The 72,089-nt window shown below is 42.1% G+C and overlaps 1 long non-coding RNA gene across 2 annotated transcripts; it reads right to left on the bottom strand.

Moving 5' to 3' along the window:
- Positions 1-46,653: 46,653 nt before the first annotated feature.
- Positions 46,654-67,228, bottom strand: LOC147661065 (uncharacterized). 2 transcript variants are annotated; one of them, XR_015306035.1, is made up of 5 exons: positions 67,097-67,228; positions 58,672-58,718; positions 58,082-58,117; positions 52,814-52,892; positions 46,654-46,757 (listed from the first exon to the last, which is right to left on the bottom strand). It is a non-coding gene; the product is annotated as an uncharacterized LOC147661065 (long non-coding RNA). The 2 variants fall into 2 exon arrangements; XR_015306034.1 differs by having other exon boundaries at positions 58,672-58,721; positions 67,097-67,226.
- Between the last annotated feature and the right edge of the window lie 4,861 nt (positions 67,229-72,089).

Below are 72,089 nucleotides of genomic sequence, written 5' to 3'. Positions count from 1 at the left end.
TACATTTATGTGCAAAAATACAATACAGATATTATGATAGAGCATGCAGGATCGAGCCGGGTATATATCTGACACGGGAGAGAGCGAGCAAGGAGCGGGTAGGGTGTTGATCATTCAAGACGAGCGACCAAAAAGATTCTTTGTTCAACCAGGACGGGAGACCAAGAGGTTTTCTGGGACCGAGTCAATGACCAGAGAGGGAAGTCCCTTTTCACACACCAATTTGCACACCCACCATCCAAGAGGCAGGTCAAAGGAGCTGGACCAGTCTCTCCCCAAAACTGTAATATGCAGACTTATCAAGTAAGACAGATGTGTCTGCAAACAGGGCAGTTCCTCCCAACAGCCTGATATATATACCTGTCAGCATGGGAAGAGGTATAAGCAGAAATGTTTTTGAAAACCTATTACACCTACTACCCTGGTAAAATGAATTAGCAGACAGGTTGCTCCTTTCTCAGACAACATTGTGTATCCCTGTTGCTCTAGGGGGAGAATAAGGATCACTTTTTGCTAATGCTGATTTTTCAAAATGCATTTGCCACCAAGGTTAACCTGGTACTACCTGTGCAGGGTAACAGGGGCGTACACAGGCCCGTGGTCTGTGAGGCCCCCAAGCTCCAGGGGCCCACTCAGCATAGCACTCTGGCTGCAGAGCTCCTAATTGAGCCTAAAGGAGGTCCCTCCACATGCCTTGCAGGGAGGCCCCCTCGAGTTTTGATACGCCAGTGCAGGGTAGGTTATGTAAATGGAGTGATAAAATACACAAACGTGTGTAAATTCAGGACAGAATTATCATGACTTGAAGCTACTGCAAAGTGGAGTAAGCCAGTGCAAAGTCATGTTAAGCATTTACTTTCCCTGAGAAGATTGTTTCTACACTGGAAAGTTGACTTTAGAATAGAGCAAACATTGACTTGCACTGTTTTGTGCTACTTTGCATCAAAGGGCCATTCCCTGAGTGAGGGCAGGTGGGTGTACCCAGCGCTTCTACCTATTGTATTTGATCTAAAGCTAGATCAAAAAAAAGATTGTAAGACCAGGCTTTGCATCAGAAAATGCTGCTACCTTGATGCAGGTGCATAGTCAGAGAATCACTTAATTTCTCCAAACTATTCACCAATTCTTTGCATGTTGCGTTGTAAAGAACACTGTATTTGTACTGTACTTTAGTATAAAATCTATGGTAGATAGCACACATGAATGTACACTATTGTACTGTATCCCAACATTTATATAGCATTTTCTACCCCTATGTGGGACACTAAAGCACTTAGCTACATGAATAACATTGTGTATGGTGTGTGGATGGGAGCTGCCTTTCTTTTGATCCTGCGTGGGAAGTGTGATGCCCACCAAGGTGCTGTTATCGTGTTATGGAATGCAGAACTTCATCATGTGATGGATGAACAAGGGTGAGTGACAAGCACTCAGTTTAATTTCTTTCAGTGAGTTGCAGGCTTCATGGTATTTCTTATATTGATTGTCCACTTAGCTGGTTACTACACTGGACTGTCCTTTCTGAAATATTTTGATTAAAGTTAGAGCGGGCATATGTTAAAAAGGAAAAATTGTGGCAAGTTCTGCTAGGATAACGTTGTTAATATCATCCAGTATCTGATTGTCATCTCTACAGTTATTCTATGCATATCCATTTGGTGACGGGTGATTTATTTACTCTGGACTGATACAGAGCTGTGTGATGAATATGACTCTTGGCATTTTTCTCTTACATGAGTATAAGAGTGTCAAGCAGTAAAAGGGAATTATTATGCTGCATGTATGAACTAAATTCCACTGTCCAATTGCTGAGTGTTATGGTATGAGTTTGGGTTATATATTGTACTGTATTACAATTGCATTTGTATAGCATTTACCACCCTTGATGAGGTGTTGTAGTGCTTTTCTTTATTGCTGGTTATTGAGAGTAGCCTTGCCTTCGCAAGCAACCAATACCATGCATTTACTCCAGCTTCTATATGTTAGATGACATTAATACGTGTTAGGTGTGATTTTCAGTGAGAAAGGGGGATATTTGAATTAATGTATTAGACTAGCCATTTCACCCTCCTGAGGCGGAAGCCGAGAGGTCCTCTCCACTAACTTTACACTGAGCTTTTTTAGCGCAATAACTGTACTCTGCTTGATTTAAAAAGCGGTGTATTTTATTTTCGTATGTGGCACTTTTAGCTAGATTTTCGAAGCTTTTTTACCTGCAAAACATCCCTCTTCCCCCCTCCACTACTCGGGCCACTCTCAGCTGAGCATAGACGCTGAGAGATTGGTCCTGAGTAGACGAAGTTTCACGCAGCGGCCATATTGGGGGTGGTAACCGCTCTGCCGCGCTCTAGTTGTGTATAAAAGGGGCTTCTTGTTCTCGCCGCCTGTTCTAGTCGACCAATTTCACCCTCCTGAGGCGGAAGCCGGGAGGTCCTCTCCACTAACTTTACCCTGAGCTTTTTTAGTGCAATAACTGTACTCTGCTTGATTTAAAAAGCGGTGTATTTTACTTTTGTATGTGGCACTTTTAGCTAGATTTTCGAAGCTTTTTTACCTGCAAAACATCCCTCTTTCCCCCTCCACTACTCGGGCCACTCTCAGCTGAGCATAGACGCTGAGAGATCGGTCCCGAGTAGACGAAGTTTCACGCAGCGGCCATATTGGGGGGTGGTAAGCGCTCTGCCGCGCTCTAGTTGTGTATAAAAGGGGCTTCCTGTTCTCGGCGCCTGTTCTAGTCGAGCAATTTCACCCTCCTGAGGCGGAAGCCGGGAGGTTCTCTCTACTAACTTTACCCTGAGCTTTTTTAGCGCAATAACTGTACTCGGCTTGATTTAAAAAGCGGTGTATTTTATTTTCGTATGTGACACTTTTAGCTAGATTTTCGAAGCTTTTTTACCTGCAAAACATCCCTCTTCCCCCTCCACTACTTGGGCCACTCTCAGCTGAGCATAGTCGCTGAGAGATCGGTCCCGAATAGACGAAGTTTCACGCAGCGGCCATATTAGGGGTGGTAAGCAATCTGTCAAGCTCTAGTTGTGTATAAAAGGGGCTTCCTGTTCTCGGCGCCTGTTCTAGTCGAGCAATTTCACCCTCCTGAGGCGGAAGCCGGGAGGTCCTCTCTACTAACTTTACCCTGAGCTTTTTTAGCGCAATAACTGTACTCTGCTTGATTTAAAAAGCGGTGTATTTTATTTTCGTATGTGGCACTTTTAGCTAGATTTTCAAAGCTTTTTTACCTGCAAAACATCCCTCTTCCCCCTCCACTACTCGGGCCACTCTCAGCTGAGCATAGACGCTGAGAGATAGGTCCCGAGTAGACGAAGTTTCACGCAGCAGCCATATTGGGGGTGGTAAGCGCTCTGCCGCGCTCTAGTTGTGTATAAAAAGGGACAGCCTCTCTCCGCGTAGCGGACGCGTTTTGCGGACGCGCCGGACTCACGCCGGAGTCATGCCAGTGTCCTGCCCGTCTGCGCCCGTCAACGCTAAGGAAGATCCAAGGGCCACGCACAAAGTTCCACAAAATAGAGGCTCTGGCTTGTCTAGACCCTATCTTCTTTCTTTGAATAATTTTTCCACGCACTGCCATGACGTCCTTAAACCTGATAAATGGAACGGCCCGGTCTGTTGCCAACACTGCAAGGTTACATTTCGCCCAGAGCTAGCATCCAATGGGAAGCCACGACCCGTCACTGTACGAGGGGGGCTTATTAATGCTAGATCAATGTGCAAGAATGCACAACATATTCACGATCTGATCACTGAAGGGGATATAGACTGGCACTTTATTACAGAAACCTGGCTAAAAGCCTGGTGTAACCCAGATATAGCAGTGGCCCTCCCACAAGGGTTTCTAATCCAACGTTTGGACAGACAGGAGCAACGGGGAGGGGGTTTGACTATTATTCATCGTGACACTATAACATGCACCACTTATGAATTGCCAGACATCAAGGGGGCAGAGGCTATGGTCTTTTGTTTAAACATTCATGACTCCTTGACGTTCTGAGGCGCCCTAGTATAGCGCCCTCCGGGACAACCTCAAGAATTCCTGGAAAGTATTGGGGACGTACTGAGCGACCTTACGCTCAGATTTGCTCATTTTACGCTACTAGGGGATCCCAATCTCCACTTAGACTCCCCTAAAGAACCAGGGTAATGTACTTCATGGATATAATCAATGTCCTTGGTTTAACCCTGTTGACTCAAGAACCCACACATAGAGCAGGCCATACATTGGATTGGATTTCTTCTAACTCTAACATTCTGACCATCAAACCCCCCTCTACCCAAATCTGGTCAGATCACAAATTCATTCCTTTTTCACCTTGTATTAAAACATAATGTTCCATAAAAAAACCAAAAAAAGAATAGTGGGAAGCAACAAACCCGACTGGAAAAAAGTACTTACCCAACCAGATCTCCTGAAGTAAGCAATAGAGAGTAAACCCATATTATCTGGCCATACCTCGATAGACAACCAGCTTTTCTGTGAATGGATCACAGCATTAAGTAAGCAGTCAGACCCAATGAATGTGAAAAAATCAGGTGGTATTAAAAATAAAAAGAGTGCACCTTGGTTCTCCTTAGCCCTTAAATCAGAGTTAGGTAAAGTAAGATCACTAGAACGCAGATGGCGTAGGAATTACGAGGCAGACGCCCGTAGGATCAATAAAGTAGCACGTAGGCAGTACCATGCCTCAATTAAATCAGTGAAAAAAGCTCACTTCCTAGAGGCAATAGCCTCCTACGGAAATGGACAAAAAGAAATATTTAGGATTGTCAACAGCTTCACAAATCCTAGAGCACTTGTACAGGAAATCCCCGCCCTCTCTGCCCCTCTGCAACTCTATTGCTGACTACTTCGAAAACAAAATTCTAGATATTGTCAAGGACTTTCCCCAACCAATCCTGACTTCCTCTGATAGGGAAAGGATGGAATCAAACAGAGAGAATGATCCCAATACGCCCTATTTTAATGTCTATTCACCCATTTCTTTAGAAGAGTCACATCAGGCCATTTTGTCTAGCAAATCGGGATCACCTTTTGACCCCTGTCCTCCCATGTTTCTAAGAGCCTTGGTCAATGAGGTAAATCCTATTGTTAATAGCATTATCAACTCGTCACTCGCCACGGCCGAGATTCTGTGTGACTGGAAATTAGCCGCCGTCAAACCTCTTCAGAAAAAACCTTTATCTGACCCCACTATCCTCTCTAACCTGCGTCCTATTTCACTGCTGCCGAATCTTTTGTCAATAGACAACTCCCGAAGTTCCTGGAAGACAATAACATCTTGCACATCAACCAATCAGGCTTTAGGTCCAAACACTCTACAGAATCTGCCCTCCTGTTCTCAGCTGAGACCCTGCGAACCGCTATGGACCAGGGGAAGAAGGCCGTCTTGATATTACTTGATCTATCGGCGGCCTTCGATACGGTCTCACATACAATCCTGATTGACCGTCTACTCAGTTCAGGGATAGGAGGAGTAGTGTTGGACTGGCTCAAAAACTTCCTTAGCCAAAGACGTCAAGTCACTGTATTGGGAGAATTTAACTCTGAAGAAAAATTCATCAGCTCAGGGGTACCTCAGGGCTCTAGCTTGAGCCCTGTACTTTTCAATCTGTACATGGTACCCCTGATCGAGCTTATCTCCTCTTACCAGATCAGTACAATATCCTACGCTGATGATACGCAGCTTATCCTGGTACTTGACAGGGAGCAGCCCGGAGCTGAAGAAAACCTTAAAAAATGCCTGACCGCTACATTTGAGTGGATCAAGACCAACCATCTCAAATATAACTCAGGGAAAACGGAAATCTTACTCTTTGGTTCCCAAAACCTGTTTTCCCCTAAGCAGTGGTGGCCTGAAGATGCTGAGAGCCCCCCCAATACCATATCCTTTGCCCGCAACTTAGGTGTCAAGTTTGATGACTTATTGTCATTTAAGCAACAAGCAACCAGTGTGGCTGGCACATGCTTCCATATCATCAGAATTCTCAGGAAATTCTTTGACCTCCTCCCACTGTCAACAAGGAAAACGGTAGCGGTGGCACTCATAATATCAAGACTGGACTACTGCAACAGCCTGTATGCGGGAGCAAACAAATCTGTGCTCCACAGGCTGCAGATGGTACAGCATGCCACCACCCGCCTGGTTCTTGGTTGGTCCAGGAAATCATCTGCCTCAGCTACACTCAACGCCCTTCATTGGCTCCCAATACACAAATGTATTTTATTTTAAATTTTAGTTATTACCTTCAGAGCTTACCACTCACAAGGACCCAGGTATCTTTCTAAAAGCTTTAAACACCATCTACCCATTCGGAGTTTGAGATCCTCCAACCAGAATTTACTAGTTATTCCAAAATTCAGACTTGCCACCAAAGGTGGAAAATCCCTTGCTGTTTTGGGCTGTAGAGCATGGGATAAACTGCCACCTCCGCTCCGGCAAATTTAATCAGAATCTCTTTTCAGGAAGGCCCTGAAGACCTGGGTTTTCACGCTTACTGATGCTGCCTGTAAAGCCTCAGTGTAAAGGATGTAAGTTCTCTGGAAATTGCCTCAGCTAACTAAACTTTTCCATTCTGGGTTGGTATTAAGTGACAAGATGCTCCTTGGAGTGGAAGTATGCGCTATAGAAATGCATTTTACATTACATTACATGGGGGTATTCCTAGATATTCTACAAGGGATTAGGAACTATTAAATTGCAGTGGTTTGACTTCAGAGATAGAATACAAAGAATTAAGGGAAATGAACATGTGACTTAGAGTAGGCTGTGTACAGAGAGAGGAGCCATGCAGAGGATGGAAAGGAAGGAGTCATACAAAATAAAAAGGAGAGTCACCAATCGGGCATTTTAAATCAAAGTCAGTTATTCTTGGAAGGTTTTATGAAGCTTTTTGAGGCTTCTAGAGACAAACAACATTATCTACATGTGTTGCAATATATCTGTAGACCATGATAACACCAGTATGCACAAGTACCATCACAACCCATGGGTAAATAAAATGCAAATAAATATGGTTTCAGTATCCTAGAAATTTCCGAACAGGAACGTTGGATAGTAAATGTTTGTAGTAGACATGCAGTTCCCCTTTTCCTCTGATGATCATGGAGGGAATAAGGAAAACTAAGTCTGTTTTAGTGAGTATGTGTAAAGTAATGATCCACTGGTCAGATAGCACTGGAGCTGTTTCTAAGCTGGAGCACCCACAACATTGGCAGGCTGAAGAATGAAGTGCAGCATTTTGCATCTGGCTGTCATTCAGCCTTCCTGTTGTAGTAATCACAGACACAAAATGATAAGCCATTCCTAAAACCTTCCTCACTTGAGCAATAGAAAATGCAGTCCCACCACCATACCTACCATCTACCGAACTTGCAGTGTCAGCAGTATCAGCAGACACCTCCCCACCTAGAAAAGCCCACATTGGATTTCTAAGAGGAGCCCTGTCTCCATTTTGTCTCACTTCAGTGTCTGGTCTCCATCCTCAACCATCGCAATGCCAAAAATACACTTCCACTGTCTGGGAGGTGACTGCATCTGTTACTAGCAACATGTGAATACGTTTTGCAGAAAGCTCAATCTTTCCTCATCAATGTATGTGTTGTTCCTTTTAACCTTCATCTCAAAATCAAAGTCTGCATGAAAACGTCTCTGATGCACAGGAAGCTAAAACTTGGCATTTTTAAAAGCATAAAAGACATTTCTTCATTTGTAAAACAATAACTGGCCTAAAGTTTTGCTCATAAGCCTGCAGTCGGAGATACTGAATGTTGGTATTCCCAATACAAAGTCTCCATAGTGTTGATTCCACCAAATGCCTCTTTAATCCACCACCAGACACCCCACTGCCTCTTAATGTCACTCTTGCAAGTTCTTTTTCATCCTTGCCCATTTCATTGTCATGTTTTCTGTCTTTCCCATCCTCCTTATTTCACTGTTTTTGTGGGTCACAGTATGAAAAGGAAAAAAAGTGATGTTTTCCAAAAATAGGTTACACCTGAAGCCACCAGCTCAAATTAAGCACAGGTTTTAATACATTTCAACTTCCCGTGTCCATTTGTCTGAAAGGTGGTAGAGCGAATAAACTCAATCAGCTACACAGCCCATTAATTCATTCATTGATACATCTAAGAACAAAATTATGGTACCGAAAACAATAAAGGGAGAAAAAATACGCAAACCGCACAATAGTTAAAACAGGTGCATCTTTTTTACATAGATAGACTTTTGCGGTAAAAGACTTGCAGCTTCCCAGGGTTGTATGTAACACGTGTTAAACAAATCAAAAAGGCTCGGAGCTATTGACCAAAACAATAAAGGGTGACAGCGCAAACGTAATAATGTAGCCTATTTATGGGGAGCCCTGAAGGCGAGCGGTAAATACATTTTATTTTGTGTCAATAATCGATGGCGACATGGACCCATGTGGGACAAATACAGTTCACATTCACAGACAGATTAATGATTGCATGTTTATACTCATGGCGTGTGATTTGAATTATGTAGCTTAGGCACTCACCACAAAGATTTTGTAGTCAAATAGATCACGTGCGTATATATACCATGTGGTCTGTACACTTAACATAAAGACTGGTCCTCACTACAAGTATTGTGTATTCACACTCATCCTGGTTCCTCATGGCCTTTGGGCCATTGAAGAACATCTGGATCTGGATGTCAGGGGTCTGACGCGGCTATGGGGCTCAAACAAGCCCACGAACGCCTCGTACTTGCACTCCTCAACCATGCCAGTGCTTAATTTGAGCTGGTGGTTTACGGTGCTCAGCACAGGCTCTTAATTGTCAACAGCAGGACTTATGGCAGCCAGTCACATGGTAGCACTGTTTTCAAATTTTGTGATCAACACAACAGTTGTTTAATAATTCTATATACTATATTAAAATGACTAATACCTGCCCCCCAAAGCTACAAAAATAGTGATAGAGCATCATGTTATTCTGAAAAATTGTAGGGGTGCATCATAATCACCGATAGTCAGAACACACATATCTAAAGGAATGCATTAACGTGTAGCGATAGAAGTGTAGTACTAAAAGCAGCATATATTAGAGTGAATAGAAATGTAACTTCTAATTATGAAAGTTAATGTTGTGATTGATCAAAAAATGTGTTTAGATGATGCATAATGAGTTAGTTTTGTGTGAGGAGATGCAATAGTTTAAACGTGTATCACATTAAAGTCTGCATGTGTAGTTGCTTATTATGTAAGTAGGTAATTGGATTAATGCTTATAAAATGATTTTCAGAAAAAATGTTTAAATGTGTAAAAGCCTAGTTGATTCTCTCCGCTTTGCAATGACAAAACCTGTTTGTGATTTCTTACGTTAGCTGATTATTGTAGGCCTGAAATGTATTTCTCCTTGGAAAGGCTCTTCTTAGTCTAATGTAGTTAGCAGATTTTGTGTGCGTGCTAGGCTATTCTGTTCACATAGTTCCGTTGCAGGTGCATGGACATAGCTCGTTAGGCAGAATAACCCTTTATTTTAGGAGTTAGGATTGTAGGAGAAGCCGCCATGGGAGTGTACAGGAATGCAGAGATTATACTTTCGGCGGAGAAGGTGACCTTTCTGAAGGGGCGTGTGAAGGGCGTGTACAACTGTTTGGGGATTTTGTATTAGGGACAGTGCCCCGAGGGAGGAGAGTCTGAAATAGAGAGAGCAGGACTAGAGAAGGAGAACGGGAGAGGGCAGGTTAGGAGAAGGAGCATCTTAAAGCGAGCTCAAGTGAGTGTACTTCTGAGGAGGTCCTCACTACTGACGCCTTTTTCTCTTTGCCTGGGAATAATGCTAAGTAGGGATGTCACGTTAGTGATAGTGTAGGCATAGATTCATCATTTCTCTTTCCTAGATAATGAGTACTTGGATACAGATTGGAGCTGTCATTGCATGCCTGATGCTTTTGGAACTAACAATTCTCCTTATTCGGACGAGACTCTTGCGTAGGATTATGTTTGTATTATTGCTCATTTATTTCCTTAACCTTGTGCTGATGTGATTGTATACTCAGTTATTTTTGGCTTTGTAATACATTTCCGAAGTTATTCGTAGTCAGTGGTCCTTTAAATTCGAGTTGTATTGGTCATCTGAAATTTACAAATGAATTGAATGTCTTCCCTTTACCCTTCTTAGCAGATAAAAAGGTACAGTTGTTCCAAGATTCTCAGTCTGCCTAGGATTCTTATAAATCTGGTATGATTAGATAAACAGATATGGTAAGAATCTGGTGTTATCAGTTGGTAGTAGAGAGGATGGTTATCTCTAGAGTAAGGGGAGATCTATATTAGGATAAGAGATTCCCGAGATTATTGTGCCCACAGAAGTCAAGTCATGGCTGTCCGGAGGAACGTCAGCGGAGAACGACGGCGGTTGATGGAAACTGACGAAGAATGATGGTGCGGCTAAAGAAGCAGTTCATGTGAGAGTGAGTATGAACAGGGTTATGTGTCGTTAGATTGCGGTGTTGATTTTATTGTCTGATGTCTTGCGGAGGTGGAGTGAGTGTTGAGTGATTGTGAGATCAGGCTGTGAGCACGTGCAGCCCAGGACTCTTAGGCTCGATGAGTAGCCTGAGAGATTGTGGTGTAGAAGACACCCAGAGAGTAATTGTCGACCATTGATTGGGGAGTCGTGAGACGTCATCGATTACCCAGACCAAGATAGGGAGAGTGAAGTTGTGAGTCCGTGAGTAACCAACGCTGGTCGTGGTTTGCCATATGTGGAACATCGAGTGTTTGATACCTATCAGTTGAGGTGATTGTCCGGTCGGACAAATAGTTACCAGATTGAGGTAGACAGTTACACAAGACTGTGGACGGACAGTCAGAGAGGTAACTTGTTTGGTCATTTGGTGAACAAACAGGTATTTCAGAGTATGAAAGAGATGTGTGAGTGAGTACGAGAAAGTTGTAAAGGAGGGGAACTGCATTACCTATTATTAATTAATTAACAACAAATTATTTTTCAGTACAAAAAATGTATAAGTAATACAAAAAATTACCAATTAATAATGAATTAGCAGCAAATTAATGATCAATACACAAAAATAATTGCAAAAATTAATTAATTACAATTACATTACTTCCCACACTATTCCTCTATAAACCAACAACACACTCTGAATAATTGATTAATACAATTAGTATAATTATCAATTAATCAATTAATAAAATTCAATTACCAATTAATGAAAATGAATTACAAATTAATAAAAATTAATTACCAATTAATAATTAATCAACAATACATTAATTATCAATACCAAAAATTAAAAATAAATCATTACTTAATGACAATTACATTACTTTCCACCCTATTCCCCTATAAACCCACAACCCACTGAAGAACTAAAACACAAAATCAAATAAAAAATAATTATTAATTCTTAAAAATTAATATTTAATTTACTGTAATTAAATTGCTTTCCACCCTATTCCCCTATAAACCCACAACCCGCTAAAGAACTAAAACACAAAATCAAATAAAAAATAATTATTAATTCTTAAAAATTAATATTTAATTTACTGTAATTAAATTGCTTCCCACCCTATTCCCCTATAAACCCACAACCTGCTACGGAAGTAAAATATGCAAAAAAAAATTCACATACATTTCTTAACTTGAAAATAAATTAAACTTACATTACAAAAATAATATACACTTTTAACACAAATACTAACATACAAAACACTTTGAAAAAATTGATAATATTAAAAGTTTGATAAGTAGAGAGTAAATCGATTGGTAGTATTTTCTCTCTTCTTTTTTAGTATATGTGTACTCACTGTTTTGCAACAGAGAAGGGAATGAGAATAAAAAGTTAAGGCCCCAGTTGCTCAGTGACTTATATGTAATATGTTATATGTTGTTAGTTTTGTCACATATAAGTTGTGTCCACTGCACCATTCACTGTCCTTTTATTTTTTAAGGGTCGAGGCACGTCTTTTGGTTTTAGCTTGATGGCACCAATGATGAGAACAGGGCCATCCTGGTGAGTACCAACCAGGGGTCCCATTGGTGGTGCGCCCGTGAGGTGCCATCTCGCTTTTTCACACATTTTTTGTCTGTGCTGTCTTGTTTGTAGCAATCAGAGAGGTTGTCATTTTAGAGAGGCAATAGATTGGAACATCTGAGGATTTTCTTTAGACTAAAGGGATCCCGTGGATAACGAATTTTGACCATGAATGTTTTACAGTCTAACAAATGAATATTGCCATGAGAATTAGGACTGTTTTGTGTATTAGCTTTCAGAGTGGAGGGCGTCCTAGTTCTGTTTGTCTTTCCCTCTAGACTCCCATTTGTGAAGTGTATTTGATATATTTTAATGCCTATATTAAATACTTCGATATTTTGACAGTAGATATTACTTAGTTTTACATCGATATTATTAACAACTGTATTATGTCCATTGGATATCATGTTGATTCTATATTTTGAATGCAATATTCTGTCCATTCTATATATTTTTTTGACATTCTGTCTAGTTACCGTTAGGGAATTTTTGCCGAGCCAGCGGGTTAGCTTTGCCAGATCTAACTCTTCAAGACAAAGTTTCTCTATTTGGGATTTTAGAAGAATAGTGCTTTGTGGGACAAGAATATGCGACACTTTAAAGGAAGTGGTCATACCGGAGGGTGGCACCCTGCATCCCATTGGACAGGGTTGCACCTCTGCTTGATACCAAGGAAGACTGAATAAATATTGAAGAGTTGCCAAGCAACTCAGATGTACTGCCTGAAAAAACAAGGAGAAGAAGAACTGGCCTGCTAGAACCCTGGTCTGCACCCAAAGGACTGAAATTTGAAGGACTGCAGCTGCTGCACAATCTAGTACTACAGCCCTAAGGACTTTGCCTGACTTCGCAAGGATTAAGGAGTGGATCCGTCCAAGTTACAGGTTAACAGAGCCCACTTGCATCATCTCCACCAAGAAGTCCCCATCCTGGAGTGTACCCAATGGACTTTTAAAGATTGAACAATGTGCATAGTAAGAATTGCAGGCCCGGAAACCCATGGACCTTCTCAGAGGTTGTAGACCCTTGGAGTGGTATTTTGGCGACTTTGAACCCACAAGAGGAACTTCAGGGAGAAGTTTTAGAAGCTTGAAGAAGTTTGAAGAACCTTTGGTAAAAAGCTCCATAAGTCGATCAGGTGCATTGTTGGAGTTGTAGTCCCAGAACGGAAGAGGCAAACCAGAGAATCTGAACCCTTGGCTGGGTGAACCACGTTCCTGCATCAAGAAGTAAAAGTGTTATATCGTGGGTGGTCTGAACTCTGGATTTTGACCTGGTCAAGCGCAACCTTTTTATTCCTTTACAAGCTAATTGCTTCTAAACATTAGTTTTTCTTTTAATCTTAACAAATTCAAATCACTGGTTCCCTACATTGGATGTTTGTTTTTTGGTGTCTATTTGTTCATAAACATATAACCTCTGTTTATAAAATGGCGTTGGAATGTTATTGAATATTGTGTCCTACTAATTTAATGTATTGGTGTTTTTAATTGTTTTACACACCTGTCTCCTAAATTAAGCCTGCCTACTCATTGCCAGCTACCAAGGTTTGAGCAACAAATAATCCACTTTCCAACAGGGCGCCCTATAGCAACACATCTAAACAAAGCCTTGGCACAGTTTATATAATAAACTGCATTCATTTGTACCAGTTATGTTGTCATTGTTTATTCTATCCATCCAATCTCTTACCAAACAGGCAACAACAAACAAAAACATGTTGCGCAGTGTACTATGCCCATGTACAACATGTTTTAAGGTCTGATAAAGTGCCTGCAATAACTGTAATTGTAAGCAAAACCATATGTTAGCCCTTTATCCTAGGAGGCCGCACAAGCAAATATGTGTTAAAAGTCAACAATTAACCCTTTCGTTGCCAGACCTCCCACCATGCCCCGCCAAATTAGCATCCCTTTTCCCCCACATCCTGAGGAATCTAAAGGTACCCAGGATTTGTGGATTACCCTGGAGGGGACCAAGTAATTGGCCAAAATACAACTAAATGTTTTTTTTTTGGGGGGGGGGAAATAGGGAAAAAGTAGCAGACGAAAGTATCTGTTTTTTCCCTGCATATGGTATTGACAAAGAGTTTGCAGTTCTACAATTATCATCATCCCAGCTTTCAGGAACAGGCAGACTTTTGTCAGAAAACCAAAATATTCTACACAGTTTTGGCATTTACTGGGACTTAGCCTATTTTTACTAATTTGTGTGCTTTACCCTCCTTCCAGTTGGTGGTAGAAATGGGTGTGAAACCAATAATGGATATTGGAATGCTATACATTTCTGATACGTAGACACAATTCTGAATTCAGCAAAGTGCCATTTGTGTAGATACATCAAGGTTTTCCTATAGAAAGTAATTTTTGAAATGATAAAATAATGAAATTGAATTGAAAATTGAAAGAAAACAAAAATTTGTGCCTACATTTTCAGCTGTAACTTATTCTAACTATGGCAGATTTTTAAAAGCAATATACTGCTGGGTATGCTGGATCCTTTCGGTTGAGGGAATATATAGGGCTTCAAGGTTCAAAAAGAACCCAGGGTACCCAGATCTAATAACTGAGCTGCACCTTGAAATGGGGTTTCATTGTGTAAAGGGTAAACAGCAATTAATTTGGTAAAATATATGAAAAATAGGTATCAAGGATACCTATGCATTTCCAAAATTGTAATAAGATATGGAGTTTAAGAATACTGGTCATTTGCACATCTCTGAATTAGTGGGTGCCCATACTAGCATGTGAATTACAGGGCATTTTTCAAAATGTCTTCCTTTATACACACTGTATTACATTTGAAAGGCAGAAATTCATAGAAAGGCATTTGGTAATAACACTTGTTCTACTATTCTGTGTTCCTCTAAGTCTCCCAATAAAAACAGTACCTCACTTGTGTCAGTAGGCCTAGTGCCTGCAACAGGAAATTGCCCAAAATGCAATGTGGACATATCATCTTTTTCCACTGAAAACTAATGCATTTTTGCAATGTTCATAGTTGTGGATTTTGGGCACTAGCTCATATGCCACCTAGAGAAACCTAGCAAACCTGTACATATTTAAAAGATAGACACCCATGGAAATCCAGTATGGGGTGACTCACTCCAGGTTATGTTACCCAGAACCCCTTGCAAACCTAAAAATGTGTCCAAATAAAAACACATTTTACTCACATTTCTGTGTTGGAAAGTTCTGGAATCTATGGGGAGTCGCAAACTTCCATCCACCCAGCATTTTGCCAAGTCTTCTGATAAAAATGGTACCTTACATGTGTGGGTAGGCCTAGAGTCTACAACAGAAAACGGCCCAAAATGCAACATGAACACATCACATTTTTCCTTCTTTTTCAATGTGCCTAGCTGTGGATCTTGGGCCCTAGCTTAGCCGGCACCTAGGGAAACATAGCAAACCTGCACATTTCTGATAACGAGACACCCATGGGATTCCATAATGGGGTGACTGACTTGTGTATCTTTCATCTGGTTCTGTAACCCAGAATCCCTTGCAAACCACAAGCATTGTAGAAAGAAACATATTTCCTCACATTTCTGTGATGGAAAGTTCTGGAATATGCGGAGAGACAGGTACTTCCACCCACCCAGCAATCCCACAAGACTCTCAATAAAAATGGTACCTCACTTGCTCGCAACAGAAAATGGCCCAGGATGCAAATTGGACACATCACATTTTTCCACTGAAAACTCATATTTTTTTTGCAATGTGCATAGCTGTGGGATTTGGGCCCTAGCTCAGTCAGCACCTAGGAAATCCTTGCTAACTTGTACATTTTTTAAATATAGACCCCAAATATTATTGGGGATGGGGTGACTTGTGTGGCTCTCACCAGGTATGTTATCCAGAATTCCTTGCAACCCTCAAATTTTGTATAAAAAAAATAACACATTTCCCTCACATTTCTGAGTTTGAATGTTTTGAAATCTCTGGGCAGCCACAAACTTCCACCCACCCAGCATTTCTCTGATAAAAATATTGTCTCTCATTTGTGTGGGTAGGCCTAGTGCCTGCAACAGTTAATGGCCAAAAATGAATTGCGGATATATCAAAATTATCTATCACAAAACAGCCTGGTTATGCAAGGGAGTCACTTGCGTTTTTGGTCCTGGGCTCAACGCTCACCTAGGGGAACCTACAAAACCCAGATATGTCTGAAAACTAGACACCTGGGGGAGTCCAGGGAGGTGTGGCTTGCAAGGATCCCCCAAAATTAGATTAAGAAATATAATTGTACCCATATTTCTGTGTGGGAAAGCTGAAGGATCACTGGCCTGACACAAATTTCCTCTGACCCAGCATTCCTCCAGGTCTCCCAATAAAAATGGTACCTCACATGTGTGGGTGTAGGTGGACCAAGTGCCTGTGACAGGAAATGCCCCAAAACCTATTGTGAAGACATCAAGATTATCTAGGACAAAACGATCTGGTTTTGCAAGGAAGTCACATTCATTTTTGGACCCTGGATCCACAGCCATCAAGGGAAACCTAACAAATCCGGACATTTCTGAAAACTAGACACCCATTGGAGTCCAGGGAGGTGTGGCTTGCATGGATTCCCCATTGTTTCTTGGGGGATCGACAAGGGGGCAGGAAAGGCCAAATCATTTAAACCCAAAAGGTGAGCAAACCTTCCCATGGGGCCACTTCCTAAAGCATTTTGCGCCATATACAATAAACACTCTGGTGGTCTAGTGGTTTTTGCCCCCCTTGGGGGCAGATGGGCCTAAAAATATATGGATGATCTGCCCACAAGGATGCAGAAATGGGCAAAACATTCACACCCAAAAAGGGAGGGTCCCTTGCCCAAGGGGCTGCCTTCAAAAACATTATAAGCCACATAAAAATAATCCCTGGTGGTCTAGGGGCATCTGTACCCCTTGGGGTAGATGGGCCTAAAAATTATAATGCCAATATGCCCCCAAGGGGGTCAGAATAATAACCCTCAAAAGGAGATTGACCCTTGCTAAAGGGATTGCCCCCATAATAATTATAGACAATTAATCCCTGGCTTCTAGTGTGTTTCGACCCCTGGGGGCTAGATTGGCTGAAATATCAGCGGATCTAGCCCCAGGGGGTGCCAAAATATGGAAAAAACATATTGCCCACAGGGTAATGGCCCTTGCACAAGGGGTCGCTTCCAAAATACGCCAAAATTAAATTGCTGGTGTCTAGCCAGTGACGGAGGAGCTGATCGGCAGAAAAAGTGGCTGAATCAGCCCCTGGGGGGCTAAAAATGACTAAACATGCCCTTGCCAAAGGGGACGCTTCCCCAACAACATATAGAAAAAACACTGGTGGTCTAGTGTAAGGATACCTGGTCCACAATCCACCTACGATTTTGGAGAAGAATCCATTCAAAACAGGCACAGGGGGAAGCAAAAACTCTTTCCTTTTCTCCTGTTTCTGTTTTCCCCACAACAACCGCTGCCCCCTAGAGAAGGACTCACCCCATTGGCTTCCTATCTCTGGACGCCCTGGAAGAAAATGGATCCCAGAAAGTCCCGACAGCCTATGATGACGTTGGCGTGTAGTGAGCACGCCACGTAATCACATTGCCGAGGGAGGAGGTTGGGGATGGCAGCAGAAGCATTTCCGCTGCCATCCTTGGTGGGGGCTTCTAGGTGGGTGGCTCACTGGGTAGATCCAGTGCTTCCCCCATGAGCAGATGCCAGGACGTAATGGTTACATCCTCGGCACAGCAGCACCTCTGACGTGGACGTAACCATCACGTCCAGGGCACTGAACACATGAGCATGAAAATTGGAAGTGTTTGTGCCAGGGGCCTATGTAACCTCACCGCACTACCCTAGGTCTAACTACAGCTGGTAATGCTAAACTCTTAAATAGATCGTCATCAGTGACAGATAATTTAACTGTGTCATCAGAAGTGCATAATCAATGACTTTAAAATACTAAGAGATAGGTAGAAGTAGGCAGGATAAATGAATACATTGCAAAAAAGGCCTCTATGGTGAAGATATTTAAATAATATTTTAAATATTACTATTTACTGCCCACATGATGAAATGCAATGCCACCGCAAACCTCAGAACTTTAGTTCTGGCGCCTATGATCTAAGCATCTATTTAAACATTCCAATTGAAGTAGGTGAGAATAGCTGGTGCCAGTGATATTTACTCAGTACTCAGAACACCATTATTTGCTCTCCTTTACAGATTAAAAATAATAAATTCATTTTATGTAAAAGATAAACAATAACAATGTCTAAGAATAACTTATGTGTTTTTGCCCATGACAAGCTGTCTGGTCGGTTCCGCCTGTTCGTTGTCAAGGAGGAGGAGCTTGGCAGCTCTAGATTAGTCATAAACAATACCTACTCCTTAGCCCTGCCTTTTCTGAATCATTACAGAATGGGTATGTCGTCAATGGTGACTGAGTCCACCTAAAACAGTGACTTCAATAGACATCCACGTGTTTCTGAAAACCCCCCAAAAAGCAAAGGATTCCACATACAATCCGTTTTTTTTGGTATACAACGTTTAGCAAGCATTTATTACAATGCGGTGCTGTTACCACGCTACTTTTACCACACAAGTCGTTCCAACGACTTGCGCTGGACGGCGCTCCAGGATAGTAAATAGTTTAATTTACTATCCAACTCCTTCCCTAGAGTCCACGGGGACTGGAGTTGGAATAGTAAATAAAAAATTTACTATCCAGCGCCCCTCCACGCAAGTCGTTGTAACGACTTGCTTGGTAAAAGTAGCGTTGTAACGGTACGCGTTGTAAAAGTACGCATGGTACCGTCATACATCCGTTTTTTTCTTGCAAGTCGAGGTCAATGTTTATTTTCTCTGTCTGTCATGGCATACCCTGACAGTGGTTTGAATTAAAAAACCAACATAAAATAGGGCAGCCCTCTCTGATATATTGACAGCAGGGACCCAGTGCTAGTAGACCGCACATGATATGCTGCTGGCAGACTAGGGCTAAACTTTTGGAAGGCGTTACACCTGAAACTCAGATTAAGGCCTTAAATTGAAAGGAGAGCTTCCAGTCTCATAGAATGGGGACTCCATGAATTTATGGTAGATTGAATCACTTAGCCCAAATTTAAATGACCCACTTAATCTTCATCTTTTGGTGCTTAGATTACATCTGCATCAGCACATCCCTTACAAACCTACTCCCTTGTTTAAGAATCAGTGAGAAGAATATACACTCAGTGTTAACAAAAAGAATAAGAATATTATTATTATTTTTTTTTAAATATATTTTTATTGCAGGAATTAGTACAAGTTACTTGCTGACATCCAATTGCGAAAACAGTGTCAATAATAGTAAAGGGGACCACTTCGAGAAGTAATTTGGTTACACAGCCTGTTGGCCCACATCCCGGAGGCTGGGCGGCGCTACCTAATGTCCCACACAGAATGCTCTGGTCTTCACGCGATATCAGCCAGGAGTAATGTAATTCGTCATCTGCTTTTCTAGATAACTATAATAAAACTCCCCCCCCTCCCTCGTAGTCTAACCCCCCCCGGAGGGCCCGAGCTAAACAAACAATAACGTTACCGTTCTAATGAAAGTGAAGGAGCAGCGCCTAGCCCTCCTGGCCCCCCCCCTCCCCACCCACCCTACCGTTGGTGTGTTGAGCATACGTCTAGAGCTAGCTGTAGGGAACTAATCCTATCAGAAAGGAAAACACGTCGGAAGAAGGTCAGTGGGCTGGATTGTGTGCATCATCATCGCTATCTGAGTCACTGGAAGTGAGGTAATCTCGCAGGGCCTGTACTAGTGTTTCCCATTCCTGCGCCGCCTCTAACATCTTCTCGTTGCGTTGCCGCGCAGCTAATTGGTACCTAAGGGTACTTTCTCCTGTTGCCCATTTCAAGTATTCGTTGCGCCATTTAGTGCCCGTTGGACCAACTTGTGCCTTCCAGTGTCTAGTGATCTCACGTTTTGCCAGCAGTAGGCCCAGGTCAATGAATTTACTCAAGAGCTTGTTCTTGGGAGTATGGGGGAACCAGTGCAGCACTCCAGCCGCGGCATCCATTGTCAGGTCCCTCCCGGTCACCTCCTTTAGAGTATCCCCTATCGCTGCCCAGTAAGAGGACAGCGCCGGACAAGACCATAGCATATATATTAAAGTAGCTGCCGGCGTTCGGCATCTGGGGCAAACCGCCGAGTGCGAGGCAAAATATTTCCGCATTTTCTCTGGGGTCAGGTAGGGCCGGTGTAATATATAATAGTGGACCAGTTGAAACCGGGCGTAACGAGTGCCCTTCCATGCACGGCGCACCAGCTGGGCCCATGTAGTCTCCGGTATATCCCTTCCAATATCAACTTCCCATCTGGTTCTGAGGGCCTCTAGGGGGGGGAGCCCCGCATTAATCAATCTGGAATAAAGACAAGTTACCGCTTTGACTGTCCCAGCCGACATCATGACGTACTGGCAGGCCTCCGACGTCGGGGGTTCCTCCTGTCCGGTCCACCAGTGCGCCTGAACCGCCCTCACCACTGCCGTATGTAGAAGGAAATCGGCGCGAGGAACATCAAAACGCTCCAGTATCGACTGGAATGGCAACAAGACATCTTCCTCGTATAGATCACCCACCATCTGCAGCCCTGCATCTTCCCAGATCCTCAACCGGGACCAATCCCCACCGTGTGGTAGGGCAGTGATCATCCCCAACGGGATCTCCGGAGCATAGCGGCGCCTCAGCTGCACATGAGCATGTATTCGGCAAAGCGAAAATGCAAGTTACAATACACAACTAGCACAGCACACTGAAAGTCAAAAAATACTTTCTATCTCTCAAAATGTAATTTGCGAAAGTCAGTAGGAAGGGAAGGCTTGAAAGGATGTCCTCTTCCTTGCACCAAATCATAATGATTAATGATTTATGACCACAGTTCTGACAACCTTGAGCAGTGATTCTTAACCTCAAAAATGTGCACGATACAGTGAATCACAATTTGAATCCAGGGACAGCCAAGCCATTTCTACAGTTTGTACCTTGTTGGAAATGGATTATGTAAGCAGCAGGACACGTGTTCAGGATATTAAGATATATTTATTAAGTTACACAAGATAAGACAGCAGAGCAGTAAACCTCACAGCTGACCAGACCATCAACTGCCAAGGCTGGAATCCACATCACAGATAGAACACTAAGATAGAAGATAGAAACACTAAGAAAGGACTACAGACACCAAATAGCCATATTGAAGAAAATATAAATATACAACATACCTCAATATTAACTTACAAAACATACACAAACAAGTACACACTATATGCACTTCGAACATCTACTTTCCTCTGCAACTAAATGCTTTGATATTTGATCTGCTAAACACTGGCATAAGACCCAAGTCATATTCACATGCTGAAAGGAATTCATATGAAATTACAACTCTCAGCAAAGGTAATGGGGCAGAAATAGTAGATTAATTGACACTGACCTCTGACAGAAACACAGTAGTGATCAAGCTGGTTACAGACAAAGGTAAAGAACAGGGAGAGGAATTGTGTCAAAAGGTGAAAAGGAAAGTGATTGAATAAAAGCTAAAGGACACACTGCTTACTGGGAAGCTGCACTCTGCCTATGGCAGTATTTAAGCTCAACTGAAAAGCATAGGCATGTCCTAGTGCCAATACAATGCAATTCAGTGCTTCAAGTCTCTAAATGCCTGCTCAAGTTAAGCAGTGGATGGGAGAATGTGCAGCCTGGAAAGGCATTTTGCGCAGTCTGCCTAGGACATAATGAGAAGTTGGCTGTGAGGGTAGGACACGGGTCTCCTCAATGTGTAGTTGTGTGTTGTTTTATAGAAATTCATAGGCAATTCAAAAATATTTTTTGTCAGAAACTGATTGGTATTTCAGGTTGGACGTATATGAATACAAACAGTGACTATGCGCATTCACAAGCTCCTTTCAAAACTAAAAATCAACATCTGACTAAACATTTGTAAAATTCTTGATTATTTTTTAAACACAAACACACTGTATTATTGCTCCATGAAACTATTATCCTTGTAGGAAAAACCATCTTCATACAGTTATGTAGCGCAAATGCCTATGATTATTGATATAAAATATTGGTTAGAGGTCATATGGGTCTACAGAGCCCCCGAATAAGAGCTGTGAAACCCAGGGGTCCACAGACCACAGGTTAGGGACCACTGCCCTAGAGAATAAAGGTTCCTATGGGTAAACACTTAACAAGTTATAATAGTAGAAATGCACAATGGCAATCTGGGTGATATAAAAAAGATGAAAGGCAAGTAAGTGGTATATGCACTGGAAGAATATATTAAATACCAGCAAAAATTAGATACACATCTAAACAATTCATACATTTATATACATTTATACAATTTCAAAACAGTGTGACTGTGTCCCAAGATTCTCGCAAAAAAACTAAACATATTCCAACAAATCATAATGAAAAACATGACATGAGGTTCCTAACATGGATTTGTTTTTTGCAAAGGGAAGAAGCAACCTGCATATTAATTTCCTAATAAATGCAAAAAGTTGCCCAATAGTGGCAACTTATTTTCAAGAACGGTCCGCTTCTTTTAAAAGTTGTCGACGACGTTTCGACCTTATGCGGGTAGAAGGTCTCTTCAAGACTTGGTGAATGTGGGGCACCTGCTCAATTCTACTGTGATTTACGTATAGTGACACCGTGAGGGAGGTGAATAAAAGCAACTTACAGAGATCCCAGCCGGGACCCCTATAATGACTGGATGTGGTGTGAATGTAGAACACAGTCTCGCTATCGTATTTCGGACTGCGACTTGGGTTCAAAATTGCCTCCGAGCATTCAGTGGTGCTGCAGGTGAGGCGATTTGTTTTAATAGCAATGCTACCAACTTGTCTAAGGGCTCAGATAATGCTGGCTCCTAAATCTGCCGTATGGCTTCGGACAGTCCCGAGGATACAACCGGCGTCCGCACAATGGCAGAGCTTGCCGAACGAGGGGCATATTACCAAGGGTGGCGATAGGCAATTATCGCCGCTTTAGCAGCACTTTTTTGGCCACTAAGCGGCAACAATTCTATCGCTCTATTAGTCTCACATTAGTCTAACATTAGTTAGCGACAGCTTATAGGCGATAGCGAGCGGTTTGGGGCCCGCTTTGCATGTCAGCGATAGTTATCGCTAATGACAAGCAAAGTGGGCGTTCCCAACCAGTTAGCGACTGAAAGCAGCCGATGACATCGCTATCGTCTATTAGCAAGGCAGGTGTAGCGATGGAAATATTTGCGCTAAGCGTAAATATCTCCAAATACTAACACCTGCCCAGACCAGTTCTTAGCCATGTTATCCAATGGGTAGTGGATAATATGGCTAAGAGCATTTTGTCGCTAATGCGTGAATATTGCTGTATTCTCAGCGATATTCACGCATTTCGCTGCTATCACCGGAAAATGTATCGCTTTGGAGATAAACGTTGCTAATAGCACGTTATCTCAGCGGTAAATTCCAGCGATGCTCAGCCATAAAAAAATCGTCGCTAAGCCTATTTAGCGATAAATATCGCTACTTGTTGGTAATATGCCCCAAAGTATCCTATTTATAAAATCCATGCTGTACCAGCAGTACATCTTAAACTTTGTAAAGTATGTGTGATAAGCATTGAGGAGGCCTGGCAGGGATCGCTGTAACCACTGTCTTCTGCCAAATATGTAAATCACTGAATTCCAGCTTTTATTTTTTAAAGCAACCCCTTTTCCTTAAACTGATAATGACTGTAATAAACTAACATTGGTACTGTCAATACGGTTGGCTTTAGTGTACTGAGCACTGAAACACAAATGCTATTTGCATGCTTTAGCACAATAAAGCCAGGCCTATTGTTTTTGCTAACACTATGGAACATATTCACAGGGACTAATCTCCGAATTATCCCCACTGTAACACATCAAAAATGGTGATAGAATTAACACCCCATTCACAAGCTGGTGCAAATTGCAGACATCACCAGTATTCCTGCGATAAATGCCCAAAAATGTATCCCCACCGTGGACACCACCAAATAACTCTAATGAGATGCAGAGTAGGAGTTCCCATGCAAAAACACATGAAAAAAACACAACACAACTTTCATAATGAAATGCCAGATCTGCGAAGTGGACCAAAAACAGGTGATGAGCTGCAGTAGCAGCAGGTAATTAACGCCTGCATTTTGCTGATGTTAAACAGGACGACTACCTGCAGCATGGATGGGAACACAGCCAGGAGCCTTTTAAGATGCAGGTATTCCAGATGGAAGGTGTCTGCCTAAGTAAGCCCCACTAAAATGACAGTATTTTTGGTTAAAACAAATGGTCAGACTTCGAGGAAGCTGATTGCTGCGGTCACCATGCTGCCAGTCTCACAGTGACACCTGGCTTCCAGCAGGGGCAGTGTTGGGTCGGGAGCTTAAAGTAGTGATGATGGGACTTTTCAGGCTATTATCGGCCATTCACAACGTATCGCCGGCTAACACAGTGTTTTAATTTGCAATCTCGATGATTAGTATGTGGGTTTGACACCCCTTCACTATTACTATCCCCATGTACCGCTGGCTTGAAAATAGCCCGCTTACATGGCAATATTAATCAGGGTTAGGTAGCGTTAACTTTCTGGCGATGACTGATGATGTCGATAGTTATCGCCTGTATATTTGAACATCCCCCTATGTGTCCCGAGAGTGACATAAATTTTTTATTTCTCACACTAATTTATATTGGTTCTTGGTCATTCCTATCTGGTAACAACAAGGACTTTGTAGGATAGATCTTGCAAATTAGGACCGTCTTTGGGCCATTTGTGGTAGCAGCAGTTAGCAACTGTGTGCAGGAATGTAAGACTATTTCTGGCAGACTCTGCAGTGCTGGTGCAGTGCTCCCTAAAGATAAAAATATCTGAATTGATATGTGTGTGTAGCCACAACCGCCTTCATCACATTTAGATCTATTTAAGTATATACAATATGTACTTCAGAGCTAGTTGAGCTGGCTACACAGACAGTGCCACATGTTGCTGGTTGCTTTGTTTCCCTTAACTTTTATGATGTTGAGTTAGAGTAATGAAAGACTGAACTGCTGTTTATACTGTGTGTGTGCATGTGTAAGAGTGTGTAAGTGTGTGAGTGTGTGAGTGTGTGAGTGTGTGCGTGTGTGTGTGTCTGTGTCTGTGTGTGTGTAAGTGTTTGCAGCTATTGCCTGTGCTGTAGTTGTGCTGTGTGAATATGACTGACCCTGAATTTAAACTTACGCTGATTGCGGGGACTGCCCCAGGGTTAGGTATGTCTTTTGTAACATGCATTTACATAAAGAGAAACCGCATACAGCCACCAACACAATAAACATCAAGGATCACATGCAGAATACACACAAAAATCATACAATATACAGAGGCACTCATTTAAACACACCAAAGCAGGAGCCATATTGACCAATGCTAACACAGGACCAGCTGCCTATAAACACAAGGACAAGTATATATGCCCAGATGGACTGCTGGACTGAATGGTGTGTAGGAAATTGTTCAGAGTGTGATTGGGTGGTTCTTTCAAAAAAGAGTGGTGCAAACCCGTGTGTGAGTGGGTGGATGGATGAATTGAACAATGAGTGTAGGGTGGGCAGATACAAGCTGTTGAACCTGCAGCACCTGGCAGGGGTTTGCCAATGTCCTTCAGAACCAGGAGACTCTCTTCAGTGAAGGGATTGAATAGGTTTACTTTTTTTGAATGCTGCAGCACTGGGCAAATGAAGAGACAGCTAGAGATACACTCATGTGATGGCCTGGGCCTAGTGAAGTTTTCTGTCCGGGGATTCTGCCTAATTTGCTGCCAATTAGTAGGCTGGCCATTGGAAATGGGTTGGACTGGCGGACCAACTGATTAACTGACTCTCACGCGGCTCGATCCCATCACTGGACCACACCCAGTGGCAGATGAGATACTTGCCACCCGCTGTCAGGCCCAGTAGGTACTGAGGCCTGTATTTCCCCATGCCTCAGAGTATGACCTAGGGCAGCGGCAGCCCTCCCAATTCCCACTGGGGAACTGTTAAATGAGGAACCGGAGACTTGTAGCGGTTCAATCGTGGGTTTATTGTAGATTGTATTTTAGTCCAAAACACCCACAACCAGAGCCGTCCAGTCGTGAAGAGGCCAACGTCCAGAATGACGTGCAGGAACTCTTCACGACTGAAGGGCGACATTCCAGAACCCAAAACATAGAAAACATCTCGTGCTTGCAAGCACGAGACTGCAGGCATAAATAAAGAACACAGAAAGGAGTTATGAATATATAACATCTTCCCCTCTTGAAAGGGTAACAAAGAAAACAGACATTTGCAAATACAAAGTTACTCCAAAACATAATCTCTCAATCTGCAAGACAACTGCTTTAAGCGAAAAGCTCTTTTGGTTGCCACTTCAGAAAACTCCTTGACAACTGTTTCGGATGGTAATGAACAATCGTCAGAGACAACAAATTGTGAAGCTGCAGAAGTTGCGGGATTCTCGTCCAAAGGAAAAGACGAATGCTCGGAGACCACGGGTTGTGAAACCGTGGAAGTTTCAAAAACGGGATTAGAAGAAGGAGGTTGCTCATAAGTCAAATCAAGCCAATCACAGTGCTCAGTTTCTGAAGTGGCATGCTCTTTGATAACATGGGTCTGAAGTGGAGATATTTTAACAAGGACCCGCTTGTTCCACCATCCCTTCTCATCAAGAAGAGCTGAAGCTTTACTGACTTGTGTAATCAAATTTGGAGAAGAGAATTTAGACTTCCCTTTCAAAACTCTTTTGGGATTCTTAATGAGTACCATGTCCCCTTTTTGCAAGGGCTGATCAAAAGAATGTTTGCCTTCATCAAAACGTAATTTCATGGAATGTTGTTTAGCCTTCACATGTTCCTGAATAGAAAAAGAGTTATCAGACAAATTGCAATCCTTATGTAACCAACTAGGATTGAGAAAAGAACGAACTTTCCTTTTTCTAAGTAAGGTAAATGGTGCCTCACCAGTTGTAGAGTGAGGAGAGGTATTGTAAGCCCAGACTTTGTCATGAACGAAAGGCAAAGGATCTAGCCTAGAGGAATTGGCAGTTTGTATACCCTCCTTAACTATACGATTACACCTCTCAACCAAACCATTGGAAGAGGGTGAATACAAAGCAACTTTGTAATGAGAAATATCATGACTTTTGAGAAAAGAGCACATTTTTTGGGAAACAAAATGGGTACCATTGTCAGTAACTATGGTTTTTGGAAAACCCTCAGCATCACACACAGATTGTAAAAATTTAACAGCATTGTCAGTTGATGCCGAATTGCAAAAGGAGTAATAGAGCCATTTGGTATAGTAATCAACAAGAAGAGTTAGATACTTGTTTTCAATTGGTAAAACATCATATGGACCAGAAAAATCCAAACCCACTTTGTCCCATGGACCTGCCGGAAGGGGAACAGGACATAAAGGAGTGGAAAGAGTTTTCCAATGTTTGTCAGAGAGTATACATTGAGTACAATTATCAATCATCCTTCTAATGTGAGAATCCATGGAAGGCCACCAGTAAAATTATTTGATGCGTTGACAAGTTTTTACAATACCAAGGTGTCCTTGATGAGCAGAACGAATGATATGATTGCGTACTGACTGAGGAGGAACAAATAAATCATTACGCATAACCATGTTATTAACTAAAGAAAGTTCCTCAGACACATTTGCGAAACCTTTTAAATCAGAAGAGAGAGTTCTGCACTCAGGCCATTTGTTGACAATAAACTCTTTGACCTTAGAGAGTATAACATGATTTTTATAGGCAGAATTCCATTGAACCTCAGAAATGGGTTGACATTCAGCAATAGCATCAATTGTAGCGACAACACGCTCAATGTCATCATCAACAACAGAATCATCAACTAAAAACATTCTTGAAAGGCAATCTGCCCTGAAATTCTTGCCCCCAGAGATATGCTTGATAACAAAATGAAATTTGTGAAGTTTGGAAAGAAGACGAACAAGTCTGGCAGAAGCCCTATTGGAAGTTCTTTTGGAAAGCATGTGCATAAGGGGCTTGTGATCTGTGTAAATCTCAAACTCACGACCCCAAATGTGAGATTTGAATTTTTGAATAGCCCAAACGCAAGCCAAGGCTTCTCTTTCAATTGTACTGTATCTAGTTTCGGCAGAAAGAAGTGTTCTGGATGCAAAGGCAACCGTATGTTCTTTGTCTTCGACCCATTGTCCCAAAACGGCACCCAAACCAGTAAGACTGGCATCAACAGTGATAAAACACTTTGAGCCATCCGAAAAAGGATGCAAAGCAGGTGAGTCCTCAATGATCTTTTTAACTTGATCAAAAACTTTTTGCAAGTCTTCAGACCAAACAATCTTTACTCCCTTAAGAGTGCTCTCAATGGTTCGACAATCTGTGCATAGCCATGCACAAACCTTGCGTAATATTCTGATAAACCCAGAAAGGAGCGAAGAGCATCTCTGTCCTTAGGAGGTACAGCGTCTCTGATTGCTTTTATTAAGGAGAATTTGGGTTTAATGCCATTGGGAGAGAGAGAATGACCCAAGTAATCCAACTCTAGAACACCAAACTTACATTTATCATGCCTAACAGTCATACCAGCTTTTTCCAACACTTGTAAAATGGTGTTGAGGGTGTGATTATGTTGAGCAATGTTGTTCGCATAGATCAAAATATTGTCCTGATATGCTTGCACCCCAGGAATATTCTGGAATAAGTTGTCCATCAGTTTTTGAAAAATGCTGGCTGCCGAAGCCAAACCAAAGTGAAGCCTAAGGTACTTGACAGCACCAAAGGGTGTAATAAAGGTTGTTAATTCTTGAGATTTAAGAGATAAAGGAATTTGGTGATAAGCGGACTTAAGGTCCAGGAGGGAGAAACATTTAGCCCCACCCAACTTAGCCAATAGGTCATGAATTTTGGGCAGTGGATGGCAATACACAATTATATTATTATTCAGTGAGCGTAATCAGCACACAATCTCACCTCCCCAGTTTTATTGCGAACTAAAACTATTGGGGAAACCCATTCTGACGAGTCACAGGGTGCAATGATTCCCTCATCGCATTCATTTTTCAAAACCTTTTTTAGTTCATCTCTTGCACTCAAAGGAAGAGAACGAACCTTGTGAATGACAGGTTGAGCATTAGGTTTGAGTCGAATTTCATGCTTAAAGCCCAAAACTGTACCACCTTATCCTTAAATAAGTTTGGAAAAGAACTTAATAAGTTGTCCATTTTGAGAATAGGAAAAGAAAGATCTGAAACATTAAAGTTCCCAGAATCATGACTAGTGTAATAATCATGAGGAATATCACCTAAAGCAATAGGTTGATCTGAACCGGGTTTGAGAATCAAACCCATTCTGGCTAGGTCAAACCAACCTAAAATATCTCTGCCCTTAAGAGCGACATAAACTTTCGTGAAGGTGTATCTACCAAGACATGCAATGTTTGAATAAAAGAAACCTAGCATGTCGATGTCCTTCTCGCCAAAAGCCTTTGGATTGACGTCAGATTTGGAAAGGACAACTTTTTCACCCCAATTGGCATAAAATGTGAGATCTGATAAAATGGTGATAGGAGAATCAGAATCAGCTTTGACTTTAATTGGAACTGTACCAACCATTAACTCGCACCAGGGACCCTTAATGTCAGAAAATTCAACAGAATCACATTCAATAGACAACATAACGTCATTAAGTCTGGTTGAGCAAGATTCTAAATTTTCTTGAAATTCAATATTATTGACTCTAGTAAATTTTTTCCGACCCCTGCACACAGATGGAAAATGTCCAATTTTCTTGCATGAAGAACATTTTTTTCCAGATGCGGGACAAGTAGGAGAATTACCAAGATGGTTTATTGACCCACATCTATAGCAAATGACGGGTTTCTTGTTCTGTTGTCTTGTAGAATTGTTAACGAGGTCAATAGAGCTAAAACTTGAAGCTTGATCAACCATATGAATACAAGGTTGAGAGATGCTTTCTTGCTAAATTTTAGAGGAGTAAGTTGCTCGTTCAATCCCTTTTGTGATATCAATTGTTTCTGACAAGGAGGGATTTTTACAACTCAACAAACGTTCCTGAATTTTTTTAGAAAAACAAGCAAAAATGAACTGGTCTCTGATAGAAGCATCTGTACTAGCACCAAAGTCGCAGGTAGAAGCCAGAATTCTGAGTTGTCAATACTGATAACATTTATTCAATGATTGAACTCATCTTCCACATCAAGAAGAAGAATTCGAGATAGGGTTTTGCTACTTAGTCCCAATTTTATTTTATACAAATTAAACAGTCTTTGCAAAATTTGTCTTTTTCATAAAAAAGAGAAGCATTGGAAAAATTAGAAAAATATAGGACACATCAAGCTACATTCAAATGGAAACTTCAAACATCCCGAGACCTCAATCATATCACAATCAAAAAGCATTCACCACATTCATACCTCAATCAGACATACCACATACTACTGTTACAGTGAAAAGGAAATACAAACTGGATCTGCACAAATTATACGGTAATTTAGTACAATTCTTAGAAAACAGTACATTCCAAAATATTGTTAACTTTTGTACCATTCATTAAAGATTAATACACCAATGGGCAATGTAACATAGAAAAGATCTCGTGCTTGCAAGCACGAGACTGCAGGCATAAATAAAGAACACAGAAAGGAATTATAAATATATAACAGGATCCGTGGCAATCTCGCCTGCTAGACCATCAGTGAGGGGCCATGCAGACAGAATACTGAAACAGGACTCCCCCCCTCTCTGCCTTCCTACCGGCTGTTCTCTTTCACTGATCAGAACCCTGGGGCAGCAAGTATACCTCTTTGTTGCCTGGAAGGGGAGACCAAGTTAGGATTGCATACAGCTTACACAGTCAAATACTGCGCTATACCACTGACCCCAGACTGTGACAATGGCTACAGAGACTTTGGTCCCTCGTGGTGAGATTCTGCACCACTCTATCACTTACCTCCTGTTTTATACTGTTCTTCACCAGATAAACTTCTGGGACATGCTCCCATCTACCTGGGGCCCTTACACCAACATGCTGTTCCAGTGCTTCCCATCATGCAGGCGGTTCCATTACATTATCATCAATGACCTCCCTGTTGTTGTCATGGCACGAGATTTCACATTGTGACCAAGCCTTATTACTGAACAACCCTGAAACAATGCCCTCTTTGTAGGCTGCAGAGCACGAGTAGGAGATTCTACAACAACTTTAGGACCTTCAGAGGGGAAGGGGGCTGCCCAGATATCTGGATCTACTACCATCCTTCCGTAACCTACGGCCTGACACAGACAATCGGACCTCGGCCACTCTGCCTTCTAGCTTCTGAGCTGTTCGTCATGCAAACCTTGCCCACCCTCCCTCCCCCCATGATGCCATACAACTTTGCTTTCCAGAAGCACCGAAGGGAAAGCACAAAGATAAAAGGGGCAAAGATACACAGCAGGATACAGCACTTAGGTCATTTTGAAAGAAATGTCTGCTCTGAAGAATACTGTGAGGTAGCTAAGAACATTTCCAAGATCCTTACGGGCTATCTATCCATCATGACCCCGCCTCCTTCAATGCTAGCCTAACATGTGCAGAATCAGACCTTTTATACATAGAACACCAACAAGCCTCAGCCATACCCTGGGAACAAGATCACTGGTATCTTCAGAAAAAGACTGTGAAATTAGAAGTGTTAAACAACAGGGATAATCCTTGTTTCTCTGGGGTTCCAGAGGAAGAGGAAGGTGAAGACGTGATGGGGGTTCTCCGTGAGTTCATGCCTACCATTACTGATCTCTCTTTTAATCTCCCCTGGAGTTTTAGAGAAACCCACTTCTTTATGTCCGGCCTCTCAAATGAGCAGACTGGATCAAGACAAATATTCTGTGTTTTCTATGACACCAACAGGCTAGGGAAGTGCTCTGTGTGGGCAAACACCGAAGCCCATGTTGTGAAGAATAATCGTAGTCGGTATTCAAGGATTATCCTTTATTAATGACATAACCCGGATTCACAGAGGAGACGCGGACGCAGCCGCCGACCAGCTCCCACCACACGAACTGCCCCCAACTACCTCCCATACATCAGGAATCTCCACCACAATTTGAACAATATCACATCAGGCAGAGTGAGGATGCACGAGCACAAGAACACAGCTGTGCAGTGCTCGAGCCTAGGAGTACAAGGAACAGGTTCCTGGCTCGAGACACAACACTTCCCCTCCTTTACAATAACAAACAAAATAACAAGCAAAACACACCTGGCTCAAGACCCAAGACTCTTCTCCCCCCTTCACAAAAACAACAATGTGACAAAAACACACACAAAAAAAAATATAAAGTAAAAAGATTTCTCCATACTATACACTTCTATTAGATTGCACCTTCAGTTATGCCCCTGTCAACATGTTCCAGCATTGTGTAAATACACAATAATCAATGCGAAAGACCCTATTCATAACACCCTTACACAATAACTAATTTGTCATCGTACTCATCACTTACAGAAGAAACCACAACGTCACCAATATCTTGCTCCACGCCATCATAGTCCTCATCGCATTCATCTACAAGATACGACACCCTTTTATTATTTTTACAAGCCCTAGCAAAATGACCGGTCATTAGCCAGATGTGTTGAACACCCACAACCAAAACAATCCCCCTTATTCTCAAAGGTTGTACCGTTGCCAGTTTCTCTTGTTACGCCTTTCCCCTTACTTTGGTCAAAATTTCTCTTGGATTGAACAGGTGTTCTAACTATTTTAATCATTTCATCACTGTTCCCTCCATTGGCTTTAATACCTACAGTTTTAGCAAACCTTGATGTTAATTCAGCTTTGTCAATTATTGCTGAAATTTCTCTTAGACTGGCATCACCATTTACCCACAACTTATCCTGCAAACCACTATTGTTACAATGCATCACAAGTTGATCGCGTATCAATTCCTCCTCAATGGTGTCAAAATTACAAGACAAGGCAAGTCTTTTGAGCGAAGCAATATAATCCTCTATTTTCACATTAGACTCTTGCTTCCTATGATACAAATTGAACCTATGTACTGCCTTACATACAGTAGTTGCAAAGTAAGCATTGAGATCATTTATAGCTTGTGTAAAGACATTACTATCACTTCCTCCAACATTCTTTTTCTCAATTCTGTTGTAAACTCTCAACCCCTCTGGTCCGAGACAATGCAAAAGTATTTTCTTCTTCCTTTCTGGAGTCAAATCCTTACTTTCAAACGTTTCCAAATAATTTATCAAATAATCCCTCCATTCCTCCCATCTCTGACTCGAAACTTCCCCATTTCTTATCAAAAATGCTTGTGGCGCTGGCAAATTCATTGTAGTAGTTGCCATCCTTGATAACAGAATGAATAACTGCACCAATTTCATTTTAAAGAAAAATTAAACTTTGCATCAGTTTGCGCACACTTAAATCAATGTATACCTATGCGCAATGAGGAGAAAACCACACAACTAAAAAAAAATAGTTAGCGAGTAAACATCAAGCTAACCTTAACCTCTAAAATTCCTCAATAATACACTAATAATTCTTAATAATTTGATTTTAGCATATCTGAGTATTAACTAACTACAGTTTTAGAGCATTTCTAGATTGGATTAATAACTTAGAACCTAGAATAACCATAATATTTAATAGTGTGCATCACTGGTGAATAATGATACACTCGCAATACCTTGTAAAATAGTTCCACGTAGTGAACGTATCACTGACGACTGTAAATGTGAAACTAAATAATTTCAAAATGACACACAGTGTGCGTATCACTGATGAATTGTCGAAATGACACACAGTGTGTGTATCACAGATGATTTGCCGAAATGACACGCAGTGTGCGTGTCACTGATGAGGGTAATTCTGCCTCGTTATTCTTCCTTTCGCTATTAATTACCAAGTTCAAATCAATTTATAGACCAACAATGTGGAGATCGCGATAACATGAGCGTTCCGATGAGTTCCACGGCTGTTGCTAGGTAACTTGTAAAACAAAATGGAGTCACGTTTCTTGACCCAAAGCGTGACCATGCGTTGGTACTAACGCGTATGATGACGTCGTAGTGCTGTGAGCAGCGTTCAATCAACACTCCAATAGAACGTTCCTGCTTTCAGAAGGCACCAGTTCCAACGTCAGGTCAATTGTTAACTTTTATGTTTTTCAATTGTTTTCACGTCCTGAACTCCTTCAAAATCAAAATTTGTGCAATCCCACTATTAATACATTTGGTAATTCTTCAGTCAGTATCAGTTCCACTTTCACTCCGAAAAGGTGGTATCAAATTTCGTAACGTTAAGTTAATTCACTCCATGTCAATATCACTTTTAAGTCATTAGTATCACTTCCAAATTGTGGTATACGATTCAATAACGTAGCATTAAGTAACTTTAAATTACTCTGTGTCAGTATCACGTTCAACTTGCAGTATCAGATTCAAAACCGTAACGATCATTCACTTTGTGCAGCATGTCAAAATGAATTCACATATGCGCTTCCCTTCAAGTTGCACTTCAGGCAAATTACGTTAGCTTAAGCTACAAACCGCAACAGTGACTTACATCGGATGTTCACAAAAGGTGGTAGACGAGCTTCCTTTTCATATTCAATCCGAAATCACAATTCCTTTAATAAATTGCTACTTGCGTAGGTTCTTCTGGGGTTGTGTACCATCGTCGCCATTGTTGTGAAGAATAATCGTAGTCGGTATTCAAGGATTATCCTTTATTAATGACATAACCCCGATTCACAGATGAGACGCGGACGCAGCCGCCGACCAGCTCTCACCACACAAACTGCCCCCAACTACCTCCCACACATCAGGAATCCCCACCACAATTTGAACAATAGCACATTAGGCAGAGCGAGGATGCACAAGCACAAGAACACAGCTGTGCAGTGCTCGAGCCTAGGAGTACAAGGAACAGGTTCCTGGCTCGAGACACAACAGCCCACTTCTCCATGATGAGCACAAAATCAACATTTCACAGGAAATTTCTCACTACACCATAACCATCAGGAAGAGATTCCTACAGCTGTGCTTCCACATTAAATCATGAATATCAGAAATTGCCTTCCAGACCCGGTAATGATGCTCCTATCTCACAATCCAAAAACTATAGAATTCAGACATCCATAACAACTGGAAGCATAACTAGATTCCTTTGCACACATTGGGGCTGTGCAGCTGATCCATCAAATCAACTACACTGGTCACACACTACCCAGTACTGTACATTGGAGAAAGGACACCACTATCTTGAATAAGTTACCAACCAATCGTCAGGAAGCCTGAAATCAAGACCGATCTGTAAAGACCTCCACTTGACAGATAAGTCTAGATCCCCCATGAAACCCATTCCACTTCCATGACTAAACTTCTATGTTACCCGTAGCCTCACTAATCAAACTACACACTAAACAACTCCCTGAACGCTAGTATGACCACTCCAGGGTGGGGAGAACCACACACTAAACTTTATAATAGAGGGGGTGCGGCCCTACTTGTGGCAAAATGCCTCAGACTGAAGGTGAGCAAAATTTGGGGAGATCCTGCAGCCGCAACATTTTTCTCAAAGCATCTGTTTATGAACAGACCCTTCTGATTGTCTCAGTCTATGCCCTGACACATTCGATCCAAGACACATTTTTCAACATAGCCCGAAGTCTATACCAGCACTCCCACACTATGTCCATACTAGGTGGAATCTGGAACTTGGTGGAAGACCCATACATTGATAAGTCCGACCATCCCCTTTTCCATAACTCCTTGGAAAGTTGACTACTAATGGATCTGATATCTGACTTCTCTTTGTTTGATGCTTGGAGGCTGCTGCACCCCACACCCTGAGACTACATATTTAGTTCTTGCATAAATGGTGATTACAAGCAGATAGATCTTTTCCTGTTGTTCCCACCTCTGCTAGCCCACTTGACAGACACCGCTATTATCAATTCAGGGGTGCCTGACCATGATGCAGTACAAGTATGGCTTAATCTGGGGATGCTGCAACCTTCTCCAGTGCAATAGAGGCTAAAGCTCCCCCATTATAAAATGCCCAATGATAAATTATGCTTTTCTGGCCATCTCCAGGCGTGCCTGGACCACAATCAGGAGACAATGGGTTACCTGAGTGACCATTGGGCAGCCAGGAAAGTGACAGTCAAGTGTAACATAATGCGGGATGCCGCCCATAGGAAATGACAGGTACTCCAGATGCAACGTAGACTGGAACAAGACAGCCATATGCTCAAGACTCAATACTCCTCTACTCCCACATAGACTAAATTGGATGCCTTGCTGCAGGCTAAAAAAGTTTTAACTCACTTAACATTACTAGAGCATAGATTGGCCTTTTCCATCTTAAGCAGTGCCACATTGAGAGGGAGGAGAGAACTGGGCAACTTCTAGCTCTATAAGCCAGCCAACAAGAGGCATCCCACACTATGGCACACCCCGCACACAGCCACTAGATATTCTGGAGACCTTTGGAGCATACTACGTAACCTAATGCACCGCAAACATCACAAGCACATCCGCTGACATATATGTTTTCCTGATGCAAAACATGCTCCCTAGATTTACTCCACCGCAACACTCACAAATTGAGGCTGCCATTACTGAGGGCACAGTCAGGGAGGTTTTTGGGGGCCTACCATACAACAAGTCCCCTGGCACAAACCGGTACCCCTCTGAATATTATAAGATGCAAAAGGACCTTCTAGTACCCATGCTTTGTACGTTCTATTTGGAAACACACAACACCCAGCCTGCTAACATAGGCCAACAGTGCAATAATTACTGGTTTCCCCAAACCTGGCAGGGACCAATTGCACTGTGCAAACTACAGACCAATTTTTCTTCTTAGTGCCAAAACCAAAATCATGGGCAAACTACTGACAAAACAGCTACAGAATGTTATTCTCAATTTAGAAATATGAAATCAGGTGGGATTTGTTCCCCACTGCTCCTCCATGTCGCATCTCTGAGCCTTCTCTAACATTTTCTGGCAGGTGTACAATGACTAAGATGAAAAAACTAATCACACTTGATGCCAAAAAGGCATTCAACAGAGTGAAGTGGGACTATATGTTTTATATACTACAACAGGTAGGCATAGGCCCATCGTTCTTAGTTTGGGTCCATAAACTTTACAGTCACCCAACGGTGAGGGTGGATTGTCATGGCTACATCTCTACACCCTTCACTATTCACAGGGGAACAAGAATAGGCTATCTCCTCTCTCCCCTGTTGGTTATCCTCGTCGTGGATCTCATGGTGATCACCATTCGAAACTAGCAAGAAATACAAAGCATACCAACCACAGGAGGGATTAATAAAATATAATTGACCTGGTCTGTATGTTTCGCGTGAAATCTGATGCCATTTGTTGTCTGGAGGTGCATGTTGCAGCATCTCTATGTGATTGTCACCATATTTGTGCCTGTGATATGACATCCCGGTTACTCTTCCCAACCCGACCTTCTCGCTGGATGCCATGATGGAATTGATCACCAGCTTATAAAGCTTATTGGGATAAGAAGTGAACTGGTATAAATGTGAAGCCATGCATTTGATTCCTCACATGGACACTGCTGTTCTTAGAATGCATCCAGTTTTCATAAACCCCTGACACTCTGAAATACCTGGGTATTCGGATCTCCCCGGAACTGACCAACATCCTTACACTTGAACATCAAAGCGAACTTTCACTGTTGGGCCCTGCAAGCCTCTCCCTGTGGTGCAAGACCCAACTGATCAAAATGAATATTACCTAGACTTAACTATCATTTTTTAATGATCCTTCTCCTCATTCCCATCCTACTGATGTTGGCCATTGAAGACTCACTCACAACGTTTCTATGGGAATCTGGGCAAAAGCCAAGCTGAAACTTATCAAACTGTAGCAACTGTAAAAGGTGGCATGGGATTCCCTAGCATCACAAATTAATGGCAGGCATCAGAACTCATGCACCTCTGTTACATCCTACACACCTCCCTGGATACCCCGAAAGGAGTGCCAATGGAAACGGCCCTGAATGGACGCATAAGTGGATCTAGAATGCTCTACACGGGTGACCCTGACTGCCTCTTCTCTTCCCATCCGGTCTTGGCCACCACAACCTATTCCTGCAAAAAAGCCCATACACTCCTGAAAGTAGATTCCACACTTCATTTTCTGGTCTCCTATTGGTGTAAGGCATTCATGCTGATAGACGGGAAAGAACCATTACGGAATTCCCTAAACACTAATGGCGTCTGTTCTATAGCCGGCTTGCTTATAAACCAAACATGTGAATCTTTTGCTGAGACGCATGCTCAATTTAACCTACCTTCACAATCCTTCTGGGACTACCAGAGATTCCAACATTGCTTGTGGAAAGGACTAGATCCTACCATCTCAGTAACAATGGGAGGCCTCTCTTGTCCTTGAGCACTTGAAGACATTGGGTATACACACAGGGGTGGTATATGTTCTCTATCAAATACTGACAGATTATAAATAATTTACACCAGGGGCACTTCCTTGAAATCCTAGTGGTCAAACAGGTAATGTACGCAATATTCAGAAGAGGATTGGCAAAACGTTTGGCCACACATGATGGCCATATCAGGGAAGCTAGACTAAAATGAAACTTTCTTGAATACATCATCAATGGCATTGGATACCCTTTCAACTACAGCAATCCTTACTGCTTCCAAAAGTGACATGTAAGCCGTTTGGGCCGCTGGACTGGGACAGTGTTCATATCCTGATTTAACCCTCTATTGGCACATTTGCAAAATAGGCTGAGACATTGTGTTTTATTTTCACTGTACAATCAGGGGGTTTAAAGGAATTTTGTTTCCCCTTGTTCAAACTTTATTGATTACTAATAGATTGCCATTTTTGTTTATTAACAATATTTATTCACAATTATTGTTTTTATGTTTTGTGACATTGTTTTGTAGAGCATGATTAGTATTTGTAGACTGTTTCAAAATGGTAAATGAAATGTTTTGAGATGCTGTTATGAAATATTGATGTTTTCCCCTCCCTGTGTACCAATGTATGAAATTTAAAAATGAAATACACAAGTTAAAAGGTATAATTAAAAATACCCGGATAAACAGAAGCAAAGTGTTTGTCTTTCAGCAGAAATAGATTAAGCTTTTTTGGAATAATTTGAGATGTAGGTCATTTTCCCAGAGACTATGATTAACCCTCTGTTGGATATCTGTGACCAATATGATTGCACAAACGGGTCCTTTTAGAGGACCCATTGAATCCCAAATGATTCTTCTTCGTGACTCCACCCAATGCCCGAACATCACCAATCAACAATACAGATGGCATACCATGGCACTGGCAACAGCAAAAATCTATATTGCTATATTCTGGTGCACTAACATCTGTCCATCCTATGACTCCTGGCTCAAGGAAATGTATAAAACTGCAGTCTGTGACCTCATCGCTGCTAGGCTGAATGATCGACTGGAGACATTTCTAGAGCTGTGGAGTGTGTTCATTAGAGGCCCCTAGACTAGTCCATATAACCTGGTACAAATGGACTATAAGGGATCCAATATACATTCATACCCATGGGATTAATCAGGGGAACCTGTGTTGAGGCTCAAGAACTCTTGTTTGCAATTAGCCAAAAGACTTTCTCAGAACAAAAGATAATGGACACCTAAAAGGTCGGAAGGTTCCCTACTAACACACTACCCCCCTTTTTTTTTTACTGTTCATCACCATGCCTCCCGTCCCCCTTCCTGGATCCCCCCCTTCTTATGGAAAAAGGTTACATTTACCCTCTATCAGTACGAGGCCAAAAGGCAGGATGCTTTAACTTGCCATACATTGGACTTTCAAAGACTCCTATAGTTCTGCTCTTTTGAATAGTCCAGCAACTTGTCGCCTGCTGTGCTGGGGGCGCGCACAGCGCCCCGGTGCTCATGACGAACTCAGCTCGTCATGAGCCAGGGTGCTCCGGGCGTGGTCATGAGGAGCTGAGCTTGTCATGACCACGCCCGTTCCAATGGAATGCTCAGCACAGCAGGGGAATCAGCCCAGCATGCGAGCGTTCCATTTAACCGGCGCGGTCATGACGTGCTCTGCTCGTCATGAGCACCTGAGCGTCGTGGCTCATGACGAGCTGAGCTCGTCATGAGCACAGAAGGGGTTAATCAGAGCCTGGACTGTATAAGTAGAAGTGAACTCTCTTTTATTCTGGTTGGTTATTCTTTACAATTTAACAGTTGTAGGGGAAGTAGTTTATAGTACATCACAGTTTATCAATCGGTATTGTCATTGATTTAGTTGTCGTAGGTCAAAACCATTGTTATGTATTCTTCTTGCTCTTCTTCATTTCAGGCTAAACTGACAGCAGCTGAGGAAAGAGAGTCAGAGGTACGTATTGTATCCTAGAGTAAAGATATTGTTCATCTCCACTCTTTCTTCTATCTTGTATTTCACTTCCAACAACACCTCAGTAAGCATTATCTAATCCTCAGTCACTTTCAGAAAGACTGGTCTTTACTCTATAGTCCTTTATTGTTTCCTTTGACCTGGCTTGACAGGTCTTTCCTTCCTATGAATTCATTTTGATTATGTTTTAGAACGTTTTGCCTAAAAGAAATATATATATATATATATGTATATATATATATATTCACTAAAAAAACCATAGGTTTCACATCAGTTATAGTTAGCTGGAAGTTTTACTGACATAAAACCATTGAAATTCCACATTATAGTTAGTTGGACTCACTATAACTTGCGCGTGTAATGCACTGCTGATGACGTCACATATTACATCACTCATGACATGGTCAGTGACATCACTCATGACATCACTGATGACACCATCCAGTGAATGTGTGCCTTTCTGAAAAATAAATATTTTGTATATATGTATATGTAAAGGTAGATGGAAAAATAAATGTTTAAATAAGTGTGTAAATGGATGTTTTTAAAAAAAAAAATGATTGGTTAACTGGCTTATTAAGTGTATCTAAGTGAATACATATATTAACGAGTAATGTTTAAATATTTAAATATATGTATCAGTGTTTCACTTTGTGTATAAGTTGCTGCATGGGTTGGTGAGTAGCTACATGTGTGTGTATATAGATTATTAGATGTTTTTTTAGTATCAGTATGAGTGTCTGTATGGTTTGGTGGGAGTGTTACCTAGCACATAGATGCATCAATGACTGACTCACTGTTTGTATGTGTTTTGAAGACGGCATATGTGCAGGACTGTATGGGTGGATGAGTGTGTAAATGCGTGTGTTAGTGAGTGAATGACTGTCTCATTAGTGTCTTTATCAGTAACTACATATGTTTTAATCTAGTATATGTGAGTATTGATGTATATGAGTGAGTATATGTGAGAGTGAGAGATTGAAAGAGTTCTTGTTTAAATAAGTATGTGTTTCTATAAGTGATTGTTTAAGAGAGTAAGTATGTGTAAGTTTCCTTAGAAGTAAGGTGGTAGTGTGTGTATAGCTGTATATGCAAATACATGGATGTTCAATAGTTTATTTGCATGTGTGAGTATGTGTGTGAGTAACTTTTGGATGACTGTCGGTGTGTAACAGGATGTATAGGTGTATCACTACATATGATGAGTGTATATATGTATGAGTGACTATATAGAACTGTTGGTGAATGAGTGGATGTGTATATAGATGGTGGAATTATTGAATTGGTTGTTGTAACTGGTATGGGTATCTCCATTTTTTAAAAATTTCTAATTTATATTTTTCAATATGTGTTTCATGGGTTACATTACAGTGAAAGGAGGTCTGTCACTCTGTCACAAGGATGATGTCATAAGTGATGTCATGAGTGATGTCACTGACCATGTCATGAGTGATGTAATATGTGACGTCATCAGCAGTGCACTACACGCGCAAGTTATAGTGAGTCCAACTAACTATAACGTGGAATTTCAATGGTTTTATGTCAGTAAAATTTCCAGCTAACTATAACTGATGTGAAACCTATGGTTTTTTTAGTGAATTTAATAGGTTTTTTAAATGCTAATTCCTAACTATAACTGGTGTGAAACCTATGGTTTTTTCAGTGAATTTCATAGGTTTTTTAAATGCTAATTCCTAACTATAACTGGTCTGAAACCTATGGTTTTTTCAGTGAATTTCATGGTTTTTTTTAATGCTAATTCCTAACTATAAGTCTCACTTTATAAGTAAGACTGTTAGCGCTCTAGTTGTTTAGAACACTCTGGTACATTCTGTCATTGGTCTATATATTTTTATTTGTCTCTGGTGGCCATCTTTGGGCTACATTGGGCTACATTTGGGCTACATTTTGGCTCTAACATATATATAGCCCAATGTAGCACAATACATATTTTTTCAAAGTTAATTTTCGTAAAAACCACTTAAGAATAGGGCTACCAGTCCCTACAATTTTTCCCATTTTTTTTTTTGGGAGTGCTCCCGGTGCGCGCCCCGGGGAGCGCCCCGAAAAGCGTACTTCTACAAAGCGCCCCGGGGCGTGCTCCGGGGAGCGTCCCGTAAGCGCCAATATCGCGAACGAAAACATGATCGTGACGTATCGCGTAGCCGCGTCCGCATGATACGCACGGCGTAAGCGCACCCGGAAGTACTCGAGCGAATATGATCGCGCAACGTAAACATCCGACGCGCTTACGCGACGCGACCCGGGGCACGCCCCCGGGTGTGACCTGAAAATAACACTTTTCATTGGTTCATAACAGTTTTGGTTTCATAATGATGAAGCCCCTAGTCTTGTGACCTGAAAATAACACTTCTCATTGGTTCAGGACAGTTTTTTTTTCCAAATGATGAAAGACCCCACCTTTTTTCCTTATTCTGACTTTGTCCTTTGACTGAGGAAGACCTGTTTGTACCTCTCTGTACCTTTTTGATCTTTATAATGGCTTCAGTAGCAGCAGCAGCTGGTGCATCTGCCTCACCACCACCACCACAACAACCAAGAGGACCAGCTCATGATTACATTGGTGGTCAACAAGAGGAGGAGGAGGAAGAGGAAGAGGAGGATGATGAAAGATGGCTCCCTGAACAAAATACCCCATACAAGCCCAAGTCACACATTGTATGGGAGTTTTTTTCACTCCCAGAGGGCAAGAAAAAAGTGAATGCGGCCAAGGTAACTTGCCTAATCTGTAAGGAAGAACTCTCAAGGGGCAACCCAAACAAAAAATATTCCTTTGGTAACTATACCATGATTCGACATATGACCCGTAAGCACCCTAACAACTATTCTCGTGCAGAGCTCAGGGAACTGGCCAGTAACCTCCCCCAGTCTTCAAGGACCACCTCCCAAAAAAACGAACCCACTTCATCGGGACCAGAAACATCAGAGATGATGCCTTGTATTCAGCCACGATTTGCTGATTTTAAAATCACTTGTTCTGCATGTGGCAAGCTTATCGCCTATGGTGAAAAAAGCGTAAAGCTCATCGTCATTGCAGGTGATAATCACAAGTGCCCCAAAAAGAAGTAATTTTTGGGGTTTTTTGTTTTATTTGCTCCAGTTGAGCCAGTTTCAATTGCCTTTTTTGTTTCTCCCCCTAAAAAAATCCCCCAAAAATATAAAACTGTTTTGAAAAGCCAAAAAAAGTACAAAATGTTCAAAAAACACAAAAAAAATATAAAACAACAAAAGAAGAAAAAAAGTTATTTTTAGAACTACCTCCAATTTCTAAAAAAAGGCTTCATTTTTTAAAAACTCTGTCATCTTTTTTCCTCATAGTACGCTCCCCGGTCCGCTCCCCGGTGCGCGTACCGGGCGCTTCCCCCGCGCAAAATGAAAAAAATAAAAAATATGTTAAATGCCCCACGGGGCCCTTTTATAGCCCCCACATCAAACCTAGGGGGTCAAAGGGGGTTAGCCACCTCTTGTGTCTCGATTTTACCGAGACACAAGATGGCGGCCGCTCCGGACTGTTTCGAATGTTTATAGACACCCGAGAGCCAATCAGCTTTCCGTGCGCACCTCGCGTGGCGCGCCCGGAGCGCTCCCCGGAGCGCGTACCGGGGCGCTGCTATAGATATATATATTTTTTTGAACCGAAATTACTCAAAATCCACTGGAGCACATATCTTGAGACATAGCAAAGGCACATCGGGCTACCAGTCCCTACACTTTTGCCAAATTTGGTGGAAATCCATTCAGCCGTTTGGGCTAAAAGTGAAATCGACCGCCCTATGGAAATTAACATGGGGAAAACGCATTTTGGGACCCCCCTTTTATCTCAGCCCCCACTTGACGAATCCCCCCCAAACATTCAGGGAAGGACCGGAACGCCACGAGGCCATTTTGAGGAAATTTTCAGTCAGATTCGTCAACCGGCGCCAAAGTTATTCTAAATAGAATTTTGAGATTTAACATTGAAAAAAATCCGAACTATAACTACCTACTGGCGACCGCCAGTAGGTAATATATATATTATATCTATAAATTCTTTTGCCGTTATAACTCTTTCTATCCCCTTGCCTCCTACTAAATATGAAACTCAAACTAATTTCAAAGGAAAGAAAGAAGAAAAACAAATTTTGGCGCACCAAAAAATATATAATAATCATCACTCTTTTGTTATTGTGACGTATCATTCTGCCAGTCTGTACTTTACATACTCAGCCTTACCCACACCGCTGCCCAGTCTGGCCGCCTCTTCCCAATCCAAACGAAGTTGTGATCATGACCCAGGCTTGGCCACGTTCTTCCTAGAGAGTGGCGGAATAGAGTGCTTCTCCTGCAAGTTCCTGCTCCTCCCTGTTCTGTTTCCCTGACTGATGCAACTTTGGCATGCGTGTCTCTGTAAGCTTCTCTTAGCCCGGAGGTCTTAAGTCCAGGGTTGGATTGGTAAGGCGGCCACTCGAGCAATGGCTGAGGGTGCGGTATCCGAATTTCAGCTGTGGAATGTTTTTTTGGGCAGCCGGGGTGGGGGGGCAAGTTGGGAGGAGTCTGTGTTGTTCAGATGCTGCCAGCCGCCCAATGGGTGCCTGAGTGGCTTTTCTTGAGGCAGATGGGTGTCCTTTACCTCCCTTTTATCAACAGGCAGATGTGTCACTCCCTTTCTTTCTCTGGCTGGCCCATCTATGTATGTATATTGAGCAGGCCAGGGTCCTGAGCAGACGTGGCCTCACTTCTTTTCAGGTGTTTCATCAGTGTGAAATAATCTGTGCATTTTTTTTATCTCCTTTAAGTGTAGAAAACATGCCTCTGTCAGAGACACCCCTCCATTCTGTTTATAAAACTTTACAGTAGTGTTTTGTGGAAAGGCAATATACAAAATGAGGGCCATTATTTTTGTGCATGCCTTGGCCAATTTGTGATCCTAATCCTACCCTGCTCTAGTCCTGCTATATCTGTGGACTCCTTAACTCGAACTCCGCATCAATCCATCTCTTGATTTCTCATCAGGGTCCCGGTCAAAGAAATCAGCTACAGACTTTCCGGGTCACGTGTTTCCGCACTTCCCTCTAGATCGGCTCTCACCCATCTTGGCATCACCTTCTCTCTTCCATTACTCCCCGCCCTTGTCAGTCTCCTCCCACTCTTGTAGTATTGATAATTTACCTAATATACCTCTATTGTTAAATCTTTTTATTGCACTTACTTTTAAAGTAGTACTCTCTTATTGGAAAGATTTCTCTAAATTATCTGTATTTACTTGGTGGAATGTTATATTTGGTGAACATATAATACATATTGTATCATACTCCAAATGTTTACAACTGTTCTATGCTAGTTACCTTTAACTCATTTCATCTCTTTGCACTCACCACAATTTTAATTTTTCTTCCTCCTGCTTTTTCCATCTCTCCCTCATCTTCCTTCTTCAGCTGTCATGAACTGGCTTATTTTCCATTGTTATATGATTTTAAATGTTTGTGAGTTACTGTAATACTGAATAATGTAATATTGTATGATAAGAGGGTGGCGTAGTGATATAAAATATAGAGTTGAATCTTTCAAGAAATATTGGTATCGCTGTCATTGGACATTATGAAACTGACCCACTACACACTGTGGCTTTTCTGGCATCCAAATGTCATTTTTTGATCACCAAAAATAAATATGAGTTGATGGATTTGCAAGCATGGGGTCTACATGACATTGACATTTGTCTGCTTTTGTCAGTGCTTTGGCTATTACACACAAGCTTTTGTGAAAACGAGCCATACCCATGTACACTATCGTTTACCACTAGACATTGGAATTTTTTTCTCACTAGATTCCTCATTGGGCACACCTTTATGATTAGTTCTGAACCATTTCCTTGTATATTTAATCTTGGGTTAATGTGGTGCTTTGCATAGCGTACAAAATGCACTGCATATTGGTCGCATTCTGATGCATTCATGATGGCACCAACATAAAAGAAAAGAATGTGAATGAAACACAAAAGCATCAAAGATGATTAAATAATTAGATACATGGTAATAAACAAGGTGTAGTTTGATGCATCTTCTGAAACTCTGAAGTGATATCATGGATTGATCTTGTGATTCCCACTGTCTGACACAAAAGAACACAAAAACACATTCAGGATAGATCTCAATATGATTTATTATTTAATTCGCCAGCCAATGAATTTAATAAAAGCTGGTAGAGAGGGACAGCCTCATTGAGTTTACATTTCACGTCATGGAAATCTGTGGATAAAAAAAATATTAATAGTAATTAGCTTGTAATAACAGGCCATCATGTTCCTGAAAACAAAACATATTATAGGTAGCAGCAAAAGGTGTTTTGGTCTTTGCAAATCTTGTGGTGGGTACAATTTGCGGTGAGGGTACAGTTTAACTGTTGTATTATGTAATTGTGGGTCAAAATCTTTTAATTTAATTTTCAGAAAATGCAAACAGCCGGCACTGACCATCAGGAGCCAAAAAATGTCCAGTATATTGTTTCAGTACTTAGGGGTTGATGGAACTCGTGGATCTTCACTTAGTGTGATTCCAAAGAGTCACACAACAACTTTGCAAGTTTCTGCGGAATTCTGCCAACGTGTGGAAATAATGCATTTTACGCTGTTGCAATGCGATGTAACGCCGGTAGCTCATTCAATGCTGATATATCTGTGACAATGCCAATGCGTGGTGCGCAAGAGCATGTGGCCAGTCGAGTTGATTTTCCTGCCTCTTGATGTGCAAATCTGCCTGAGAAGAAGCACTCTAACCCTCGCTACTCCCATGACCACTCGTGATAGAAAATCACACTGGAAGGCTTGCTAGCGACCAAAAATTATGCTTGGGAATGCCAAATGACGTTAATGCTTGCCAGCTCGCTTGCTCGAGCTTTCACTTTCTTCCTGTTGTAATCACATTGCTTATACTGGGAAAAAAGTATGCAAAGTGACTCTATGGAGATTGCAAATTGCTCCAAATCTACAAGTGTAAATTCAAATTCTGCCCTGGTCTAGTATGTATCTGGTTAACATCAACATATTCCATATGACAATAATATCCACCCTTAATTCATCCCCAAAGATGTCTCCATTCCATCGCCATCCCTTTAAATGTCCGTGACTGCACATATCCCATCTAGATCATAACTTGTCCACCCACTCTTCTTTGATGCATTTCTAATAACTTCCCAAATTTGGGCTTCACTTATCAATTCCATTGTTCTGATCCAGTGATTCTAAGCACCCTCAAGTACCTTGGACAAGTGATCTCCCTCAGTTTGGTTGCCAAAATACTCAGACATGTTCATCTCATTTTTGCCTAGAATGGCTTGTGTGGCAGGTAACAGTCATTTTTAATGTATATTGAATTAATAACTAACTGTTGTTACGGTCATCTCTAAATTAGCCTTTCAGTTCCTCCATTAAGCAGATTGTCACAAGGGCCAGATTTGACAATTAAGTGCTGGTTCCGAGCAGCGGAAACCAAAGGCTCAAATTAAGCACTGGATATATTCGGGCTGGAATGTAGTTCCAATTTACTGCTATCTTTAAAAGAGTTTCCTTCATTGCTTCTCTGGGTGCACTAGCTGCTGACCTGCTGAACATGTCATTCCATTCTCTGCTAGTCAGTTATTGCCCCAATTCCTGTTCTCAGCACTTCTATCCTGCATTTCATGAATTGACTGCATCATATTTATAAATCTTGCACAAACCTCATTTTGCATCATCCTTCTCAAGTATCCATCTCTCAAACTGAGTCAACCACTGTATTATAAATGTAGTTGCAAATTGCACTTGTAGGTAGAGTGACTGATGCCTGCATTTATGTATGTACATTACTTAAACAGTTCGGAAAGGAAATAGATAAACGGACACGCAGTTGGGGGAAAATTAACATGCCAGAACTTAATAAACAATTATTAAGGATACTTCCTAACACCGACCTATCTATCTCTGCACTAAATTGTGCAGTTGGTCAGTGGGTAAATAATGCTGTTGATTCCACTCTTCCCTTGACATATAACAAAACTATGCCTCATCATCCACCTGCACCTTGGTTTTCCGACAAGCTTAAGTGCCTTCGCACTCAATGTAAGATTTTAGAAAGGAAATGGAGGGACAATTATTCTCCTACATACAAAGTAGCTTACAGAGAAGCTCTGAAGGGCTATCATAACAGCTGCAAAACAGCCAGAGCAGACTATACTAAAAAAATAGTTTCAGATGCACAAAACTGCCCTAAGGTGCTCTTTTCAGTTGTAAAAAAACTGACAGGAGCGGACTCTATTCCTACGCCTCCCGCGCTTGACAAGGTTCAATGCCAATCCTTAGCTGACTTTTTTGTTAAAAAAGTCGACTTGATCTACGATCTTTTTACCCCACCACCGATGGTAACACCTTTTGCATCTGGCGCTGTGCAGTCATCTGCTAATGTTGACTACTTTGCCAAACTCTCTGTATGGCAGCCATTAGACAATAGTTCATTTTCTTCTTGTCTAAATAGTGTGCGCTCTGGCTCTCCGGCTAAAATACTCAAACAATTAGATCCCTCCACCCATCAGATTTTTGTTAAATTGTTAAACGCCTCACTTACTGAGGCATATGTACCCCAGCCATGGAAACATGCTATGGTAGTGCCCTTGTTAAAAAAGTCTGGTGCTGATATCTCAAATCTTGCCAACTTTCGTCCAATATCCCTGCTACCCATCTTCTCTAAAGTGTTAGAGAGACACATTAATACCCAGCTCACTGAACTGGTGGAAAGTTCTTGTTTCTTACATTCCTCCCAGTCGGGTTTTCGGTCCTGCCACTCGACCGAGACAGCCCTTCTTGGGGTGACAGAGAATCTCCGACACGGTGTCGACCAGGGTGAAACTATGGCGCTCATCCTGTTGAATTTGAGCGCAGCTTTCGACACCGTGTCACATTCCATCCTTCTTGACTCTCTGCGGTCACTCGGCGTGACTAGTAGGGCCTTAGCCTGGGTGGCCTCCTTTCTTGGCGAGCGAACCTTTCAAGTTTTCTCCCCTAAGGCAGCATCAGCGGTCTGTTCCTCAGCGGGGGTGTCCCCCAGTGGTCCATACTCAGCCCCCTATTATTCAATCTTTATGTAAAACCCTTGGCTAACATCGTAGAGCAGGCGGGGCTGACCCTGTTCTCTTACACTGATGACACCCAGATCGTCTTCTCCCTATCAGGGTGAGACGAGAATAACCCCTCTGCACTAAAGTCGGGCCTCATTCTTGTGGCGGACTGGATGCAGAGGAACTGTCTCAAACTGAATGGGGAGAAGACAGAGGTGGTCATTCTGGGGAAAAATAAGAACCTCTGGGGCCCTCAGCATTGGCCAAATGAGATGGGTGCACTTCCTGTACCCACACATGCTGTACGTAACTTGGGCGTTCAAATTGACGACAAGTTAACAATGAAGCAGCAGGCCACTAAGGTCGCAGCAACCTGTTTTTCTACTCTCAGGTGGCTACAAAAGATCTTATGGATGCTTCTCATTCCTTCCCGTAGAACGGTTGTCCAGGCATTGATAACATCTCGCCTGGACTATGGCAACATACTATATTTGGGTGCCGATGTAGCCACTGTTAAAGTATTGCAGGTTGTACAAAATGCAGCCGCGCGACTCTTGAAGAATGTCCCTAGAAGAACTTCTGCATTATCTGCCTTGCATGATCTTCATTGGTTGAAGATCTCCAGCCGCATAAAGTTTAAGGCATTATGCTACATGTTTAGGATCAAGCAAGGCATTGCACCTACTTACTTACAAAAACTGGTGCAACTTTACAGGCCCAAACGTACCTTACGATCCTCGGAAATTGGCAGTTTCTCTATACCAAGATTTAAGCTGGCAAGGATGGGGGGACGTTCCTTCTCCTATCTTGGTCCCAAATATTGGAATGCCCTACCCACTGCCCTTAAATTAGAGACCAGTCTTCTTCGTTTTTGCAGAGCACTGAAAACGCTGTTGTTTACATAAGTAGTTGGATCCTGTATGCTGGCTATCTGATATCTTCTTCTCCAGTCTGTCCCTAGCGCCGGGAAACCCACTGTGGGTAACTGTGCGCGGTAAAAGTTTAAATAAATAAATAAATAAATAAATAAATAAATTGCAGATTTGATGGTCCGTTGGGTGTCTTGACCATATGTGTGATACCAGGTAGATTTAAGGCCAGTTACAAGTCAGAGATCTGCAGCTTTTGGATTCTGTTCATGAACAGTCTTGGTGGAGCATTTGTGGAATGAGTAGGGCTCAATCTCTCTGGTAAGTCTGGTGATGTCTGAAAAAACGTCAAAGGCTTCCTTGCAAAAGGCATTTTTCAAGGGATTCTTGAATGTATGTATGTGAATTTACATAACACAAAACTAGCACCAAACCAATAGAGAGAATGATGAAGAACGGGGAGCAGTAGATCAATTAGAGGGCTGGGTTGATTGGATAGAGGCAGGCTAACTGGTGAACTCTGCAGATAGATGTCTAAGTGTTGGTGATAGGAGAAATAGAGAACGTGGCAGGAGGAGCTTCTTCGGTCAGGGTTTAAAGAAACAGAATTGTCAATAATATGGTAGGCTGTATAGTAGATTCAGCTGTGTGCACTTTGTAATTGAGGATAGTAAGTCCCTTAACATTAGAGTTTTCCTCTATATTTTTTGTTCTTGAATCTCAAATGAATGATTAATTTAGAATTCCCAAACCATGGTTGTGACTGCAAATGTAATGGTTAACAGGTTTGTCTGGCTAGGAGCACTAAACAGCCTGTCATCCTTTACTAGAGTCATAACATTTAATATGGATCTGGCCATTTAGAATTTAGTGGATAGGGTACCCTGCCACAACGGTGGTGGTGTACCCTGTTCATCAAACTGATTGCCAGTCCTCTCTATTTATAGTTGGATGAGCAGCCAGAATAAGGCTAATGAAGGCCTCCCTGGTGAGAACATTAGACCAATAATCCAACAGATATCCAGCCATTGTTCTAAATATCTCGGACCTTTCGTGCTATTGAGAGCAAGCAATCTTGCACATACATTTCCGTGTTTGGGACCACCAGGAATTGCCTGGTTGCCCAACAGATTTTTTTTTAAATTGACCCCATACCCTGGGAGCAAATTCCCAGAGTGTTTGGGCTATTAGTCTTCTGTTTTTCAAATACAAACCCCCACTTTGGGAGTTAGTTTTGAAAAAAAGGGTAGCTAAGAGGCCAGCTGAAACATGGCGGCTGCTCAGCAGATTTACAGTGTCTTCAAAGTAGCCATCAAAGTGGCGGTGGCACCTCTCAATGCACTGAGGTTTGCACCAGGCAAGGAGGGATTTCTATATATGGCTGGCGGTATTCTGCCAAGTTGGCTCAATGTATGACCTCCACTCTGCTGGTAGATGGCAGACCACCCACCATAACACTTAATATCCCCCGAAGAATGGGCCCCTTAAAAAAAAAAAACCTCTAGAGGTTTCTGAACCGAGTAGCCAGACTCTGCTTCAACTAGAAGAAGTTAGATAATAACACGCTGCTTTAAATGCTCCCCAAATTTGCTGATATTCTTTTCCCTTTTTCATTTCCCCCTCAAACACTATGTTTTATCTTTTTCCATCAAGGCAATATCAGAGACTTAATCAATTTAAAGTTGTTGTTTATTTTGTATGCTAAGGAGCACCATTCTTGAAACATGATTTGAAAGTTGGAACTAATCAATGCAACTTCAATTTGTTTTTGAAAAGCAAAGGTGCAGATCATGCTAGCCACTAATTTTTCCTTGTTTTTGTGGGTGGCAGTGTATCTTCCGGCTCTTGTGATCCTGGGAAACAGCAAATGTTGCCAATTTAACAGTTTGAACCTCAAAGAGCATATTAGATCAGTGAGGTGGCTATGGTTCTGGTCTTCATGGTGGTGGCAGCTCTCTCCCTAACAATTTAAAGTGTAGTTTTGGAAAAAAGCTTAATGTAGTTTTGTGGGTTTTTACTGCTCAATTATAATTTTCAATAATGAATAATATATTGCTGTAATTCAATCAACTACACCATCTAAAAATATGTCCTGTTTCCAACAGCAGTAGCCATATGTGAATGGAACATTTGGCCCTTCACAGGATGGTCCCCATATTCATCCCAGGTAGTGACCTGATATAGTTAGTGAGATCAAAGTGACCCTGCTGCTCCAACCACAAAATGAGGGGATCCCTTTGCTCTTACCACAAAATGGGTTCCTTTAGAAGGGAAAGTGGTATCATGAAGCATACATGATATGATTACATTTACCTACTTCTGGTTCTATCGTGCGACCCCTTGCTTACCATGCTGGAATGAGTGGTCCAATAATCGTCCCTTTTATAATTGCAGAGAACGAAGGAGTCCAAGCTCTTCTGTCTCTTGCTGTACACAGAAATAGGGGATTTTAATATGTTAGCTCATGTTTGTAGCAGTTTTGCAAAGCTTAAAAAGTGCAACTAAGTCATACAATTATCAGGTATAACTACCTACACAGGCTAACTCTCTAAAGACAGCACCTGGCAATGTACTGTAATAAAAAAAGAAACAAATATACAGTAATAGAAATGCGTTTACATTTTCCATGAAATTACAAAATTAAAATTCAACAAACTAAAATCATTGTAAATTATATTGAATACATGCTCCAAGTGTACCTTATGCAAGAGGAAACAACTCAGTGTGAAGCATCTAAACACACACAATAGTTCAGAGCAAGATACACACCAATGTAAATAAAAAAACTGGTGCAAATAATGTTTGATTCTAAGTACATAACAGCACCTTTGAGATGAGTACAAATTGCACTCACCCCTGTATTTGAGCACACTATTACTATCAGTTCTTACCCAGGCCCTCATTATGAGTGGTCAATTAATGCTCCCTTCTTGGGATTTGGATGAGTGCGTGCTCCTCAAGGGATGGAGGCCCCATGAGACCAAGACAATTGTATGCCAATACTAAAGATGAATTTTAAAGGTCAGTTTACGTTATTTAGCCACTCTTTGAGAATATGGCAGAGTGTGCGAAACCTATATTTGATTTATGCTCATTTTCATTTCCACCCCTCCAAACTCGCAGTTAGGCAACCTTATTTAGAGGTGGGGGATAGTTTCTACTAGTAGAGCCTTAGGGGCATATTTATTAAAGAGTTGCTCACCCTTCCGCCACGCTACTGGTCGCAAGAGATACACAACTCTTACGTTCAATTTATCAATCTGTGTAAGGCCATCTTGAATGGCACTGCATGGCATGATAAATCCAGAGTCGCACAACACATCGCTGCGCTACCCTGCCTCAGGGTGGCAATCCATGGGTGGAGTGTGGATGTCCCATGCATCCACCCATAGATTTTGGTGCATTTCCACATTTACGTTACTGGTAAACCTGGGAAGGTGTTGAAATGCTACACATCCCCATTTGAAGGGTTATGATGAGAAATATCTTAATTTGTTCTTGTTTATTCCTCTTTCTATGTGTGCTGCTTTCTGCAGCACACACAAAAACAGGGAAATGCCTTAGGGGACATCATGAATAGAACTACTCACGCCCCCTCTTATTACCATGGAAACGCAACCACTCACAAACCCATTCACAGACTCAGATGAGTTTTTATATACCCACTCACTCCTCCATAGAGGTACTCACACCCACGCGTAGTACAGCCATTCACACAACCATTCACTCAGCCATACATCCACACATACAAGTCACTCAGACGAACAGTCACTCACATAGCCACACACTCACACATACAACTACCCACACACCCACTTATTTACCTACACCGTCACTCCACATACCCTCGCTCATCCATACAGCCACTGACTCACTCTTACAAGCACTCAAACACCCACATAATCACTTCATACCCATTCACACATACATACAAGCACTCACGCATACGCTCAGTCACCCCTACAGCAATTCACACAGACACTCACTCTCTGATACAGCTGCTCACACACCAAATCACTTACCCAAACACCCACTCACTTATTCATACAGCCACTTACACACCCAGTCACTCATTCATATAGCCATTCAGATATCCACTCACTCACCCATACAGTCACTACACACCCAGATACCCTCCCAGAGAGCCATTGACACCACCACTCACTCACCCATAGAGCCACTGACACGCCCTCTCATTCACCAATATAGCTACTCACATTACATCTCCCTCACACACACAGATACTCACACACCCATATACTCAAGGATATATATATATAAACCAAGGTATCTGATTGTTAATTCGAAGGGTCTCATGACAGAACTATGAAGCTAGAAGCTGATCTGGTTTGCAGCATCATCTATCCTCAGTCTGAGCTGTTCCTGGAGCCGAGCACTGCTGATCATTCTTATGCAAGAGGTGTGCTTCAGAATGGCTATGAGATGCATCATATGAAACTTGGGGGCATATTTACAATGAAGTGGCGGAGCACGGCATTAGCCTCCTTGGCTTAAGAAATAATGTGGTGCAGCCCTGCATTTCCCCCGTGCTGGGGTAAATGTAGCAGCCTAGCGCCAACGCAAGCACCCTTGTACTATAATGCAAGGGTGTCTGCGTTGAGGGGAAGATGTGCATGACGGCCTCCCTTCCTGCACATAAACAATCTATAAATGGCGTTTGTAAATTTTATGTGTGTTGCCTAATGCAACACACATAGAAGTTACAAAACGTTATTTTTTTAAAATTGTTTATGTGCAGAAAAGGTCACCTTCCTGCACATAAACAATCAATGGCCTTTTGCTGTTTCTATGTATGCCGCACAAAGCCGCACACATGAAAGCAGAAATAACGAGGATAAATAAAAATTTCTCCTCGTTTTGCCTGTTTAAGACCAGGTTTTCCGTGGTCTTAATTTTCGTGCTGCCTCCTATTTACACCACCCTTGTAAATAGGGGTCAGCGTCAAAATCAATGGGTGTTGCAGTGGAATGCCCACAGCAACACCCATTGTCCTCTCCTTTCACGCTGAGTACAGCTTGAAAGGGTGCCTTATTTACAAGGCAGCATTAAGCAACATTAGGTGGCTTAACGCTGCCTTGTAAATAAGTCAAAGCCCCTATCGCCACTGCAGTGTCACTGAAAGTGACGTTGTGAATATGCCCCTTGATTTATGAGCTATTTTCTGTTAATGTTTAGCATAGCGCTTAGAAGCAGCAATAAGGTGTTAGGATGCTAGGAACTTGCTAGCCATGTTAGGAATGTTCATATTTTTTTGTTGACTATGACACATACACCTGTATTCATATTCTCTTTCTGCTTGTTTACTGTTAACGCTTGATGCACTAGACTTGAGTTTCAGAACATTTTAAAGTTTCATCTCCTGTATGTTGGTACCTATTATTGAGGGTTTCTAATCCCACTGTGTCCCTGAACTCATCTAGTGGGACTGAACATGACCAGGAAACACCTCCTACTCAGTACTGCTCAGTGAGTTGACTTGAATATAGATTGCAGTCCAACTGGATTTCAAATTCCTAATGCTGCTCTAAACTGAGCCCTTGCACCAGGGGGTTAGAAATTTGACCTTTGCTGCTTTATTGTGACAACAGATCATGACACAGTCCAGTCCAAACTGCAAAGTCAGGTCCTAAAGCAACCCAATGTTGTGGTTTATATACTTATTAAGTTCTACGTGGAACGTGGAACGTGACATTGTTAGTGAGTGACATGGTTTGGTTTCAATGCCTTAGCATTCTGTTGAAGACAGTTTACTGTGGTCGAGGAACTGGACAGACCTCTCTCCTGTGCATGTGGAGCTTACTCATCATTCAAGAAGCTGCTACTACATTCCTGTTGGCTGTTTCATGCTTTGGTGCACTCAGGAGAGACACACTACACCCAAGACCGGTTTAGGCCTGAGGAATATCATCAGTCGGGTGCTGCTTGGTTTCAATGGCAAGTGAGCATATGCTTTCTTAAGCTCACTTGTCTTGTCTGCATGCTTTGTCATTCTGTACTGTTTAATCATGTGCAACCAGAGTACTCAAGGTCTCCGCGAGTTGGTCAAAGCTCTCTGTGTAAACAGGATAGTGTAAGGATACTGGGAATATATAAAAGAAGGTAAGGCAAGTGTCTGTAATGACATCGACCCCTGGAATGGAAGGAAAAGCAAGATTAAAGCTGAAAGGTAAAGGAGGAGGAATAGAAACGAAGGAAGGAAGGACATTTCTTTTACAGAACTGGGAGGATAGCAGAGAAAGAGACAGGGGACAATACTACAAGAGTGGGAGGAGACTGACAAGAATGCAGGGTAGCAAGAGAGAGAAGGTGATGCCAAGATCAGAAACCACCAAACAAGTGGGAAGTGCTGAAACACACGATGCAGAAAGACAGCTGATTTCTTTGACGGGACCTTGACTAGAAATCTAGAGATAGATTGGTACAGGGTTCGATTTAAGGAGTCCACAGATATAGCGGGACTGGAGCATGGTTGGATTGAGATTAAAAATCGACCCGGGCATGCAAAAAAAAAGTGGCCCTCATTTTGTATATTGCCTTTCCGCAAAACACTGCTTTAAAGTTTTATGAAAAGAAGGGGGAGGGGTGTCTCTGGCAGAGGAATGTTTTCTTAACTTCAAGTAGATAAAAAAAATGCAAAGATTATTTCACACTGATGAAACACCTGAAAAGAAGTGAGGCCACATCAGCTCAGGCCCCCTGCTCTGCTCAATATACATACATAAATTGGCCAGCCAGAGAAAGAAAGGGAGTGAAACATCTGCCTGTTGATAAAAGGGAGGTAAAGGACGCCCATCTGCCTCCAGAAAGGCCTCTCAGGCACCCACTGGGCCACTTGAGGCATCTGAACAACACAGACACCTCCCAACTCGCCCCCCAAGGCTGCCCATAAAAGCAGCCCACAGCTGAAATTTGGATAGCGGCCTATCAGACATTGCCCGAGTGGCCGCCTTTCCAATCCGACCCTGGACTGGAGACCTCCGGGCTAAGAGAATCTTACAGAGACACACATGCCAAACTTGCAGCAGTCAGGGAAACAGAACAGGGATGAGCGAGAACTAGCGGGAGAAGCACTCGATTCTGCCATGCTTCTGGAGGGGTGTGGCCAAGCCAGGAGCATGATCACAACTTCGTATGGATTGGGAAGAGGCGGCCAGACTGGGCACTGGTGTAGGGAAGGCTGAGTAAGTAAAGTACAGACTGGCAGAGTTATACATCACAATAACAGAAGAGTGACGATTATTATATCTTTTTTTGGTGCGCCAAGTTTGGTTTTCCTTTTGAAATTAGTTTGAGTTTCACATTTAGTACGAGGCAAGGGGATAGATAGAATTATACCGGCCAAAGGATTTAAATATTTGTATATATTTTTCTTTTAAGCAAAACGTTCTAAAATATAATTAACATGAATTCATAGGAAGGAAAGACCTGTCAGGGACGGACAAAGGAAACAATAAAGGACTAGAGAGTAAAGACCAGTCTTTCTGAAAGTGACAGAGGACTAGATAATGCTTACTGAGGTATTGTTGGAAGTGAGATACCAGGTAGAAGAAAGAGTGGAGATGAACAATATCTTTACTCCAGGATGCAATACATACCTCTGCCTCTCTTTCCTCGGCTCCTGGCCGGTTAGCCTGAAAAGAAGAAGAGCAAGAAGAAGACATAACAATGGTTTTGCGCTACAACAACTAAATCAATGACACTATAAAGTAATTCCCCTACAACTACTACCTTGTAAAGAATAACCAAGCAGAATAAAAGAGGGTTCACTTATACTTATACAGTCCAGACTGATTAAAGACTGTACAAACTGACCAATGGATTCAATCTAATAACTGTGAATTTACTCCTCAAATTATTTCCTTTCTAAAATATGGTTTCAGTGCTGACCCCCCTTCCTGTTTGAAGTGTGTACATTGCCAATGTATGTTGGCTCTCAAGATTCCATGGGTTCTGTCAATGCTTATTAGATATGAGAGTGATGAAGATCTTACAAGAATTCTCATGTTCTTGACATGACCGATTGACTTGGCAGCCATCCTTGCACTTGTGTGGGATGATTGCTACCCCCAAGCCACAAGGCCTAGCCTGGCTTCATTGGTCAATGGGCACAGTGTGGTTCACTCCTCTCTCTGCCCCCATTGGGACCCTTGTTGACAAGCACGACTACAAAACCTGCAATACATACACGCAATCCTGAAGCACGATCATCACCCAGCCTTGACTCTCGAGTTTCTGCTGGAGAAAAAGAAAAGACAGAGTTTGACCAATACACTCTCTCATGATCCTGGCAAAGACAGAATTACATCAGTGTTAGTGCACTAATTCAACAGAAGCACATACTTATTTTTAAAGGATACTATCTGATTTTCTGGCTAAAGGCAAATTCGAAGGTTTAATGTCTCATTTTTTAACCATGCTGAAAATGGTTCACGGAAGGAGTAAACTCTCAAGGACGATACAAAATCTAAACTAAGTTCTTAGGATTTTCTTGAGGGGGGATAAAGTGAACATAACCTGGAACCCTGGAATATTAACATAGTTAAGCTAAACTTATACATTGATTGTCAATAGATAAGTCACACAATCCCTAGAAGAACAGGGCAGTAATGTTCATGTTCTGATATTGTGTCGCTATTAACAGCATTACATTTTAGTGCAGCAACTGAGAGAAAGGTTGTCAAGAAGACATAAACCAATGAAGGCAAAGCATTAATAATGGTCGTCAGAGGTAGAAATGTATTCACCAGTCAATCTACCCTCATTCACACTTTTCTACTGGGTTTTACATGTATCATACAAGAAAAGTAAAGCCTTGTAAAACAAACGTGTCAGCATACACGGTCAAGTTACTGGACTATTCAAAAGCACATGACTATAGGAGCCTTCCAAAGTCCAATGTATGGCAAGGTAAAGCATCCTGCCTTTTGGCTTTGTACTGATAGAGGGTAAATGTAAGCATTTTCTATAAGAAGGGGGGAATCCAGGCAGGGGGACGGGGAGGCGAGATGGTGAACGGTAAAAAGAAAGGAGGTGTGTGTTAGTACGGAACCTTCCTACCTTTCAGGTGTCCATTATCTTTTGTTCTGAGAAAGTCTGTTAGCTAATTGCAGACAAGTATTCTTGAGCCTCAATACAGGTTCCCCTGATTAATCCCATGGGTAAGACGGTATATCGGATCCCTCAAAGTCCATTTGTACCAGGTTATATGGTCTAGTCCTGGGGCCTCTTATGAACAAACTCCTCAGCTCTACAAATGTCTCAAGTCAATCATTCTGCCTGGCAGCAATGAGGTCACAAACTCCAGATTTATACATTTCCTTGAGCAAGGAGTCATAGGATGGACAGATGTTAGTGCACCATAATCTTAGGATACAGATTTTTGCTGTTGCCAGTGCCATGGTTTGCCATCTGTATTGTTGATTGGTCTTATCCGGGCATTGGGTAGAGTCATGAAGAAGAAGAATTTGAGTTGTGACGGGTCCTCTAAAAGGACCCGTTTGTGCAATCATATTGGTGAAAGATGTCCAATAGTGGGTTAATGCAGGGCATCCCCACAGGAAATGAACAATGTCTCAGTCCAGGGGCCCAAACGCCTTACATGTTGCTTTTGGAAGTAGTAAGGATTGCTGTAGTCGGAAGGGTATTCAATGCCATTGCTGAAGTATTTTAAAATAGTTTAATTTTAGTCTGGCTTTCCTGATATGGCCATCATGTGTGGACTATAGCTTTGCCAATCCTCATCTGAATTTTGTATACATGGCATGTTTGACCACCAGAATTTTAAGGAGGGACCCCTGGTGTAAAGTATTGATAGTTTGGCTGTATTTGATAGGGAAGAGATACCACCCCTTTGTGTATAACCAATTTCTTCAAGTGGTCCAGGACTGAAGATGGGATGGGAGGAGCTAGTCCTTTTCACAACCAATGTTGTATTCTCTGGTAGTCCCAGAAATATTTCTAAGGTAGGTTAAATTGGGCCTGTCCTTCAGTAAAGGATTCACATGTTTGGTCTATAAGCAAGCAAGCTATAGGTAAGACACCATTAGTGCTTGGGGCATTCCATAAGGGATATTTACCGTCTATAAGCATGAATGTCTTACACCCCTCCTTCCTCTTCCTCCCCCTCCAACTCCCCTGACCAACCTTTGCCTACAAGACCTGCCCGCCCCTCCAAGTCTTACCTAAACCTCCCTCCCCACTCAGCCTACCCTTTTCACACACCCATCCCCCTTCTCAAATGCCTTAATTGTGACTACCCATACGACTCTCTGACTGTAACAATTTCAACCTGAGCTACCCTGAATACTACCTCATTATAACCATGTATCATGTTACACATTTATCTACGTATAGCTGTCTTTTATCGCCTAACTTTCCCCCCTTGCCTCTCCCCATTCCCATACCCCCCCTTATACTCTTGTGATTATAATTTGTTTGTTTTATTGTGTATTATTTAAACTGCTTTTTATCTTTCTGTATTGGGTTCTGAATACTACTTCGTTGTAAATTTCCTATACTGCTATGAAAACTCATGTAAAGCGCTGTGATACCCCCGGGTCCAGCCAGCGCTATACAAAACATGTTAAATGGATAAATGAATAAAAATAAATACTTTCAGTAGTGCATGGGCTTTTCTCCAGGCATAGGTCATGGTGGCCAAGACCGAATGGGAAGAGAGGATGCAGTCAGGGACATCAGTGTAGAGCATTCTGGATTCACTTATATTATGCATCCAATCAGGGCCGTTACCATTGCAACTAATTTCTGGGTATTTAGGGAGGTGTGTAGGATGTAACAGAGGTGCATGAGTTCTGATGCTTGCCAGTAATTTGTGATGCTGGGGAATCTCATGCCACCTTTTACAGTTGATACAGTTTGGCAAGTTTCAACTTGGCTTTTGCCCAGATTATCATAGTAAGGTTGTGAGTGAGTCTTCGTTGGACAACATCAGTTGGATAGGTGAGCGGAGAAGGATCATTAAAAAGTGGTAGTTATGTCTAGGTAACACATTCATTTTGATCATTTGGCTCTTGTCCCATAGGGAGAGACTTTCAGGGGCCCAAATGTGAAGGTTCGCTTACATGTTCACGTGTAATGATGTTGGTCAGTTCCGGGAAATCAGAATACCCAAATACTTCAAGGTGACAGGGGTTTGTGAAAACGTGATGCCTTCTAAGAACAGTGGTGGCCATGTGAAGAGTCAAATGCATGGCTTCACATTTATACCAGTTCACTTTGTATCCCGATAAGCTTGAGAAGCTGGCGATCAATTCCATCATGGTATTCAGCAAGAAGGTCGGGTTGAGGAGAGTGACTGGGATGTCATCATGGTTTAATGATATTTTATTAATCCCTCCTGTGGTTGGTATTCTTTGTATTTCTTGCGAGTTTAAAATGGTGAGCACCATGGGATCCACGGCGAGGATAACCTACAGGGGAGTGAGGGGATGGCCTATTCTTGTACCCCTATGAATAGTGAACAGTGTAAAGATGTAGCAGTGAAAATCCCCCCTCACCTTTGGGTGACTGTAAAGTTTATGGACCAAAGCTAATTTTGATGGGCCTATGCCTACCTGTTGTAGTATGTGGAACATACAGTCCCAATCAACTCTGTTGAACGCTGTTTCAGCATTAAGTGAGATTAGTCATTTTTCATCTTTGTCACTGCACACCTGCAGGAAATGTAGGAAAGGGCTCAGAGATGCGACATGGAAGAGCAGTGGGGAACAAATCCCACTTGATCTCATATTACTAAAATGAGAATAGCTTGCTATAGTCGTTTTGCCAGTAGTTTGCCCAATAGTTTGGTTTTGGCATTAAGAAGAAAAGTTGGTCTATAGTTTGTACAGTGCAATGGGTCCTTGCCAGGTTTGGGGATAACAGTAATTATTGCAATGTTGGCCTATGTTAGCCGGCTGGGTGGGGTGTGTTTTCAAAAAGAACGTACAAACCACGGGAACTAGAAGGTCGTTTTGCATATTTTGTGCCAGGGGACTTGTTGTATGGTAGGACCTCAATAATCTCAGTGATTTTGTCATCAGTAATGGCGGCCTCAATTTGTAAGTGTTGCAGTGGAGTAAATCTATGGGGCACGTTTTGCATCAGGAAAACATCTATGTCAACGAGTGTGCTCATGATGTTTGAATGCATCAGGTCGCTGCATTATGCCCCAAAGGTCACCAGAATATCTAGTGGCTGTGTGCAGTGTGTGCCATCTGCATGGAGGTTGGCAGGTATAGTGTGGGATGACTCTTGTTGGCAGGCCTATAGGCCTAGAAGTTGCCTAGTTCTCCTCCACCTCTTTGTAACACTGCTTACGATGGAAAAGGCTAGTTTATGCTCTAGCAATGTAAAGTGAGCTACGACTTTTATTAGCCTGCAGCAAGGCTTCCAATGTAGTGTTTGTGGGAGTGGAGGAGTATTGAGTCTTGAGCGTATGGCTGACTTGTTCCAGTCTGCATTGCATCTGGAGTGCCTTGCATTTCCTTGGTTGGCGGCCTACATTATGTCACACCTGACTGTTGCTTTCTTGGCTGCCCAATAGTCACTCAGGTAACCCATTGTCTCCTGATTGTGGTCCAGGAATGCCTGGAGTTGGCCATGGAAGCATATTTTATCAATGGGCATTTTGTAGTAGTAGAACTTTAGCATCCATTGCCTTGGAGGAGGTTGCAGGATTACCAGATTAAGCCATACTTGTACTGCATCATAGTCAGGCACCCCTGAATTGATAATAGCAGCGTCTGTCAAGTTGGCTAGCAGTGGTGGAAACTACAGGAAACACTCACAACCAGTCAACAGATATGGGTTTAATCCATCACGGTTCTTTAGCCCTCTCTGCCACCCCAGTTCAGACATGGCATTTGCAAATCAGTCTGACCCTATGCCTCATGGGAACAGTCCAGCCTGAAATGCCAAGCCATGCCTTCCCTGGACTGGAAACAAGCTTCCTAGGACCCGTTTCTGGCAATTCAGCCGTCATCAGCTAGGGTAGCTTGAATCCAGTGGTAAAGTAAGCAAGGGACCCACGTTGAAATGCCAGAAACCGGTCCTAGAAAGCTTGACCATGTCTGAACTGGGGTGGCAGAGTGGGCTAAAGAACGGTGACGGATTAAACCCAGATCTGTTGACTGGGTGTGAGTGTTTGATTGGTTCAGATGCTCCACACAACACCACCCCCTTTTGAACCGCTTTGTTCGCCATAAGTTGGCAGGGTATGCTCAGATGTGAGTCCCTTGCTCACTTTGCCACTGGATTCAAGCAAGCCTGGCTGAAGACGGCTGTAATGCCAGAAACCGGTCTAGGAAGCTTGTTTCCGGTCCAGGGAAGGGATGGCTTGGCAGTTCGGGCTGAACTGTTCCCATGAGGCACAGGGTCATACTGATTTGCATATGGCCATCTCTGAACTGGGGTGGCAGAGTGGGCTAAAGAACGTGATGGATTACACCCAGATCTGTTGACTGGGTGTGAGTGTTTGATTGGTTCAGATGCTCCGTCCATCACCACCCCCTTTTGGACCGCTTTATTTGTAGTTTGAGTTCTGGCAGGTATTGAATAACATAACATAAGACAATAGGATATCAAGATTTGCCAAAGGTGGTCTGTCTTCTATGTCTACAATGAGATCCCAACAGGGCGTATAAAGTGAATAATTTGCACCAACGAATCCAAAGGTGATGAGAAATTAGATTTTTCTATATTTGATTTGGAGTTTCACCTAAAATTCACTCCTAACTTGAAACCATTTGTTACCCATGAGCATAGCATTTGCATGGAAAACGCAACACCAAACCGAAGAAGGGTTCTGCTAACTGTACAAACGTCTGAAGAGGGCAGAAACACTAAATCGTATTCACATTCTCATACAAGCACCATATTGAAAATCAACATGCGTTATTAGCTGTAGTCAACTCAAGCAATAGCAAATAGTCAGTTATCGGTGACTCAAAGGTTTGAATGCAAGCATATGAATGCTAGGTTGTAGACACACATTTTGCATATTGAGTACTTGGATTAACCTTGTCGGGGAATTGCAGTGGCTTGTTGAGCATTTAGGTTGAACAAAATGTGATTTGTCCTCATTGCTCCCAAAGGATAACTATAAAAGCGGACACTGTGGTGTGCCACCGATGGAAAAGAAGGGTGGGGTTGAACTCACTGAGACATTCACTAAAGCAGGTGTAATGGGCCCATCTACACATGCCGGAGCAGGTTTTATCACTGTATAATGTTAATTTTCAGATGAGAAGAGTGAGAGTGACAGTGTGCCAGTCGCCTCATGCTCAAAGGTAGGACTGCAAGAGATAATCACACACGTGACATGACTTGCACACTCACCAAATGAGTGGAAGAGAATTGACAGAGGGGTTTGAGGAGAAGATAGGATGAATGAGTTGGCATATTGTTTCGGGGAACGGATAAAGAGAGAAAATGAAACTGTTACACAAAAACATTAGGTTTGAGTTGTAGAAAAATTGAGAAGAAGGAGTAAAGAACAAAACAAATTTAGTGTGAGATAGTCATGAAGGTAGTTGCTGTTTTTCGTGGTGAGAAGTGTTGGCCCTGCCGGGTGCACAATCAGCATGCCACTGCTGCGGCGCTAGTATCATTCCCTCCACCCCACATATCCTTTACTTGAAAGATGAGAAACTCTGTGGGATTTCAATCCGTATGAGGTAGACCGCCTACACAAAGAATACACCTGTGGACTACAACCCTCAAGAAGAAGCTGTGCCTTAAGTAACCGCTGCCTGTGAACCCTTGCTGGCTGTCCTGTTCTGACAAGAGCTGGTGGTATTAGAGCCCAGCACACCCCAGCAGCAGTCTCACTGTCCCCGCTTCAGCTGACAGGGCAGGAGCCTTTTGACACTACTACTCTATTATGGCTTCACCACTGAGGTTCCATAATGAGCTAGAGAGCCAGTATCCTTTAAGGTTGATGGAGCGCACATTTGGTACTCGTTCACTCCATGTTTAGTTAACTGGTGCTGTTGAATGTACTGAATTTCATTGATAGCTGTTTACAAAACAAGGGGCCTAGTCACATTGTTGTATACTGGGAAATGGTACCATTCTCAGTGGAGAAGTGTGGCTCAATGATTAGAGCGGCAAACCCTGATGAAGAGGTCTAGCCCAGGACCAGGGTTCAATTCCCCGCCTCTGCGGGTCTTGGGCTCAAAATTCCACGGACCTGATCATTCTTGCCTCGGTGCCTATTCCAATCATGGAGTCCCACTCTGCAACTCTGGGCAATAGCTTGCTTAATCTCCACAACGGCCCCCACACGCTAAGGATGCCTGGCCTCCACCTTGGGGGTGCCCAGGAGTGGAAGCATCACAGGGAAAGCCAGGATGGGTTCCACAGCGGTCTTCGTACAAGCGCCTTAAGACCCTTGCGGGTGAGTAGTGCGCTATACAAGTATCAATTTATCAATTTTTTCCTTTTCTCTTTGCCCAGCACTTCCATTATCTTTACCACTTCATCTGTTTAAAATAAGAATGATACAATTTTGAAGAATAGAGAGAGCATTCTCTGCCTTCAGCTATAATTTATTTGAGTAGATTTTTAGTTAAAGGGGAAAAGCTCATGTCTAAAGTTATACGTTTTGCACACAAATTGATGTGTACGGCCTCCACTGGAGGTGGTTTTGTGAATACCAGCCTTAACCGTCAGCATAGAGAGATTAGACATGAATGAGTATATAACAACAATACATTTACACAACTCAGGGAGATAGCGTTCCGTACCTAGTGCAGTCATGTGATGGAGTCAGATGCATTGATCATGGGACACTAATAGTCCCCCTCCCTACCAGCCCACTCCCATCACTTGGTCATTATATCTTTACCTTTGACCCAGTAGAGCACTCTGCTGCTTTTTGACAAGGGTCCTGTTCTATAAGTACCACAGACATTTACATTGCTCATGACAGATCATCTCATAAAGTTTGAAGAGTGAACCGCATAATTTCTGTTGCCTCAATACCTCCACTCCTGCTATACAGATCCCCATTCAAACCCCGGTGCAGTGCGTTGTATTTCACCACAGTTGAGGGCATGCATCTGCTGTGCACCTACAACTGCCTTTTCTGAATTTCCCACTTTGAGATTTTAACCCAACATTTCACAACTCTAGTTGCCATCTTTAATTGCACAATTGAAACCACTTTTAAGAATGAAAAACCAAGAGTTTTTAAAAAAGGTCATACAGTCACAATAAAGTCTTGGTATAGATTTCATTTTTGGAACATGACAGAGCTGCTAGCGTAAATCATTTATTAGAGTGTTCAAATGTTATTGCATTTTGCCAGAACATACCCTAAACATAGTTTTATTTTGCTGACTCTTTCAAAGACCCTCCAGATGTGAGCTACCTTGGAATAAACACCTTTCAACTCTTAGCTAATAAGAAAGGATCCATGAGACACATTGACAAAATGAAGGAATACATTTTGTGACAATAAAACCAAAATCTAATTCTGTGTTACACCCTAATCACCTTTGTGTTCGCTTTTTCCCCCAGAAGGTATGGGCAAGCCTACATTTTTACCTTGATTAACCTTATTTTCAAGTTGGCTGATCTACAATGTGGATAAATTGATTATACATTACCTGGGGCAGATTCAGCAGGCTGTACATTCAAAAGCATGACTCCTATAATAAGGACCAGAGCCACCCCAAAGAACACCTTCTGAGCCATGGTTTAGTGCAGTCTCCTCAATTTAGTCTGTCAGCTTCTGGATGTGGATTGCTCTTCAATCCTTTAATGCCACTTTTATATCCTCATCTCTGTTTGTTTAAAGGTTTGATATTTTTGCATACGCATAGTCTCTGTCAATTAAGCCACATACTATGGTAGTAAAACTAGTCAGCTGTTGTATGGTACATTGCCAAACAGGATGATGTATTTTACTATGGTTGCCAATGGTCCCCACTGGCACTCATTTTTATGGCACCATGAATCTTGATCCTGATTAACTGCTTATTGACAGGTTATTTATGCTGTGTAAACTGTGCAAGACAGTTGCAGCCCTCTTTAAACAACACTGATGGGATGTCTGACTTTGCTGCCAGTGAGAGAGCGAGACAGAATATTGAGATTATATGATTGTGAATGTAGTGAGTCAGGGCTCTATGTGCGTTGGGTGCTCAGCAAAACTGACTTTAAAATGGGCGCCAACAAGGCCCTATCTTTCTGATCTTTAACTTTACAAGCAAACACAATGACATCTTTCTTAACAATGAGTAAATCAAACCTTGAAGCAACCAATTCAATGAAGCATTCACTTTTAGTTTCACACATTTTACTTCACGTTGAACTGTGTAAATGTACCTATTTCCTAAGAGCGTTTTCTTCACCTAAGTGCTGTGTTTCTGTATTTTTGTTTTTCATGGGATATATTTAAAGCTTGTACTGCAAACTGAGTTGGCTCTGGTAGTCGGGTGATTTCAGAAAGTGGGTGGGTGTCCATGATAGTGTGACAGAGAGTTGAGGATAAATGCAGTGTGAGGTTCTGAGAGTGCCATTATTTGGGCCATACTTTTTTAGGTTTCTTCAAGACATTTTGTTTACAGTTAGTAGGCTTGGAGCTTTCCCATTAATTAACATTGGTGGGCTTCAAAGCCCCTCCCAATTGCTTGCTTCCTGCTGGTCAGTTCTGCAGTCTGCACTTCCCTCTTCTCGCAATGTGAACCTCCCCTGGAGCATTGCCCAAGTACTTGTGTCCTTGCACTGCTCACACTTTTGGGGCTGTTTTTTACTTTTTATTGAGCCACTCTACAGAGTGTATCTTTCCTAGCTGAATTTTTTGTTTGTTTGTTGTGTTAGGCTTTCGAGCTTGACTTTGTTTCTCCCGTAAGATGCATTATCTGTAAACAAGCCTTTAAATCTTGTTCTTATCTTCTCTCATTTTCTGTACATCCAAAGACAGAGGTCAAATAAGACAGAGGCTTTGTACTCTGAGAGAACTCATTGTGTACTTTTCTTCTGCTGACTTCAACGCGAGAAAAGGCATGTGTCAATCTTTCTATGGAGTTCCTATGCAATAGAAAAGGATATATGATGGTATCTTTTCTAGCACAAAACTGTGCTGATATTTCAGAATACATCAGAATGAGAACAATAGAAATTAGGTACTTTTTTGTAATTCTGGAGGGTGGTGATAACAAATGTTTCAATACATTATCATTTGTGTGCAGCAAAACCATATGTCTGTGCAAATGTAATGCCCATTTTCAATTTTCAATTGAAGATGTGCTGTCTGTAATGGAAGTGAACTATCACACCATGCATAGTCCACACTACGTTTCTCTACTTTACACTACTCTCTACCAAAATCTACAGGACTTCACTCTATAACACTCTGCTCCACTCTATGCCCTTCCATTCTGTGCCATGCCACGCCACTCCATTCCATGACACACACGACAGGGCTCGTTACTTCACTCTACACCACTCCACTTTACACCCCTTCACTCTTCCACTCCATTCTGTCCCACTCAACTTCACTGTACCCCAACTCAATTTACCTCAGTCCACTTCACTATAGTCTACCCCACTCCACTGCAATCTACCATTCCTATCTAGCATACTCTCATCCACCCAATCTACTCCAATCCACTCAATCTACTTCACTCCACCGTTCTCCACTTCACCCTAATCTACTCCACCCCACCCTTTTACACTCCAGTCTAACCAACTCTTCTCCACTCCAGTCTATCCCACTTTTCTCCTGTTTAGTCTATCACACTCTACTCCACTCAAATCTACCTAGTCTATACCACTCCAATCTACCCTATCCCACTCTACCCTACTCCATTTTATCCCAATCCCTCACTCCACTCTACCCTACTCCAGTTCACCCAAATGTCCACACTCCATTCTACCCTACTCCAATCTACCTGATCTACCCAATGTACTCCACTCCAATCTAGCTCATGCAACTCTACTCCACTCTCCCCCAACATACCATGCTCCACTCTACTCCAATCTGCCTCACTCTACTTCAATGTACACCACTTCAATCTAGCACACTACACTCCAATCTATCCCACTCCACCCTAATTTCTCCAACTCCAATCTAGCCCAATCTACTCCTCTACAATCTACTTCACTTCAATCTACCGTACTTCACCCCACTCCACTCCACACCACTCCAACCTATACTACACCACTCCAAATCACCCCACTCCAATCTACCCCTGTCTACCCCACTCCACTGCATTCCGTTCTACCCTACTAATCTGCACAATCTACCCTCCTCCAAATACCCCTCTTCACTTCAATCTCCAACCTCCAAATACCCAACTCCCTCCAATCTGCTCCACTCCACCCACCCCACTTCAATCTAACCCAATCCACCTACTCCACTTTTTCTAAATCTACTCCATTCTAATCTATCCCAATATACCTTGCTCCACTCTACCCCAATGTACCCTGATCTACCGAACTCCTATCTAACGCAATCTATCCAAACTAGCCTTATCTACCCCAATCTATCCACATTCACCCCACTGCACTCCAATCTACCCACCCCATTCTACTCCAATCTACCCCACTCTACTCTAATATACCCCACTCCACTACAATCTACCTGACCCCACTCTCCTCTACCCCACTCCACTCCAACCTACCTCTCTCTTCTCAATCTACTGTCCCTTCACCAGTACAGTCTACCCCAATCTAGCCAAGTTTAGTCTGCCTCACTCTATCCCAATGTACCCCACTTCAATCCACTCCACTCTACCCCACTACACGCTACCCTAATCGACCCCACTTTATTGTAAACCAGTCGGCTCCACTCCATGCTACCTCAGTCTGTTGTAAATTATTCTAGGCCCCTAGTGTAATTTTTTTCCAATGTATGCCCTTATATAGGTATACTTTATCATATCCTTATATAGGCATAGAAATCACTACCATATTTGGTCCAAGCCATACAGCCCAAATACGGCATGGCTACTTCCACTAAGTTCCGTGAATATACTACAATTTCTTGGAAAAACCTGCCTTCAGCAGCTTGGGACTTCCCCCTGCTTGACTATTAAGTTCTCCAAGAACTCCTGGCGTTTTCTAAGAATTTAGCCTTTGAGTGACGTTATTAAGTCCAAACATGCGTCAAACTCTGCACCTTCAAAGTATAAATATGCCTAGGTTTGGCCAGACAAACACACGGTGGTTTGGAGCAGATCGACTATCTACTTGCCCGACGCCCTGCAGCAGCAAGTGCCGAAGGAAGCCGACCCTCCAACTGACACACTAAGAGAGACGCTGTATTTTCTCTGGCCGAGAAATCCAGCACTAGTGTTTCTTGGCTTACCCTTGCGAGTATCTGGAAAATCAAGTCCTGAGAGAGAGATACAAGACCTCCTTCATTCTAAAACCAAGGTGATTAGACCTCTTAGAGAATTCTTGGAATAGATTCCTTGCAGAGAACTACTAAACTTAGGCTTCTCCTCACTTACTTCTTCCCTTGTACTAGAATGAGGTTAGGTACACCAGGGTAGGTGTATTTTAGAAGCACCAGTTGAGTACTTTTAGTCATCATTTTATCACTGTATGTATTTTATACATTTTATGCACTTTATGGCTTAGAAACCATATCATGCTTTTACAGTTCTACTGTATAATACTGTTCGTATTATATGCCTTGTACTTTATAACCAGTATTACAATTGTAGAAGTTCATTTCCAATGCTTGAGAAAGAAGATTGTTCAATAAATACTTTTATTGAAGAACGCCCGTCTCTCTATTTCTCTGCATCTCTGGTGAAACAAAGCATGCACGATTGACTGAGTAAAATAGTTATCTATTGTTTCCGCGACTCTAGAGATTTAATTTCTTATTCTTGGGAAACAAAGTTGTCATGTTTATTCGGTTGTCAGAAACTAATCCCTTCTTGTGAATTTGAGAAAGTTTCTAGTGGCCTCTGAGCTAGCTGGCACTCACCAGTAAGTTTAATATAATCGGTAGAGACCTAGTCGACTTCAGTCCTACGTCTAAACTACAGTATATATTATTCCAATGCGCAGAGCCTATTGGGAATATAGAAACTACACTACATGGTGCCCAACGTTTCGTAAGGTGATAATTTAACGCTAGATACTAGAGTAGCTCAGTCGTGCTTTTCACACAGACCCCTTTTTCCCGTAAATTACTCCAATAGACGTCTGGAGTGGGTAAAAGGTTAATATCCGCCAGAACTAAGTAGGACGACAAACCTATGTATTAGTTTTTTGGTTTGTTCAACGTTGAAGGATACAGTGTTCCAAAATATTGTGCACCTAATCTTTATTTCCTTGAAATTTTGCTCTGCAAAACACTTTCAGTCGACAAAATGTCAGAAAGTGACGATGAAAGGGATAGATCTGCAACAGCAGCTCAGGCGTCTTAGATGACACAAATCTCCAAGAAAATGAGCCGGATGCAATAATCATCCCGGCAAATGTAAGAAAAAACCATAACTATAAAACTTATAGAAAATGGGGAATCATCAAGAGGTGGTAAAGTAATCTTTGTTATAGAGGCACATGAATATCGGCAGACAGAGGTATTCTATTCATGGATTCTATTTCCTGAAGCAAATGCAGTAACACACGAGTTCC

This window comes from Lissotriton vulgaris, unplaced genomic scaffold (genome assembly GCF_964263255.1).
Source record: "Lissotriton vulgaris unplaced genomic scaffold, aLisVul1.2 SCAFFOLD_456, whole genome shotgun sequence".
Taxonomy (NCBI): domain Eukaryota; kingdom Metazoa; phylum Chordata; class Amphibia; order Caudata; family Salamandridae; genus Lissotriton; species Lissotriton vulgaris.
Note: the sequence above shows the minus strand (reverse complement) of the source record. Positions and strands in the feature narration are given on the sequence as shown.